This window comes from Puntigrus tetrazona, chromosome 8 (genome assembly GCF_018831695.1).
Source record: "Puntigrus tetrazona isolate hp1 chromosome 8, ASM1883169v1, whole genome shotgun sequence".
Classification (NCBI taxonomy): Eukaryota; Metazoa; Chordata; class Actinopteri; order Cypriniformes; family Cyprinidae; genus Puntigrus; species Puntigrus tetrazona.
The window spans coordinates 7,027,569-7,088,516 of NC_056706.1; the positions used below are offsets into that span (position 1 = coordinate 7,027,569).

General features: G+C 36.3%; 2 protein-coding genes across 2 annotated transcripts in view; one reads left to right on the forward strand and one right to left on the reverse strand.

Annotated features, from left to right (window-relative positions):
• Positions 1 to 28,861, reverse strand: part of xpr1a (xenotropic and polytropic retrovirus receptor 1a) — a 181,081-nt gene extending 152,220 nt beyond the window's left edge. Inside the window, 2 exon segments of the mRNA XM_043247046.1 lie at positions 23,293 to 23,344; positions 28,452 to 28,861. Of these exon segments, the coding sequence (XP_043102981.1) occupies positions 23,293 to 23,344; positions 28,452 to 28,520 (121 nt within the window). The 5' untranslated portion in view covers positions 28,521 to 28,861.
• Positions 28,862 to 31,422: 2,561 nt separating this feature from the next.
• acbd6 (acyl-CoA binding domain containing 6) lies at positions 31,423 to 60,072 on the forward strand. The gene is made up of 8 exons (XM_043247954.1): positions 31,423 to 31,861; positions 32,487 to 32,551; positions 32,852 to 32,948; positions 35,286 to 35,368; positions 38,373 to 38,478; positions 42,861 to 42,950; positions 56,566 to 56,596; positions 59,616 to 60,072. Exons 1-8 carry the CDS (start codon positions 31,586 to 31,588, stop codon positions 59,768 to 59,770), a joined length of 903 nt encoding a protein of 300 aa, XP_043103889.1. The 5' UTR covers positions 31,423 to 31,585; the 3' UTR covers positions 59,771 to 60,072.
• Positions 60,073 to 60,948: the final 876 nt, after the last annotated feature.

The following is a 60,948-nucleotide window of genomic DNA, read 5'->3' on the forward strand; positions in this document are numbered from 1 at the left end:
CGCAAAAACGTTTCATTATCATCAATTTAAAAAAAAGTTATGCTGCTTACATTTTTGTGAACTCTGAACTTTTTTTCAGTAATCTTTGACGAACAGAAAGATGATAAGCAACATTTACTTGAAATAAAAATTATTTGAAATAACGTAAAAGTCTTTACTGACACTTTTACTCAGTATGTAATGTCTGTACTAGATTTTCTGATGGTGTTGAAGCACAAAAAACCTTTTAGCAGGGACATGTGTGTGACTGTGTGTAAGCTGTAACCAAAAAAAAGAGATTGTGGGTAAAACCTGTTGCCTGTGTTTCTTTCATTGTATTGGACCCATCTGTAATTGGTTGTGTTTTTCACACTGGTAATTACCAGAAGGCCTTTGTCTACTGTTACCATGGATACCAGGTCACGTGATGAGCTGGAAGGGTGTGAACTGCGTGTATGAGGACCTGTGGGATATATACACATGTGTGTGTGGATCTGAATATTTATTCATCCCTGTAAAAGCTCTTAGAGTGATGATGGGCCATGTAACCTCTAGAGATTCACCCTGCCCTGGTCAGCCCCGCCCCTCATTTAGCCCCACCCCGACCATACCACTTACTGTATGAATGAAAGAGCTCTGTTTAGCCTAGGATCTTGTCACAAATTCAACACCACATTCTCAAAATAGAGTAATTAAAAACAAGCCTAATTAGACCCTAAATCTCAACAATGTGTTGGAAGAAAGAAGCACCAATCATGACTCTAAAAAAAAGAACTGCAGCATAACTATTTGATTGATTTACATTTTTAGGAAATACTAATTACTGGATTTTCAAAAATTTGAGTTGACAGTGTAAAATATAAACGTAAATGTAAATAAAAAAATGAACACAAATATACACATATATCTTATTATATGTCATAATTGAATATATGTTCAAAATGATTTATTGATCATCATAATCTGCCTCTAAACCGCATAAGCGAACTGTACAACTTGTTGTACTGCAATGAGGATCAGTCTCTACAGATCAGTCTCAACTCAGTAATCTACAGATCCCAGATCATCAGCTACATCAGTGCATTTATTAACACAGACATACACAGTCCCACTCAATTACTCTGATGCCATTAACACAGAGGCACAGGGAACTAGAGAGGAAGACCCCAATTTACATAAACATCTTTGCGTTTAATTGTGCACTGAACAGAGAAAATCGCAGCAGACTGCTCATTTAACAGCTCCTATGCAGACAAGCCCCTAAAGCTCTATTTTTAAATGCCATAACCTTCAGCTTTTGCATTAAAGTTGTTCACGCCCCATTACCACTAGATCTACCATTAAACAACTGTCCAGTACAGAGCACATTGTTGGGCGTGAATTAAGAAAAAAATATATTTTTATCCTAAAACATAGTTTTAGAATAACATTTTTACCTAGTTTTAAGGTAAAAGAGTTCTGTCACTGTACTATGAAAATATAGTGCAATTTTGAAAGAATACCAAGAAACACTTACATCAGAACATCTTTGCATGTACATTACTTCAAATGATCCTAACATTATATGTATACATATTCTAACAGTATACATATATTAGTGCTGTCAAATGATTAAATAATTAGCTTTTTTACATTTTTCTTTAAAAACTAATGACGATTAATCTCACCATTAATATTATACTTAATGGTATACCAATGCAGTTATGTATGCAATATGCTTAGACAATTTCAAATTCAATCTTCATATTAATGTAGAAACATGTAGAAAAGAGCATATTTCAACTCTGTTATTAGGTACCTTACTGCATGTTTTGGATCAGTTTCAAAGCGAAAAGTCCAATGAGTGGCACGAAAACACAAGTTCAATACGTGACCCTGGTACACGTATTTGTTATGTTGAAATAGGCACACATTGCTATGTTTGTATTACGCTGCTTCAGGTACCTATCGTGGGGGTTCATGATTCAAATATTCGAGAAGTGTCACTAAAAGCTAAAGTTGTATCTAATAAAAAACAAGCAAAAAAAATAAACAGAAATACCTTGGAAAGAAAAAAAATAGTTTAATGGAGACAATGAAACCCCCTGTGATTTCAGTAATGTGTGATGTGGCCTTGGAGAATGATAGCACTGATTGGCTCTTGCCCCACAGCTATGGTATAATGCTAATGCCATGACCTTAGGTATTGATTGCTCTGCTTGTAATGCCGACACACACACACACACACACACACACACACACACACACACTTGTTAAAGGCCTTACTCTCTGGAGTGATTTCAAATGAGCAGAGACCGCAACCCCCCTCCTCCGCCCACTTATTGGCAGGGCCCAAATGGAGATTGCCCGCTGTCCAGACAGGGATAAATTTGGCTCATAAATCGGTAGATTGGGGTGTAGTGAGTATGTATGGGCGCGCTCAGAACGGGGGCAGAGAGGCAGTAAAACCATTGTGATTATATGTGCGTGTGCTTAAGCTTACCCTGTGAGCTGTCTATCAGAGCGATTCAATTATTTTTGTTATGTCCCCACTGGACTGAGCGTAATCAGGAAGTCCTTGAGCCAATCTGACGTTAATTAGATCAGTGCAGAACTAAAGAGTATGAGATAGTTAGACAGAGAAACAAGAGAAAGAAATTGAAGAAAGTCTTTGTTTATATCGAGAACAGAAGATTGAAAAATTGCTTCCTTCACATACTAAACTCTGATTATACCACACTATTGCTCAAAGTTTTATCAAAATACAGTAAAAACTGTTATAATCTGAAATGTTGTGATATATGTACATGTATATGTACATTTTTTATGATTTCCAGCTGCCAATACTCCAGTTTTCAGTCTCGTATACCAACATGCTGATTCATATGCTCATGTTTTTATGAAATATATATATATATATATATATATATATATATATATATATATATATATATATATTCACCCACATACATTTTATTAACATTTTATTCTGAAAATCACATACATATCAGATCATGATCTATCCAGTTCTAAAAAAAATTATTCATTAAATGTTAATCAATTATCTAATCTTCCCTTTTAAATCATTTGTGAAAAAACATAAGGTGTGAAATGGAGATGAGTGATTTCAATTATCTCCTCTATCTGGTTGCTCAGTTCACCTGCATTAATAAGAGCAGCCAGCAGTGAATCATCCTGATGTGGGCGGCACACTTTCCATCAACATATGATACATGCAATCATGATGTGAACTGCTCCTATGTTGAAAGGTCAGCAGGTCAGTTCTGTGTGTGTGTATGGCTGTAGGAGAAATGAGCAATAAGGGAGGAAATAAACACATCACTGCAAACAATGAGAGGTCCTGAGAGAACAAAAAAGAAAGAAAGCAAGAGAAACTGCGAGAGAGGCTCACCATTCAGTTCACTGGACAGCAAAACAAACACACAAGATGAAAGTCCCAGACTGTGAGAGGAAAGAGTCTGAGTCCAGCCACTGAGCTCAAACACTATTGTTTCATCTGCACATCCATCAATATATCCCCCTCTGCTTTATTTCTCTCTTACTTTCATGCCCTCTCTTCTCTTTTAAACACACAATGCGTGCACATACATGTTATTTACACATGAAACATACAGGCACTGCTCGTGCATAAACAGTTTAAAGCTGGTTCGTTGAATAAACAGAATAATTTACTGCAAGCTTCAAGCTCTTCCTGCAAGATCTGCAATGCATCTGCAATACACTGCAAACATCCTCTATGACCAGAACCCATGCAACATCAGAGCTTAAAACACTAGTGTACTGCTTTCTATTTTCAATACAGCACGAATAAAGTAGTAACAGCATGATAACGGTAAATGTTTTAAAGTAGTACAGTTTAGATCTTTGAAATAATGCAATGCAATTTAATTAATAAGAAATATTTAAATATAAAAACATATATAATATGGGTAACACTTCTGTATAAGCACCAATTCTCACTATTATCTGCTTTCTTATTAGCATGCCTATTATTAACTCACTGGCTGTTTTTAGTACAGACACTCTACCTCCTACCCGTATCTAAACTTATCAACTACATTACTAACTAATAGTAAGCAGCAAATCATCAGGTTTCAGCAGACCTCTACTGCACCACAAAAATATTAGCGGTAATAGGAGTATAGCAAAATGTCGCTCCAAACATAGCCAAAGACTTTCTTTTCACTGCAAGTGCGTGTGGAGTCACTCTTATCCGCTTCCACAAACACTGGTGGAGTGCTTCTTGAGTGTTACTTCACTATTTATAGTAAAACCCTTGACTCCTTTAAGAGCTGTTCTTAATGCCTAGATCATGTCTCTCAATCTTAAAAGCCCTTATACACCATAACCTCCTTTGCACTTAATCAGAGCAGAAATTAATATCATATTTTTGACTGGCAACTGACATGATCAAATTATAGAATGTATATGTTTATCAATCCATCTGTTCATCTATGTATCCGTCTCATACTAAAGTTCCCACAGGACTAAAATATTTTGCTAACAAAGCAATTTTGGACGATAATAATAAAAGATGATAGAGAATGAAAAAATTTAATGATATTAGGCCATGTGGGAAAAAATAAATTACACCCACAACCAGCAAAAACAAAGCAGCAGCAAACTGTTATCAGTAGAAACATTAAACAAGTCCCAACGGATTTTCCTTTGAAAATGGATTATAATTTAAAAAAATGAAACACTCTCACTTCCAGGTGCCGCAGCGCGAGACTTCCTATTGCTAAACAATTTTCTTAATGTCACACAAGCTGAATCAGTTTACTGTTTGCTCTCCTCTGGGTCACGGATTTGCTGCCATGAGCTGCGCTGTGGACGGATCACAAGAGTTATCGGCAAAAACCACTCTCCGCTCTCTCCAGCCGAGCATCTCAGTGCTCTCCTCAGCTGGCATCAAGCCCAGCCTTTGCATTAAATTAACACACCAAATCCCAGCCATAACCCCAGCAAAACAAGAGCCAACATTATGTACACTCTGCTTTCTATGTACTCGTCCCAAACAAGGTGAAGATTGCTTGGCAGTGCATTTCATTGCACTGAATTTCAGCATGCGCAGAGAGATTTGCTTGAAGTTCAACGAGAGTACCGTGTAGAGACACTAATTATGCTAGAAATGATTGGCCAGGAGGGAGTGAGGAATGCATAAATTTACATGCATAATAATGCTACAGGTGTCATCCTGATTTGAGGTCATTCATGTCTGGAGCAGAAAAACAGTGTGGAAAGAGTTGCACACCAAAGTTTAATATTGATGACTGGGGGTTTGTTCAAATTTGTTCCTATTAGTTACATTTTACAGGACTGAATTGGAGTCCAATCAGCATAACAACGCAGCAGATAGTTTTCACGTTTAGGAACTGAAAGCTGGAGAGTGACAGTGATGGCTAATTTTACAAAAGCCTTTTGCTTTGGCTGAAATTTGCATAATTACAGCACTTATCACGCCATCACACGGAGAGTGAACAGTTTCGCCCAGAAAGGACTGTCGGCATGGCAACAGAGGCAAGAGTTCAGTAGGGACGTGATCGGTCCTTGGCGAGGGAGGTGGAGAAAGGGGCGGAGATCACTTGATTACTTGTTAAGGGACACGCAAAACAAAATTCTGAGGTGTGGTTGTGCCATATCAGCGGTGATTTAAAAAAAAATGAAAGACTGCCAAAACAAATGAAAAATCGACTTTTATAATGTTGTTTTTGTGAATCATTTTAAGTACTTTAAGTTGGGAAAATAGCTGACTATTAGAAAACTACTGACCAGCTGATGGCAATTGGAAATGCAAAAATGAAATGAAGGAGAATGCCAGTGAATGGCATTTTCCCGTATAGATATCCAACATTAAAACAACAGATACTTTGATTTTGAACAATGTTGGTAATCAAACTGTCTTGGGTTCCACTAACTTTGATTGCTCGGACAAAAAAAATACTATAATAGTAAGTTAATGGTAACCAAACTAGTTTGTTGCCAAACATTTTTTTAAAATAATATCTTTTGTTCTCCAGTGAAGGAATAAAATTACAACATGAACGTGAGTAAACTTAATTTTTTTTAGCTGGACTATTATTAAAAGATATGCATTTCTTTCACCTTCAATACAAGGTATTATTTTAAAGATTGTTGTTAGCCAAACAGTTGATGATAGTCACTGACTGCAATTTTTCAATACTATGGAAGTCAATGGGTACCATCAATCTGGATACCCTAATTCTTCAAAACATGCTCAACAGGAGAAAAATCATACAGGTTTGGAGCGATATGAGGCTGAGTAATTGTTTTTGGGTGAACTATCCCTTTAATGCTAATAAGAAGTCTAGTATATCTTGCAAAGTCCAAAATATCACAGAACAAGACATCTATTCCTGTTAAAAGGTTGGGCAGTGGCTGTGACCTATATTTCACCCAGAGCTCTTTCCGAGAAAGTATAAACATAGTTTATAGCAGGCCCCTAAAGCTCACTTTACTGTCTAAAGACTGCAGCGAGGTGAGTCATCTATCCAAACCGTGAATCAGAGAGCAGATTCTGGGCCCCTGTATCAGAACACACTGCCTTCATAACCGATACCAAAACACCCCATAAGAACAGCACATAAAGCATACAAACACACAGAGTCATAGGTTTACACACAAGCCATAATTTAGACCGACAAACAGAACAATGTTACTCAAAATATATAATTACAGACTGCTTCGAGATGTGTGCTCCTCGCTCCTCATATTTCAAAGCTTACAGTATGGACAAAATGTTCTGAGTGTTAGAAAAGCAACAACATCAAAAACACTACTATACTGATAGTATTTCAAATTTCAGTCAGTCTATGAATATCTATCCCTCTTTCTGTCTTTAACTTGGATAGGAGAACATATTTTAAAATGTATATAACTGAACTTTAACATGAAAAGTTAAATCAGCAGAAAGTCTGTATATGTATATATGTGTATATATATATATATATAAACATATATACACACACACACACACACACACATATATATAAAACAAAAATAAGAAAAAAAAAGAAAAGAAAAGAAAAGTAGTATTTTACTAAAATCACAATGCAAAAAAAGCATGAAAGAGCTTTAATGACAATCTGGTGAGTAACTATGAAACTTAATTCTATCTGAACATAAAAATATATAATTCGTATGCTAAAAGTCCTTCATGCTTTGCTGTTAGAGTATAAAAGTGATGGAATCAAGATTACATCGAAAGGCTTAGAGCAGTGGTTCCCAACCTTTTCTTGTTTGAGGCACCCTTGGAAAGCCTTTCAAAAGTTCCCGGCACCCTTATAAGGAAATAGATATTTAAAATCTCTGTAGCTTTTTTATTATTATTTATTTATTTGTTTCATTTCGAGAGTTTGCATGCAACAACACCTTATACCTAGTCCTAGATGATATGAGAATACTGTTTACACTGATTCTGCCTTAATAAAAAAATTTTGTTGAAATTTTGGCGGCACCCTCAAAAGATCTCACGGCACCCCTTAGTGCCGCGGCACACCGGTTGGGAGCCACTGGCTTAGAGACTGAATGTAAATAAAAAGTACCAGAGAGAAAAAGAGAAGAAAATAAAGAAAGAGTCAGGTGAAGACAGGAGGAGGTGGGTTGCTTATTTTTTTTTAGAGCACTTACGGTGTCAATCACTTTCAAGGCCACTCTCACAATATGTGAAACTGCTGTTACCAAGCAACACTCCTGAGTGCCTGGATAGTTACAGTAGCTCTCATCCATCAGCCAATCAGCAATCAATGCCGACATCCGCAGTCCCAACGGACCCACTGACCTTTCAAAGCATATCTGCTGCACTGCTACCTATACATCCACATACAGCAGCCTTACATGTGCAGAATGTGTATCTAACTAGCATCCATCTAAATATATACGTTCTATCCATCCATCAGTTAGCCAATATATCCACCAGTCAAGCCATCCATCCATCAAGAGCATCTTGACAGATTAAAAAACAGGTTTACATGCTAATCACGGCTTTGTGAATATTTATTATTTTACTGTGTTTTAATACTTTAATATTTGATATTATATTTTTGGAAAAATCAACATATATCTTTCAGGATTCTTTGAGGATACAAAGAAAAACAATTTAAGAAGAAATAGCAAAGACAGATATATTGCGCATCTCTGGCAGACAGTTGAACTCATTCATTCTTTCATTCACAAACATGAAGATAATTGTTTGCTTCTTTCAAGAATGAAAAAAAAAAACTAAAATCCATAAAAGGCATTATCTCAGTGAATAACGCGATCCTTTCAAAATCAATCTGTGCGATCATACTTTGAGGCGCCACACTTTTCTGGCATATGCTTCAGATTTAACTCAACAGATCTTCATTTTGCCGCGAGGAGCGTTGTTTCAATGAGTAAACACAGGGAGAGGTCTCAGATACTCTCTTACTGACAAAAGAACAGAAACAAGCCTGTCACTGTTCATCTTTGTACTTTCACGCTGACAGCCCTCCGCTCCACAACTTTAGCAGAGCAAACGGTTCTCTAAACAGCCTGTGACAGCCTCTGTGATGTGAGCTTCAATGTGCGTTTGATCCTGCAGGTAAAAAAAAAAAAAAAAAAGAAAAAGAAATCGCAGCTCTGGAGGAAATCTCATTTTATTAGTAAGCCGTATGAGATCCGGAATATTAACAGAGATGTTGGCGCGAACTTCAGACAGCCATTAGCACTAAGAAGAGCATCAATAATGCAACGCGTCAGCCCAGTATAGCAGGTGAAACAGAGTCCTGCAACCTGTTGCCTGGGGTTTATGAGGAGATATGACTACCCTGTGCGGCTCAGGGGTCATAAACGCTACACTAAGTGTTGTGTCAATAGCCTGACCAGAGGACATTAATCTCAAGCGAAGTGTCTTGGCCACAGTTCAGCGAGGGAAAACACACAACCACAGTCAACAATAAGAGAGAATGACAGTCCACTCAGTAAAGCACACCAGGTAGAACAAGATATAACCGTTCAAAAGTCACGAGTACGAGTACGAGATTTTTTAATGAGATTTTTCGAAGCCGCTAAAGCCGCCCAAGCTGCAAACACACATTAAAAACAAACAAAGTGTCACATGACATGGTCCTTCATAAATCATTCTAATATGCTGATTTTGGTGCTCAAGAGAAAATTCTTATTATCATTAATGTTGAAATGCTGCTTAATATTTTTGTGGAAACTTCGATTCTTTGATGAACGGGAAGCTCAAAAAAACAGCGTTTACTTGAAACAAGAAATGTTTTGTAATAATGCAATAGTCTGCTGCCACTTTAATCAATTTAATGCATTATTTAAAAAGGAAAATTAACAAGAAACTGTAAACATCCATGTAAATTTCCAGTAGACATTGCAATAAATCATGAATCTTTGTAAGAATCCAGAGATTCTTACTTGTAAGCATTTAGAAACTTTTTTCTTAGAGCAGTAATAATCTCCTGCACACCTTGACTCCTGAAAATTGCATATGAGGCGACCAGTATGATTACAACTGCCAATTATAGGCTTTATTTGTGCGTATGAGACTGAGATCACTCTAAAAACCTATAAAAAGACATATTTATTTAAAAATTCATTAATTTCTCTGATTGACCAGTTTGATAATTCGCTAAATATGGACATTTCCTCAAGTTTCTGGACTTGTCAAGAATCAGTCTGTGGAGATGTTTGCATTGCTAGCGTCTCGCCTGTTGCCAGCTGCAGGCTGTTGATAAGAGTGAAACCCAGAGCTTTTCTTTGAGGACAGTAATAAAGTAAGTAACGGACACGCTCTGCGCAGGCCTGTCTGGGCTCTTTGTGTGACAAACAGATAGGAGAGAATGCTGCTCACAACAATGGATTAACAGGCATAAAATGCCAACTTTAAAAACATAATTATTTGCTTTTTCCTGCAGTATTTCACCTGAAATATTGGGAACTTCAAAAAGGGTGAAAATACAACCTATTAAAAAGAAGTAATTTTCTTTTAATCAAATTGTTAGTAGAAACATTCAGATGGGCACCCTCAGCAAGTCAAACTAAATATTATATGACCTCTTTTATTTTCTATGAGGTTTGACCACCCCCCCCAAAAAAATTGGGACACGTCTCAAGATAGTTTATTCACATACAATACATTAAAAGTGGAAAATAGCCACTTTAAAGGGGTTTACATCCATTTTATGCTCATTTATATGCCGTGTATTTATGGTTTTATCCTAAACAGAAGTGTACCCTCTTGAAGAATGTGGCATCAGTGATTCATATCCTGTACACCTGCGCTGACATACATTTGCTGTGTACTGTATAGCGCTGTCATCAAGTTGAAATGCACCCACTTTTGAGATTCTGAGAGTTGATATTTATACCGAGAATAAATCTCCCCATAAATAAAAAGAGCTTCCTTGTGATTACAATCCTGTCATATCTCACAGACGTGTGGAAGCTCCTGCTGCAGTTTACAGGGTGAGAAATGACAGATCCTCATTGGCGCAAATCCAACTGTGCCTTGACATCTAATAAAAGCACCATCCAATAAAAAGCACTCATTATCCAAAATGGTATCATCATGAGGTGGGACGCAGGACATGACTTAGGGATGAGGGATGGATGCGCTAGTTAAAAATGTTTTGACAGGGCAGTCAATGTGGCAGACAAATTATTTAAATTAAAGAGTCATTATTAAAAGTAAAAATAATGAAAGTAATAAAATAATAATCGATTTAGGAAATGACGCTGTAGCATCCAATACCTTTTAATAAAGTTAACATATGATTATTGTTATTGTACAGAGGACAATAATCCTATTAGATGTGAAGCGGATTGCTGTGCTAGAGGAGGTGGCTAATTTTAGCATTCTTAATCAGCATGGCTGTTTTGCTAGTCGCCTCTCTTTCTCTCTCTGGGAACCAGTATAAATCTTGTTAACCATGTTTCATCATTCCAGGAAGTCATCTCTAAAAAGATTTCTAACTAACATTTTTATCCATTAACTTTCCTTTCCCTATGTTTCCTAACAAGACGTTATAGGTGAGCTGTAAACAGCACACGAGCAGAGATGGAAAGCTGTTGTCCTATGTCATTCCTGTGCTTGTTTTGACACAGTACAGACACATCCCGACTGCCTGGTGGTTTGAATCCCACTGCTAATGCCCCTAAGAGTTCCTCTTCCATCATCCTGATGCAGGGCCCTATATACGGGAATGCTTTACAGCTTGATTTGATTATGAGCAATTTCCATGCTTGAATGAATAATACAACATTGACCTTGGCGGCTTCATTTATTTTTTCCACAATGACACACTTTGGATAGCAATATAATTAAAGTGCATAATCTAGAACTTCAACTTTCAAACCATTTTCCGGGCTTTTGCCAAACAAAAGTAAACATTTTCACAGCTGAGTAGTTGCCAGGAAGTTATGCTGTTGCTAAGCTGTTCTGGTCATTTTTAGTGCATTGGTTATGCTCATTTAAACAGATTTTTCATAAAATTATCCGTTTTATATAAAAAAAAATGCATTAATGTACACATATTAAATGCAAATAAGCAAGTTTGATTATTATCTGAAAAGGTCGCATCACAAATATCTTTGCAAAACACAGTGGCTCTATTAATCATGGCAGTTGCTCTGACTAAATTAACATTTCATTTGCATGCAGAATGCATATTCATACTCTTCTATGTCTAATTATTAAAAAAGTCATGACTTACTCTGACGACAGTATGAAAATACCGCATAAACCAGACATAAAAAGGTCAGATCATAAAATGTCACCTGTTATTTGAGGATAATATTTTTGGCAAGTAACATTTCCTAAATTGTAATTACGATTAATAGATTAAAAATAATCTATGAAATCTCGTCTAACAAAGACACTGGGAAGCTACAGGCTAGTTATGTGGTCGTGCGAATGTTGCTAATGAAAGCATATTACATGAATCTTTTCATATCACTGACCCCGCCTCCACTCGTCTTACCATCATATCTCTCCTTTTATCTACTTCTCCAACTCCCGTCTACTTCCTCTCTCTGTCTCCATCGTTCCTTCCCCAGGGCTTACGTGGGCCATCTGTACGAAGCGTGAGAGACTCTGGTGTTGGATTACAATTAGGTTACAGTGGTAATTGGTGATTATTAATACTCATCTCGAATACATTACCCGCAAGCCGTGGATGTGCTGAAATATGCATGCATCCTCAGGCGAGAATGTAAATTGTAAATTGCGGATAATCACTGCATTCTGCTCAAAGAACAATAGTCACTCTTTAAAAGCTTTACTGGCAGATGTTAAGGTGATCTATTAACACGCACATTTATCTGGCTTAAAGATACCAGAGAATATTTACTTCGTATAATGAATTTAAATAATATTTTTAAAAAATTCCTGGTCAGCTGTGGGTGATTTTCATACATTCATCAGAGCTATTCATCATAATCATAATAATAAATCGTAATAAAACAAGACCATAAAACGCTTCAAAATACATATCGTTTACTTAATCTGACAGTTGTGTAGTTTTCATTTAATCTCCAATCCAATAAAATTGGGTCAAAATGCTGAGGTGGGCTTGCATCTCACGTCTTCTCCTTTGTGAATAATTTATCATTTAATATAAATCAAGCTGACCGGGAACAATAACCATCAATAATTCATATAACCATTTCCCTCAGAGTGTCTGGCTTTCTAGAGAGCTACTATATGATTTATATCTGAAGGCTCTTGGTGAAAAACATTTCTTTAAAGATAATATCCTGTTTATTTCAGTGATTAAATACAATGATGATCATTTTATGCAAATTAAATGGGAGGGCTGTTTTTGTGATCTCCTTGTCACAGACTTGGCTAACGAGAAGTGCATTGTGGGTGTTCAAGTGTAAAGAAATGAGCTCCAGGACTCTTCCCTCTAATGTCAACCAATGCCTGTCAATGTCAACAGAGTTTCTCCAGTCTGTACTTTGCTCTGGGCTACGGTACGGCATAAAAGGATCCAAGTCAACATGGGAATAGACACACACACACACATACACACATACTGACCCAGAGGGGCCACGCTCAAATTAAACCCACCTGCTTTGGCGCACAAAAGCATCAGGATAAATTTAGCCCTATAAAAAAAGTACAATGTTTCCTACACAACCACTAAATGGGTTCTTGATTTAAAAAAAAAAAAGCAAATAGGCCAAGGTGACAAAATGGGATGAACATGATGGCTAACAGGAAACCAGTAATCCTCTGAGAAACACAATTAGACTACAAAAGATTTTTTAAAATCTACTGTTAGCCACAACAGCCCATCAAAATGTAAAACTACCCTCGTAATTCAGCACTTGCAGGACGTCCTGTATAGATCTGCTCAATTTTCTCACATTGCTATGGGGGTGTTGGCACCTGTAAACTCCCTGGAGAGAAAGCCCATTAAAATATAGATTAAAGATGAATGTGTTGAAGACAGCAGACCTCTCAGCAACACAATCTGTTCTGTAGAGACACACGAGAGGCAGATCAACCAATCAGATTGCAGCTATCAAAGTGCAAGTGAAGATGCTGATGGATATGGTCTGATATTTTTTTTTTTTGTAGCATAAAGGAGTAAGCATGTCCCAGGATAACCTCACAGGGATGGAAACAGTCTGTATATTAAGTTTACTTGGTGAAATGTAGCTGAACATACTATAATTGATTATTTCTAACAAATAGAAAGTTCCTAAACAAGGTCATATGTATATGTATATCTTTTGTCAGCCAACCTGTGTAAACAGCTCCAAGGTAGGGCTGGGCAATTTTTCAAATTTGATTGATTAATGCGAATTTAATGTTTTGCATTGATTTTTTTTTTTTAAAAGGTTTCGATATAAATATTACTAATCACTTTTACAATATGGCAGTGATAACAATGAAGAAAAAACAATGATCTGACTGTGTGTTGGCACGCGTGATTAACCGCCGCAATTGACGCCATGAATGACGTGCTCATATTGCCAGGCACCATTCACACAGAATCCGTCAAACACTCCTGCATTTCAAGAGAAAAAACTATGGAAAAGCAGCGCAATCTAATAAAAAGAACCAGTGATAAAGCATTACTGTATGTGTAATATTTAACGTTTGCATCATTGTTCATTGTTTTCACAGAACGTTTATTATTAATAGTTCACTGGTTTTATACTGTCAGAAGTCAGAAAGAGCTTTATTACCAAGTATGTATACTCAAACAAGTAATTTGACTCGTGACATGAGTTTCCAGTGCAAAGGAAAATAATAAAAGAAAAATCAAATACTGCATTGAGTAAAAATATAGAGAAATGTAACTGTTTAGATATATTTACAAATATGCAGTTTTCAAATGTACACTTTTTGGATTCTATGTATAAAGACAGTCATTTTGAATTTGAATGATACTGAATATTGATAATTTTTAAATCGTTTTCATTTTTTTTATTTCAGCCTATTATTTCTGAACATAAAACTTGTACAAGACAAAGCTTGTGAAGGATTTAGTTGTAGTTCAGGCATCTTACAGACATTTAACAATTGATTTGTTTAACATTTAAATGATGTTGAAAACTCCATGTGTGGTACACTTGGAATAGGATTTTCTTTAACTAGAAAATTAATAAAGAAAAACTTTGAATCATGTTGTAGTTACATTACTACAGTTCACTAGTTAAAATTGATTAAAAAAAAATAAAAAAAATGGGGGGCCTACTTTAGCCCTACATCATGGTGTTAAAAAATGAAAAAAAAAGTTTCCTTTCGTTTTGTGAACAGACACTAATAAAATAAAATAAAAAATAAATAAATGTGTTTATTCTGTAAGGATGCATTAAATTGATCAAAGATTACCGTAAATACATTTATAATGTTCTTAAAAGATTTCAATTTTAAATAAATGCTATTCTTTTGAACTTCCCATTCATAAAATAATACTGAACAAAATATATTATATTCATTTTTTGTTTAAAATAAAATGTTTTTTTCTACAAAAACATATTCAGCACAAACACTTTCAATATTAATAACAAGAATTGTTTCTTGAGCAGCAAATCAGCATATTAAAATAATATTTCACAATTTTACTACTTGCAGTATTTGTGAAAAAAAAGTTCAACCTTGCGCTAAATGACACTTCTTTCACGAAATGAAAAAAACTTACTGACCTCAAACATTTGAGTAGTACTGCATAAAACAAGGAGATCACAAGGCTAAGGCACCAAAACAAGAGGAAAATGTGCTTCTGAATGCGTGGCAGAAATTTGAAATACCTGAGCATATGGTATCACAGCCGCCTCCTATAGTTTCCTTTCGACCTCCTCCCTTAGACACTGTACCCACATATGTGTGTGCATATAAATCAAAGAGAATGTGTTCGACAAAACAAACATTACAGAGCAGCTTATGTCTCTATTCCCGTATGACACAGAAAATGAATAAACTCAGTCTGTTTTTAAAAGTAGAATATATTCCATGATTCATTTACAAAGGGAAGAAATAACCTGCTAAATGTCAATGTGTCATAGTGGCCAAAATGAAAATATTTGATAATACACTTGATGATTCTATCCGTCGCTTTAACGTAGTGAACCTACATTTTTCAAGCTACACATCAAGCAAAGTCTCAAATCATTTACTGCCTACACTGCATTGACTGTAATAAGTATGTGCTAACTCTTTTAATAACGTATCTTTCCATTTATCTTTATGGCTAGCATTCTGCGGCTTCCGGATATTGAAACAGCGAGCCGTCGTGCATCCATCATGTGCTGTCTCAGATGTTTAAAAGCTTAAGTGCACATTGTCAAATAAGACCTTGACTCCCACTGCCTCCCATAACCTCCTGTCCTCCCCTCCCCCCGTCCTCACTCTGCTCCTGACAATCCCCCACAACGTTCGGCCTAGATGTAATTCACAGATGAATAATGGATGGACTTTCATCTCTCCTGGATTTGGGGTTCACTGCTCTAAGCTACTGTAGCTGAGGCCACTGCATTTAACATGAGATGTGGGATTCTCCTACAGACTCTATCTCTGTTGACTGTCGGGCTGTCAATAGCAGATTTCAAACCATCCTGTCCTGTTCTGTTCCGAAATGTTTCACTGAAGTACAGGAGGAAGAGATTTGTAATATATTACTATACTCTTTTTGCTCGCTCTGTTTTTATAATGCCTGTCCCTCAGCAACCATTTCTGGCAAGCTTTCATTTCACTTAAATGCACCCATTTTTTGCTCATCTCCAATGCTTTTAGTATAACAGCTCATGGCATTAGTCTTAAAAGGCAACGCAAAATCAAAATTGACTATTCACTCTCTCCTACTTGTCTAAATCTCATGTTCCTCCATGCCTAAATGTGCTTAAGTGTCCATGGTTTACTGCGCAGCAGGATTTATCAAGTTAAATATTTATTGAAAAGTCAATTCCAGATAAATAAAATCATGTACTGCTCTACTTTATTTACCACTGAATTTACAATGAAGTTAAACACTGAAAATGCAAGTTTATTTGATCTGCACTAATATATCCAATTTACAAATATCACTAGTAGGGCTGCACAATTAATAAATTTTTTAATCGCAATTACAATTACAGATGCCACAATTATGTAATCGCTTAAAGCGCAAATAATCGTTCAAAGTGAGTGCTTAAGATGTGTTTTTCTTCTCTCTACACGTTATCTTAAGGGTGTTTCCATTGTTTTAATTTTTGTTTTAGTATAACATTATAATACCACTCATAGATTCACTTTTTTAATACTGTAGAAAAGCAAAATGTTGTCAGCTTGTTTGTTTTTATGTAAAAAAAATGGAATGCAGTTGCTTCAAACAATGGTATAAACATCATTCAGTGTAAATTGTGTTAATTGTAATTAATAAGCGATTTACAATTTTAAGGGAATAATTGACAATCATGATTTCTGTCGTAATCGTGCAGCCCCTAGCATAAATGCTTTTTATAAACAGAACAAATTCACTACATTCAAAACAAATGTACTCAGTGTTTTTTTTTTGTTTTTTTTAAAAATCACACCGTGTTTGTTTCTCCGCCAAGAAGGAAGTAAAAACAACCCAGCTAGTGCACAATTAGCATCGAGCACCACATCTGAGTGGCAGCTTGTGAAGAAGTCCATCAATAATGCAGAGTATGGGGTTGGCGTCGTGCTGATTCTGCCAAACTAGCGGCCCCCTTGAACGTGGCCTCTGCCTGGCCTCATGTCCTTGGGCCAGCACAACCGGGGAACAACGCACTCCCAAAGCTCCCCGATCGGAATCTGTGTTAATAAGAGACTCGGTACCTCCACACGTGTGCTGAATAACAACAACAACAACAAGACCTCCTACACTTAAAATAAGCCACCACATGTCTGTCAAAACAGCAGGCTAAAACAGGATAGAGGGACAGAAAACTGAAGGAAAATGTCGTTATTATTTATGCAACGGCTTCAGTTAATTGGGTTATATGAACCCTGTATTCATTTTAGGAATTGTAGGTAGTCCAGATGGTCTGTTAAATGGCTTATTCATACCTGATTAATTAACAAACAAAAACCCGGATGAAAGGCAAATGTGGTCTGATCTTTTTGAATGCATGTGCACTGAATCATTTGTGCATCAGGTGTGCCTGAATAACATAAATGGATAATAAATTCACGACAACCAACATGAAACCAGACAACCATGGTTTATCATAACCCCTGTGTGTGTGTGTGTGTGTGTGTGTGTGTGCGTGTGAACTGTGTCCAGACTTAAAGTGGAAATAAGAGAATGATGCCGTTTGCTGCTCTTTGATCAGAATGAGCACCAAACACTAATTACGCTAGCTGCTCTCTCAGCAGGCAACAAGCTGTTCACAGCTCCCTATGACAAGAGCCCTACTCAGCTCTAAATGAGCTGTGGGAGTGTAAAATACAACACACACACACACACACACACACACACATACATATACATATATATATATATATATATATATATATATATATATATATATATATATATATATATATAATACTGGCACATACATTCTGTCATAATCAGTAAAAAAATTGAAGTTAAATATAACACAATTTCCAATTTCCACCTTATTTTGCAACACGAAAATAAGTTATTTTGTGGGATACTATTCATTAGCTGCTATAGCACATTTTCCAGTTTACTAAAGCTTTTGAATCTCAAATACTAAAAATGCAATTTTCTTGAAACTACATAAAAACAGTAGCAGTAGTTTTGCAGTAGCATTTAAGTTTTTATTCTGTAAAAACTAGCATTTTACAGTGTAGAATAATAATTTAAATGCAGTTGTCTCACAAATCTTTGCAAGGCATATGTGACCTACACAAAGAAGACCCAAGGTCACCTAATTCCCTAGTTTTTAGTCTTATAGAGAACAGGGCTCTATACTAGATGCTTTCTTATGTCCCTGCGTTCATTCCAACATGGAAGATCGCTTCACCTCATATCTCTCGCTCTACTGGATTACTGGAGGTGTGCCCTAGCGGCCAGCCAACCGGGAGCTTAACCTATAGAGTACAAGAAGATGCGCACAATTGCTTTTTTGCCAGTATTGATTGAGAATCATTAAACCTTGAAAGGCTGGAGGATTCAATGGGAATGAGTCCTGAATCTGTCTATACAAAGACAGAAACATAAAAAAAGAGAGATTTCAGACTGGGGCACAAAGAGACTCAGGAGAAATATACACATTTTGTTGATTTTATTTATTTGATTTTAGAACTGACTTGATTTTATTTATTTAATTCTAGAACTGAAATACTGTATGCCATTAGTGATTTAATATATATATATATATATAAATAATGTATGCCATATATATATATATATAACAAACAAACAACCAAAGAAAAAACGTAATGTCACATTATTCATACAGCCTGATGTACAGTTCCTAACCAAAATAAGCACAATTTTCCATAAATTTCAATGTGGCTATGACACTCCATATTAAAATATAATCAAGTATCATTGTAGATATTTCTACACTGTTGCTTGCTACGCTCCTAACTTTCACAAGAATAAATTGCACTCACTTTTGTCTGTTACTGTAGTTATTGTTTGCATAGTTATCCATCTATGTGGTTTACATAGAAAAACAATGGAAAGTAGCACAGTGCAATGGAAAAATGTGTTCAGTGTGAACTAGCCCCAATGGCAGCTTAAAGGTTTAATGATTTACAAGAAAACGGAGATCTTTGGTGATTTTGTTACTAACTTCTCACTAGAAATGACATCAAACTGACCTCAAGTTTAATATGTTATTTTTATTTTTTACCTTGAATGTGGCAAAACTGAATGCATAGGATAGTATATCATAGGCAACAAAGGACACATCTGTTGCACAATCATTGGATTCGGACATGCAATATTCCCTTCCTCCATATGCTGCTCAGTGTTGCCTGGTTTTCACAACAAATCAGCCCTGTGGTTCCATGGTAAAGATTGCATTCTGGGGTTAAAATAATTTTTAAATAATTTTTTTCATTTAACATTATTTGAACACATTATCACATTAATTGGGTTGCTTAAAGACATGAAAAGCAACCTGCGGCAACAGTTAAACTAGCCCAAATGTGCAGGGAAACTGGGGACGTGGCAACACTGATTCATGCATGCTGTGTCAAATTACATTCCTCCTATAAAGATCAATAAGGATGCATCTATATCTACATCCACATCTCAATTGCTTAGGCCAACCAGAAGCAGCAAGCAAGCAAGAAATTAAGCAAGCTAAAAAAGAAAGCAAGTGCTCATATTTCCTTCACTGCTGTCTCGTCTTTAATTAAACCTCTGGGCTCAGACAAAAGGCCCACAGTGCAGGTTAAATACAGCATGAGACTACAAATCCATAAAAGTCTTAGAAAGTGCACACAAAGCCAATTTGAATGCACTCACCTCAATTACAGCTACACTGACGAGTGTTAAACTGGCAAGCTAAGCTGAAAGGCAGGACTACAACGTTATGAATAACATTATAGTGGGAGTCAGATGACCTTTAGGTAACCATGGGTGAACCATTCCTTTCCCTTACAAAAAAAATTGTGTCCTGGCAAACCCCTCTGGCTCAAGTTCATATTTACACATGCTAATGAGCTTTGTTTGCCACAAATCTGCTCACAGTTAATTATGTTAGCATGCTGCTAAGCTAATGAACCATTTCTCAAATAAGCCAAAAATTTTTTTAAATAAACTCAGTGTTCAACATTTTATATTAGGCCAAATCATTTTTATTAATGCTTTTTGTATAGTTTTTGTATATCACTGAGCTTGCTTTACATTCTGAGATTACTTTTTTCATGGTTCCCTTTAAAATGCATTGAAATAGGTTAGGTAAGTGTTGGTACACTAACTTTGTCACAAAAAGGGGTCTTGCATAAGGCAAGTTTACAGTGATCTTTCATCCTCTGTCTTTCAAAGGATTTACAAAAACTCTCACGTACCTCAGAACCATTAGGGACCTCAATTGCTTATTTCCGTAGCTGAACACGTTAGCATACTGAGCTGATCTGTGTTCCTGACACTGAAAGGGAATGCTGACACTTTGAACTGCCCCTCTCTCAATATTGAGCTTTCAATATGACTATATCAGATCAGGCCAGAGAGAAAGAGAGAGAGAAAGAGGGCCGTAATAACCCAATAAATTGCCTCCCTGGGGCACCAGTGTGTTCACAGAATATCAAAACTCCTCTTTCTTATACTCTGCAGACTGTGAAGAAGAAAAAAATAGCTCCCTCATAAATCTAGCTGTGGTAATTAGTGTTTCATGGGAGGTTTATTTAATAAAATCATCACTTGATCGCAACAGATTCTGACATTGCAAACCTATATGTGAAAAACTACTGCGTTAAGCCTTACAAATCATGTTACGAGTTTTGATAGACAAGAAACTTAATATAAAAGCCACGAGACAGGTGCTTCAATAAGTCTGCCTATTCCTTTACTCTATTTTCCTCTCTTTCATTTTCCATCCATCCACTTTCCCTGTAGAGGGACATCAAAGCGGTTTTGAAAGAAAGAAGAGACCACAGCACCACAGCTGTACTGATATTGGACACTGTGGGGCTTCAACTGAATGCTGGGAAAGCGAGAGAGCCATTGATCTTTATGGATTAATTCTTATCTGCTGGATTTAGACACTGGCATTGATTATAATACCATATACTGGCCACATTACCATTAAGACTTAAACTAGCTTAATCCAGTAGTTACATGATATCACAATTGTTCTTCAATGGATCTTCCAGAGTATTCAGATCCTAGGTATTACTTGAGTAATTATATGTGTAATTTACTTTAAAGGAACACTAGGCTCATTCTCCAACTCCCCAGAGTTAATAAGTTGAATACACGATACACAATATAACTACCCGAAGATTGGCAAAGTAGATTCCAAAAACAGTAAAACTCAACCCCAGAGCTAAAAAGATGAGTTTTACCATTTGAATCCATTCAGCCAATATCCGGGTCTGGCGATAGCACTTTTAGCATAGCTTAGCATAGATCACTGAATCCAATTAGACCGGTAATATCGCATTCAAAAATGACCACAGAGTTTTGACATTTTTCCTATTTAAAACTTTACTCTTCTGTAGTTTTATCGTGTATCGTATATTCAGCTTATTAACTCTGGGGTAGTTGGAGAATGAGCTATTTCCAAAAATGCGGAGTGTTCCTTTAAGTGTATGTCTACAATGTTTTTGTCTAGAGATTCACTGACTAAATTCTGGTTTGTACAACAAGCCGGTAATTATTTTCAGATACATTACTGCTATTAAAATTCCTAAAGTGTTGTATTTATGCATTCCAACTTTACAATGTACAGTATAATATATTTATTTTGAAATCTAATAAAGATTACATTTAACAGTTATAATAAAAAATGGGTGCAAACATTAACTTTAAATTTAAGATAACAACAATGACTTAAACATAAAAAAAATTATTAAATAAGCATTCACATTTCACTAACCAATAAAGTCTGTATTATTGGCCTATAACCAATATGATAGAGATATATTGCACATCTAATTATTCACCCATTTTTCATCCTCTTCCTGGCAAACAAAAACACAAGTCTGATTGCTTACAAAAGTAATAGCACACTCTTTGCAATAAGCTGTATGAGCAAATCTGTGGGATGAATTTTAACACTAAATTTAAGTTCAAATGTCTAACCGTAAGTATAAGGTTCTTGCCACAGAAATCACCACTAATAATTACAATGCAGGTGTTTTTATTGAGTAAATCACAGTTACAAGCAACCTGTGGATTATTTGTATGCCAGTCAGCAAAACCCAGTTAAAATGCAGCTCAGCCATTTTCCTGTTTTCCACCCAAAACGTTTTAAACACAATAAATCTGTTATCCTGACGAACAGACATGCCAACTTTGCTTTCATTTCCCACCTCAACGAAACCCTGAATTCCAAAAACAAGGTCAAAGTGGCCTGCCAGACACACACACAAAGTCTGACAGAGACATACAGAAGCACTGACTGGAAAGAACATCTCTTCTTTAGTGTGACAGGACCCTATAAACATACGCGCGCCACGCGCACACACACACACACACACACACACACACACACACACACACACACACACACACACACACACACACACACACACACACACACACACACTCCTGAGGGCTGTTTGCTGTTAGTTCTCCAAAAGACGGATGCCAAACTGTGTGGACCTTCTTCAGGTGTCTGGCACTGTTATGAATGGCTTGCTCAGTCTTGTTCCTGGCAAAACTTACATCCAATCATTCGTGATCCAGCTGACTGTCTCAGAGGACACTTTAAACAATAATTCATGCTGGCATCATATCATTTCATGTCACAGCAAAGCATGTTGGGTCATACTTTGTCACGTAATATAACGCCACATGAAAGCAAGACATAAAACTTCATCACTAATGTCTCTAACCAAATGTTTACCTAGAAACATCCACCAAATAGGAAATCAGAGGTAACAGACTCATTTAAATTAGTATGACATCAATGCTTCGTCACTTTGAGACTCAATGACTTGAAACCAAAGAACTCTGTTTACTTCTTTGCGACAGTGCCTCAGATAAACTATTTTCCCATCGCACCCTGTCAACCTCACGCCTCGGCGGACATCTGACGTCCTGTATTAATTATAGCTATGCCGAGCTGCCCCACTGTCTTGCAAGAGATGCGGCAGTGCTGAAATTTCTTCTATTTATAGTAGGAGTTCATTCTAGGGTGGTGGAAACGAGTACAGAATGGAAAAAGGGTTTGGTCGGTTGCATGTTTAGAAGGGAGTTTCCTTACCTTCTATGGATGGGGCCTGGTCCTGGGCCGCATAAAGCATCTCCTTGAAAGCCTGCGTCAGAAAAATAGATACGGCAATGATGAGATCACAATCTTATGGTGCAGGTCAATAGTGCAATGATGTACAGAAGTCTTACATATTCTATTAAGGCAACTTGTCATGGCAAAGAGAGTTGACCTGGCTGGATATGTAGGCTAATTGAGGTTACTTCAAACACTGATCGAGCATGTTATATGGGTATTGTTGTTTCTTTAAACATGAATATTAAACTCTGAGTGAAATGGTAACTTTCGGCTCCTTGGGAATATGATTACATATTTCTCTAAGCATGCCATTAACCTTGCAGATAATGAAAAACACTGGACGATTATGCAAAGTCTGTTTCCAGATACTTCTGGCTGTAAAACACATAACTATTGGGCTGTTTTAGTCATTTCAATGCTTTTGATTTCATGCAAGCAAGGTTAATCTGGTAATTGGTGCAGTTTCATACATTCAAAAACAAAACAGATTTTCAGGGTGGCATTGAAGATACTGTCATAATAAAAAAAAAGTGAAAAGCATCTTAAAAGGTTGACAGGTATGCTTTAAAAAATGTTTGCTCATTTCAGAACGTTTGCTTAAAAAGTGCAACTGCAATTTTAAGGACAATTCAATCCATTTCTACCCGTTCTGTAATTATTATAGTAATATTCAATTATAAATTCTACATGTAAATTAAAATAATACATTATACATATAGACAAATTTTGTCAGGTAAATTGTAAAACGAAAAATAAAAAAGTTAATTCAGCATTTTATATATCTATAAAGCATTTTTTATTAAAACACACTTCTACAGTGGAAGTTTACAGACTCACTTCTTTATAAAATGAAATCTATTGGAGTGTAAACATTTAGCACAGGGGATGAAACATTATCTGACAGTTTACTACATAAGCTGCTGTCAGTGCAGGGAAGTGCACAGTCAATATATAGCATAGATTGAAATCCATATCTAGACGCAACAAAAGACAAATCACAATCAAGAACATTTATTTGCTAAGCAGACATCCTTCGTTCAGGGGAAACGTCAACCAAAGCCAATTAACATGGGGCTGTACAGATGCTGTGAACACTTCTTTTCACTATAACCAAATCTCACACTCAAGGTCAAAGCCTGGCCAGTGTGTCAACCAATGAAATAAGAGAATCATCAAGATGGCGGCATTGCCATGGCAATGGTGATGATGACACAAAGGCTAGATGTGCTCTCTAGAGTATTCAAGTTATACAACCAAAGACTGTAACCAGGATACATTTGTTCTATACATCTGCCCGTCCTCCAGAAATATGTGTGCATGAGTCTGCGTGAGGTTTGGGCAGATCTTTGCGTCCAGCGAGCCTGACAGCAGATGTCATCCCAGTGGGAGAGGGAGCGCAAGTCCCTGTGTGTATACGTGTTTGTGTGTGTAAGTGTGTGTCAGTGCATGTGTGAACAGCAGGTCTGTGAAGTCAGCCAGCAAGATCCATACGTCCCAGCCAGTAAGCAGACCTGCTGCTTTGAAGAAATATACTGTATGCACGCTCAAAACAAGCTATATTATATTTTTAGCAAGGCAAATATCACTAGAACTATTGCTCATGGCCACATTGTTAACTTTAGTGATTTATTAAATATTTTTTTTTAAAAACATGCCACTTTTTTGAAAATAGGCTCATTTATACAGTTGATTTTTACCAACTTAACTAGTTTCCAATTCTTAATTAACTGCAGATAGTTGTCTTCAGCAAGAACTTCTTGAATTTGCGATAACTGACACTGGTGACAATAATTATGAAATTTCAAACGGTATAAAAATTTTCACATATTAAAGACCTTATTTAAAGCAAAAATAATTATCGTGAAAAATATTGTTACTGTGAAATATAATTATTGTGAAAATAAGACTGTGGTCATATCCTTATTTAAAGACAGTGTATAAAGCAAAAATATCTATATTGTGATATATATATAGTTATAAAATTACGCCTATTGTGATTTAAGATGTTGATCTTATCCTCCATCTCTAAAAGGATCTAAGCCCTGATTAGGGATTGACTGCCTAGAACAGAGCATCAACCACATAGAACATCTCAGATCTAGCACAGCAACGCCTAAGAAACTGCCAAGAACTACATAGCAACCATAGAGAAAACCACTCAGAAGTAGCAACCTCCCAACAACCAACTACTTTTAGAACACTTCAAAATGCATGTCGGACCCCTAGGAACCACCCACAACACCTTAGCATTCACACACAAGTGAACGTGTTGAATATACTTCACCATCCTCCACCAGTCATTTTTTTCTCTAATAGAGTTGTATTGCTTTTCTATAATTAAGCAGAAATTAATTAGCACATTACAATAATCAGTACTGACATGAGATGAATCTCCTGATGAAGTCGTTTCAACTATAAGATGCTAAATATACATTACGATTGTTTAATTGACAACCATAACGATGTTCCTCTGGTGTTCAGAGGTAATGGTTGAATGCCACACCACCTTCTTCACGTTCGTTTTCTCCCTTCTTAATCAGCCTTAAAAACTAAAGATACTACAGCTACTTTAAATGCACAAGCCGGAGTGTGAGAGCTCATTAATTTATCACTCAATCAGTTTGTCAATTTATCAACTGGGAGACTAAGTGTGTCATCAACTTTCCTTCACCCTTCTATTACTGCAACCTTCTTTCTACCTTAGCATGCGAATCACTCAATAAGTCACAATTATTTCAAGGACATTTGCTTTTGAAGACATTACGTAAAGTATTGAACAACACACATAGTTCAAAGTTTTAAAGAACGGGCAGAGGAAGCTTTTCACTTTCTTTTTCTTTATAATGTTCCGAAAATCAGTTTATGGACTCTAGTTTTATTGCGTAGAGCCTGTGGGGCTGCTTCCCATTGACTTTCTACGGCACTGTCAGCCACAGGCAGCAAAGCAATAGGTGAGGAGAGACCGAGTCCATCTAGTAATCACGACTTAACTGCTCACAGAGGGACTTCAGTGACCAAACAATAATAAATTCTGCTTTTCTTTGGGATACACTCCGTAAGACAGAGCTGCAGTGGATCATATTGTATCGAACGCAGTTGAAAAAAGATGTTCGTCTTCATCTTGCCATGAAAATCAGAGCCTCCCACTTCTGCACAATCTATCACCGCATGTAAAGAATAGAGCCAGACAGTTCATTGATAAGGCTGTACAGCGCCAGAAAGGATATTGCTAATCATATATCTCTGTCATGTAAACATTGTAAATACAGCTCGCATATCCATACATTCCCTGGTAGTATCAAATGGGAGGTTGATCATTATGAATGAAAATTTTCCTTGAGTCCTTTGTCTCGTCCTTGACAGATCAAGCCGGAATCTCACTGCAGTTCATTTGCACATGCAAATTGACACATGCAGCTAATAACTGAGGTTTGACACCGAAAGTCCACCCAAAGACGACTGAGATTAATCTTAGATGCAACAGACATAGAGGCAGCATTCACTAAAGCACCTGAGAATATCTGCAACAGATGCATCCATTTCTATTAAATGATCCAATATTGATCAATCTGCCAAACTACGTGAAAACAAAACAACAACAAAAAAATACTAGAATGATTCTTATAGGCAATTTTCTGGGAAAAATGCGTATTGTTTATATTTTTGCCTACAGTTCATGTTTGTCTGGGTTCTGCGTCTGATTACAGATTCAGCGCTCCAGACAAAGGATTTCTCCTCCTTTGCACCAAGACGGATGCTGAAGCTCTGACCATCCACCATCACACAACAAATACCATTGATTTATTGTCTAAGGGTGCAGTCAATAATTTCACAGCACAGAAACAATAAATAAACCAACATCAGATTAAAATCATGCATGAAGTCATTCATTATTCAACAGTTCGAATGACCACTTCAACGTTTTTCCATCCACTGTTTAGAGGTCAATAAAAACAGAATAAGAAAAAGTAATTACACGCAACGCTCTATATAGTAATAATAATAAAAAATAATAATGGCTTAATTTTGAATTGAGAAGGTTTTTCCTAATTATATTTTATTTCAAGTGGAATTATACTCTATTTAGGCAGAGGCTTGATAGTAGGGCATGTTATATTTAGTGATGGATATAGCATGAATCTCTCAGAGCTCTTTGTTCATAATTCATAAAAATAAAGGTGGTTGAAAACCCTGAAAGCCATGGACTGCAGCTGTTTTAAACCTTTTATGAATGAAGAAAATTAAGTGCATTTTAAACCTGCCTTATATAGTGGGAAATATCTTTCATGACGTTATTTTAATGCTACATCAGAAATCAAGACTATTGTAAATATTAAATGCTGTAGCAAGCCTCATTCTAAAATTTTATTCAAAAGAAAAAAGATATTACTGCAGAAATAATTTTAACTCCTACACTCAGCAAATTAATTGCCGCAGACATAAAGTGGGTGAGCAAACTAATTACATCAAATGACCTTCCTGGCTTAATCCCAAAAAAGAATAACTTTAGGTGAGTTTTTACGTAATGTAACTTTATAATTCTATTATATTAAAAAAATTACACATACATAGATTTTATATACATATACATGTGATCTTTGTCACAAACGTGTAGGCAGGTGTTTGGTTGCTCCAGGTGGACTGACTGCGAGTGTCAATAAACAAGAATAAAATCATTATGAACTGAAATATAAAAAAGGAAAATACTAATAAATACATTTAAACATAAAAATGTCTGGATGTAAAAACTGCCAATGATTCATTGAAAAATATCAAAGAACACGAAAAGACAAATAATATATATGTATATTGATGATGAATACTAGTAGATTATCATATTTTAATGAAAAAAAAAATCGCAAAAAAAATCAATCAATAACTAAATAAAAAGCATTTAGCAATTGTTTTCCAGACACATTATTGTTTCACCTTATGTCTGCTACGTTTATATGTATATATAAATAATAACAAACAATATTTCAAAGCTTGCACAATACTCATAATTATAACCTATTCAAATCAAATAACCCGCCTAAGTTTTCCTCTTACTGTTTCCTCCAAGTTGCTTCACAATCTCTGGGACGCAACTACGAACTACATGCACCAAGGGAAAAAAAAAAGCATAAATCTCTTACCTCGTATTGAATATATTGTTTTCTCCATTCTGGAGTAATATGGGCAGACAGGTGCTCCGCAAACTTCATGCTGGCGGAGCAGAAATCCACAGACGGACTATAATAGTATCCTCGAGTCGGGCAGCGTCTTCTTTTGGGGCTTTTGTTATTTCTGTCACTAAGTTACAGAGCCGCCTGCGTTGTCTAAATCCCGTCCGGTCTGTCACAGTCCACTATTTCCCGGTCCCGCATATTACCCCGTTCAAAGTGAAACAGAAAGATACTAAAAGTAACCTCCTTCTACTTTCAGAGACGGGTGCCTCAACGACAGCGCTACAGCCCCAGCACGGGCGTCTCTGGGAGTGACTTTCTCTCTCAGGACTCTCTGGGCGTCTGTGAAGTAGCTGTTGTCCGCCATCAGCGCGCGCTGAGCGAAAGACGTACGTGCGTCACAGCGCGCCATGAGGTGCTTTTAGAAATAGCTATCCGTGATTAATCGTGTCATGTTTTTTCTCTTAATGTTTACAAATGAAAATACAGATTTGTTTTATTAATCTACATTTTTATTGATTTGTTTTCATTGAAAGGGTGTAAAACAATTGACGTTTAATAATAAGCGTAATATTGTGTATATGATATAATTTATTACACCATTTATTACTACTCTGTTATTTTTACTGTGTCGTCAGATTGGTCTGGAATGATTTTTACAGGTCAGAAGGAAACAAGCAGCTAACGGAAAACGCTGAAAAAAGTATATGATTTTCTTTTAATGTTTCAGCGTTAATATTAATGTTGCTTATGACATAATATGTCAATATAATATGCAAAATTTGGGAAATGGGATAATGGTTTATTTCTTGTGTTTTTTTAAGTTCAGTTATGGCCATGCTTTTTTTTCAAACATGCTACAATCAAAGAGAATGAATTTATTAATCAAAAATATTATTAATTAATAATATATAATATATATATATATATATATATATATATATATATATATATATATATATATATATATATATATATATATATATATATATATATTATTAATTAATAATATTGTTTATTAATAAATTCATTCTCTTTGATTGTAGCATGTGTATATATATATTTTATATCCTTAACACCACCACCACCAAGGAGCTCATTGTGGACTTCAGGAAGGTGAGAAGAGGCACACATGATCCCATCCACATTAATGGGATTGCTGTGGAGCCTGTCTCATGCATCAAGTTCCTGGGAACCCACATCTCTGAAGATCTGTCCTGGATCACCAACACCTCCAGCCTGGTCAAGAAGGCTCACCAGCGTTTATTCTTTCTGAGGAAACTTAAGAAGAACCAGCTGTCCTCAGCCATCCTGGTGAACTTCTATCGCTGTACAATAGAGAGCATCCTAACAAACTGTGTCACAGTCTGGTATGGGAGCTGCTCTGTTGCTGAGCGTAAGGCACTGCAGCGGGTGGTGAAAACTGCCCAGCGCATCACCGAACTCCACTTCCATCCATTGAGGACATCCAGAAGAAACACTGTTTGCGTCGAGCACGCAGTATTCTTAAGGACTCCTCTCACCCTGCCCACAAACTGTTTTCCCTCCTGCCATCTGGCAGGCGATTCAGATTCCCGGACTAGAACAAGTAGACTGAGAAACAGCTTTTCACCAGAGCTGTCTCACTACTGAATTCTACCCCCACTGATGTCTGCCCCACCCACCCCATTAAAAACAAAAATACAAAAATGCACTGTTAACATTCATTGCACTCCACTGTATATATCTTTGTAAATGTATGTACATATCCACTGTACATACTCTTGTAAAATTGTCTATACATATCCTGTATATCCTGCTCTTTCTTTCTTATGTACATAACGATCTGTAAATTGTTTACACATAATCACTGTAAATTCCCCCTTCTCATCTGTAATTTAATTTGTACATATTTATCTTTGTAATTTATATTTATATTTGTACCTATATCCTGCACTTGCTGCTTATTGCACTCCTGGTTAGACCTAAACTGCATTTCGTTACCTTGTACTTGTACATGTGTAATGACAATAAAGTTGAATCTAATCTAATCTAATGTGTGTGTGTGTGTGTGTGTGTGTGTGTGTGTGTGTGTGTGTGTGTGTGTAATCAAGTATAATCAGGATTATTTAAATATACTGCAAAACTAAATAAAGTAAAACGATCCATCAAGCAGTCCATCTGAGCCCTTCTCTCTAGTTTATTTAGAATCTGCTTACTTACATTATACTGATATATTGCTTGCTGACTCAAGGCCATAGAGACCTGATTTATGCTGCTTAAGAGGCCTGCATTCCTGCTTAATGTTGTTATATTTTAGAACACCAGGGTGGCACTTATAGCTTCTGGGCAACACAGGGAAGTATAAATAAAATATTTTGGACTACTACTACTACTACACTCCAAGCCAAAAATGTTCAAGGAAATATAAGAAAACAAAATCAAGTTTAATCACTCTGAGCACTCTAGCCAAAAGCAGCGCAAAAGGGGAAAGGAAACAAGAAAAGAGCAACGCACACTGTTGAACAGGGGAAAAAAATGAAGTGGGACGCGTAATAACGAGATTGGCACTGGAAAATGTGATTTGTTTGCCATCTTGTGGACAATATCTGCACTGTAAATTAACTCCCCGTTTAGTGTTAAATTATATCGTCAAACCAAAAAGGTTTGTTGCAACGGTATCATGTGAATTGCATTTGTATGTCTCTTCTCTGTTTAATTTAAAATTCAATTTAAAAAGTTTTGAAACGATGGTCAATACTTCACATCATAGTGTAATATAGAAATATTATAGCTAAATATATAGTGAGAGATTTAATTATGCATATGTATCTTCGGATTTAATAGATAATACGCTTAAAAGTTGTAGTATGGTAGCAGTATCGCATGCGTATCCTATAAAACTCATAGGACCTAAAAACCGTTGGAACTGTTAGAAGCCGTCGCAGGACGCACTCGTGCCTATTATTGTGACGTACCATTCAAGGACCAAATCTCAAAACAAGTCCGACTGAATCGGATTACGGATAACGTACTGTAGTAGCCAACTGCGTGCGGTGTTTTTATTATAAATTAGTATTAGTTGAAGTGAAATACGGTTAATTAAGGTATCTTAATTATCTTCAATGGCGTCTAGATCTCCGTCCTCCTCCCCCGACTCAGCGACGGGCTCCGGTACTGATCCAGCCCGGCCTGACACCGGAGAGCCGCTCGGTGGAGGATCCGATTCGGATTCAGATTTCGGATTAGGGAAATTTGATTGTGGTGGTGGGGATACAGCGCTTCGATTAGAAGGAGCCGATCTAGAGAATGAATTTGAGACGGCAGCGGACCGGGTCAGGGATCTCGTCCAGACAGCCAGCAGAGAGCAGCTGCTGTATCTGTACGCTAGGTTTAAACAGGTAAACACAGCCTTCTTGCTAATGACATAGTTGATACTGTAAAAACATGATACATTCATATGAAATAACATGCAAACACGATGTAAGCTTGAGGATTGTGTACAATTTTCTGGCATTTATTTATTTAGTGGTGGCTTATATAAAGTTAGTCAGTTTATGTGCCAGCAGTGACTAGTAATAGTATTTAATTTAAAAAAAAAAAAAAATGGTTCTGTCAGGGGCATGGAGTTCTGACAGATGAAAATGCAAGTTGGTAATGGAGTATAAAACATCTGGCACTGGAACCATTTATTTGGGTATTGGACAGTAGTTATTATTAATAAACATCAAGAATATTAGTTGTTAGTTAGAGATGTGGTGCTTGTATGAGTGATGCAGGTTTATATCAAGGCAGGAACGTGTCCGCTATTTATTTCCTTTTCTCTCCCCAATCATTTTTGTCACTCTCTGCTGTTTGTGTATTTAAAGTAGAATAAATAGATGATTAGTAATTAATAAATATCCACTCTGCTTATAAATAACATAAAATATTGAGTGAAGTTTAGTTTGGTTTATAGGCTAAAATATTTGACATGAGTACTATCTTTTAGTGCCATAAATATATTAATAAACTTCGTTTTAACAGGTTAAAGTTGGAAAGTGCAATACACCAAAACCTGGTTTCTTCGATTTTGAGGGTCAGAGAAAATGGTAAGTCTCTTAACAAGCCATGCATTTCTTGATAAATCTTGAATTTTGCTTTGGACATTGCACTGTTGATGGTGACATCTGATGTCTTCAGAACTCTGGTCAGTTCTTGACTAGCACTATGAGTATTGTAGGTTCTTATTACAAATTGATTGTGGTTTTCCTTAACGTTCAGTCTTTGGATGAAATTGGCAGCTCAATGAATCGATGTGAATGTAAATTCAATTGTGTCTGACAATATGAGGTTTTTGGGAGCAAGCCTTTAGAGTCTTTAAAATCCAACGGAGTGCTTTCTGTTCACAGGTCAGCATGGAAACAGCTGGGGGACATGAGTGCAGAGCAGGCCATGCAGGAGTATGTGTCCTGTGTACATGCCCTGGATCCAGAAGGCAGCCAGAAGGTAAGATTAGGGGCCATTGCATGATGGGATGTAAAACAAGTTAAATAGTTTGATGTACTATATATTGATGTGTTTTTTTTTATTAAGCATAATATTAATTAGTATGTTTTTACAATTACACTATATTTATCTTGAGTGGATCTGCCTTTTGGTAAACAATGGGCATTGTTCTTTATGCCACTAAATAACATGTCCAGAAGAGGGCAGTCTCTGATTGTACATTTGTTGTGGTTGCGCGTCCTTCTCAAGTAGGTAGTAGAAAAATATCCCATCGTTTTTACCAAGGTGAGATTTATGCTCAAAGGATGTCGGAAACATAGTTGCTACATTTCTGTATCTGTTCTATTAAAGCTGTAGATGATTCATGTTTATTATGTAATTCTTCAGGAATTATGCAATCACGTTTAAGCAAACCTTTAAGTCGCCATTTGCAAAGCTCAATTGAATCATGGTGCTTATGTGAGTGACGCAGGTTTAAGAACGTCCTGCAATGTGTCTGCAATTTATACATTTTCTTCCTCCAGGTAAATTTACTCTTTACTGCATCGGCCTCAAACTCAGTTCCTGGAGCTCTGTACAGTTTTGCTCCAACCCTGATCAAACACACCTGATCCAGATAACCAAGGTCTTCAGGCTCGCTAGAAACTTCCAAGCAGGTGTGATTTGCAGCTGGCCGGAGCTAAACTCTGCAGAGCTGTGGCCCTCCAGGAATTGAGTTTGAGACCACTGCTCTACTGTCCGTGTAAGAAACCAGGAAGAAAAATCCATTATTGAATTATAAAATAATATAATATTTTGTGTCAGGTTTAACTCAAACCCATTCCTTTATGCTTGATTTTGTCTAGCTTTACTCTCTTCCTTTATCTTTTGCTTTTGTGTTTTCTCCATACCTATCTTCCCTCCGCCTTATTGCTTTTTACCCATAACCCCCGTGTCAGAGCAGACATATCGCTTTTACTGATACTGCTGCAGGTAACGCAATCCGACTTACATCCAGACCAGCACAAAAGCACATAAACAAATTCCCCACCTTACAGAATGAACTGATTGTGTTAGCGTGTTAAAAGCGGGCAAGAAGCTCCATTACGAGATGGAGATAGAGAGCCAGGGAAGGAAGAGAGACAATAGTTTGTTCCTGACCTCCTGTGCGCTTCTGTTGTTGCGTGCACTTGCTGTGGAGGAACAAAAGAAAAGTGCACGAATTTACGGTGTTTTAATACAAGCCTATTATTTAAGCAAAAGTGCAGATGCAGCACTTTTCTGCTCAAAACGGTAAAGTCATTGAATTAAAATTGCTGTATAATAGAGCTGGCTGACTGCACATAGCAATATTAATCTATTCCTCAACGGGTCTGAATACCCAGAGTCCTTTGTGCGCTCTCTCTTGTTGTTGCCAAATGCTGTTGTCTGAAAATATAAGAAAAGTTAATATAACAATGTCAAAAAATAAAAAACCTGTCTAGCACAAGTTTAAAAACATGTGCAGCGTCCTGCCAGTTTTTTGTCGTGTTTTTGAAATTTGAAAACTGCTGTGAATGTGCTCGCCCCCAGGCCATTTTCTCATTGAGAAATTTAGCATTGCATCACTTGAACATCAGTGCATCCAAATGGATCCAAACAGCTGATTAAAAACATCACCATGGTACACAATTAATCCTTACAACTCAAGATAGTCAGTTAATGGCTTGTGAAGTGAAAAGTTAAGTGTTGTGTTATAAACCAATACATTAAGATGTTTTAATATGTATTTGTTGTTTCTACTTAAAGCGGCCCTATTGTGGCTTATGAAAGGTTCATATTTTGGTTTTGGGAGTCCCAAAAACACTTTCATATTTTATAATACTAAACTTTTTTTTTTAACTCATTTGCTCAACGACTCCCAACTGATTGGTCAGATTTAATTTAAAGTAGTGTTTGTGAGCTTTTAATGCTTCAAAAGCGGCACCCAGTGGCAAGATCAAGATCAAGCTTTTATTCAAATGAAGTTTTCCTCTCGTCTGCACATGCTATATGTTTCATGCTGATGAAACGGCTTGGAATTCGTTTTAAAAACGACTCGTTTCAATGATTCTTTATACCCAGAGCACTTTCGTATTTCAAACTTAGCAGGGTGTTTTCATCCACTTGGAGCTGTGTTATACACTGCATGAAAAGTCATTTTCCTCTATTCATAATATTGCATTGTTCAGTGAAACAGTTGTCTTTCACTTTATAAGATGTTAATTGATGGACTGGAGTTGTATAGATTGCTTGTGGATTATCGGCTGTGTTGACTCGTTATGGACGTTTCCTGCTGCTTCTTTGTGTGTGACATAATTCTTTGCGTGTTTCTTTCAGTCATCAGAGAGACGAGCAGGAGAGAAGAGAACTGGATTCGGCGGCCCTGCGGTTAGCTCTCTATACCAAGAGGAAAAGATAAGGTAACAAGTCCTGCTTATGAATGTGATGCTTTTATTATAATTTCCTTCAGTTTTTTTTTTTTTTGATCCAGTGATCACTCTAGCATCAATGTGGCATAATTCATTTTCTTGCTCATGGAGCACACATAATTCAGACGCCCCGTTGCTTATTCCATTTAACAAGACAAATTAAGGGCTGAATTCACATGGTTTTACCTCTTAAATTAACAGTATTAGTATGCATGCATAGGGGGTGAAGAGGCCTCAGGAAGCGGTGGAGTTTAATTACTTTTTTTATGATTATATCGATGATAAGAATGTAAAATGGATCCAGGCATGGATGGGTGAAAGAAATATATGGAAGTTTCAATGCAACAGGGGTTCATTCCCCAAGTTGACGTGTCCCAGGAGAATGCGAGTCGTTCGTTGGGGAAGGAAAAGCAAAGAGGCAATTAACATCCCGTTCCCCCTCCTCTCCTCCCATTTGTCGCTCGCTGAGCTGCCCATTTCGGGCGTGACCCAATCAGACTGCCATGCAGACTGCTTCGCTGCTTTCCAATTTCCAAGCTCGGTGATTGAGAGCACTCCTGCATATTCAAACTTCTCGTTAACATTTGATTAGAGAGTCTTAATGGCTTCTGCATTGCCGGATTGCTAAACCAGACGACCTGTAACTCCAAGGCCATTTCTTTTTTTTCTTTTTTTTTGGTTTAAGCTCACTTGGGGAAACAACAGCTGATAAATTGCATAACTCTGCCCGTGCTGAAATCAAGAATGAGGAATCTTTCTTCTCTGAAGAATGCGTGATAGATGAGTTGTTCTGTGAGGATGCCTTGGAGAGAGATGAATCGGATTGATCTGATCTGATTGATGGGAGCGGAGGTGTCAGTTTCAGAATATCAGACTATTTTGGAGGACAGCGCTTTTTTTGTGTGTGTTTGTGTGTCAGCTTTGCCTGTCTCTGATTGATGGCGTTAAAGGAATAGTCAAGTCTGCTTTCACCCCTGAATGAAAATTCTGTCTGTCATTTGTCAACCTAACGTTGTTCAAACCTGTGTGACTTTCTTTCTTCATGTAACATAAAAGATTTTGGTAACTAATAAAGTTTCAGGTTCCCATTGATTTCTATTGTTTGATCAGAAATGCAATGGAAGCCAATGGGAAATGAAATTGATTTTTAGGATATCTTTAACATGGACCAGTTAGCATGAAAGAATGTTGTGTACTAAAGAGTTGTTGTACACACAGATTCACCTCTGTAGTAATCTGCGTTTGTTTGATCTTTTGTTTGATCTTTCACTGGTCAGAAAATGTTGATCAAGCGGTGTGGAATGACAGAGTAGCCAGTGACCTTCCCAGCATGCTCAGCGGCATCGCTGATGCCATGTCGTTTATCAGTGGGCTATTAATCAGGTGCAAGCGTGTTCTTGTGCGCGTGTGTACTCAGGCTTTAGGAGCACAGGCCAGCATCAGTCTGACGAATGAGCAGTTTTATTGATTAGTTGCCCCGGGAGACGAATGATGCCCACATGGCACAGACACGCTGGGTCATGGTAAGACCACACACACTCACATATTCAGCCTTATTTACTACGACGGAGATAAGGCCAGGTTTACTGCACACATATATAGGCATAAGCCAATTTCAAAAGTGTGCACTTTGTTGTACTGTTACTTTTTAAAACACAAGATAGTTTTTGAATTTGTCCAGACATGTGACAAGCTAAAATCACCCCCCCACCCTTACATGGTGATTTTTGGCTTGTCACGCACCAGAGGTCTGGACCTTCATGAACATAGTCTGATGTTAATTCAACTAAATTTACTACTCCGGTATCCATTCTGACATAAGTTTAGCATATTTAAATTTAAGTTTGGAAATAACGAAATTTAGGACAAATTTAAAATAAGTATATATTTTCCATTCATATTTATTTTAGAATAGTCAATATCTATCTATCTATCTATATATATATATATATATACTATTTCTAAGTATTTTTCTTAAATATTATCCGCTATAAATCGTTTGGGAGTTGTTTTTTTATTCAGGATATATTAATGGGCATTTTCAAAAAGAATTATCCTATTTTGAAACTGAATTGTGAAATTTAAATGTTTTATCTTGCCATGAATATAGCCACTGTTGCTGACGTGACGTTAAATCCCAAATAAATAAATCTGCTATACATTTTTTTCCTCACTGTGAGTAGTTTATATTTTATGCAGATTTGTAGAATAATATATAGATTTATTTTGTTGAGAATATAAAAATAATCAATTTGTCGCAATTTGCGTCAGTGTATTGATCCTGTATCGTTGAAATACTCTGTATCGCATCGATTCGCTCTCAGAAATCAGTTCATTTAGGTTGGCCGGTCTGTCTGTTTCTTGTATCTCTCAGGCACGAAGGTCCCGTCCTCTGCCAGTCTCATCTGCCCTGCCCCTGTAATGAGAGTGAGGGGCGGCCACACAATAGTGCTCCAAATGCAATTAATCTGCCATCCTGCATGGGCAAGAGGGGCAGGGGTAAATCTCTTAATGAGATTTCTCCAACCAACTGTACCTCATCCCCTATAACCCTTTTCTTTCTCTCTCTCTCGATCTCTCGCTCTGCCCTGCCTGGCTTGGCCCAAATGCCACAAGGTGATTAGAGAGGGAAATAATTAAAACTGCTGTGGTGAGCGCCAGGCTCCTGAGAATGCGCATCCACAGAGGTGAATGAGCATGTGACCATGAGACGCCTGCCAGGAAACATGATTTTGGCGGAACCTGTGCACATCAGTTAAGCCCTGTTTAGTCTGGCATTATCTTCCTCCTTGGGCAATTGCTCAGCAGTATACATTTATTAGGCCCAGATTTTTCCCGGTATATTTAAAATTAGACTCATGTGTTTCTTAATCAATGCCATTTCAAATGTTCTTAATTTGATTTATATGAAATCTCGTAAAAACTTTTGGTGTGATTATTGCTTGACATTCCTTCAGAGTGTTTTTTTTTTTCTCTTGTTGTGTCGTGACTTTAGGGAAGAGGACAAAAACATTTTCGACTATTGCCGAGAGAACAACATCGAACATGTCAGCAAGGCCATCAGCTCCAAGAAAGTGGATGTGAATACAAGGGATGAAGAGGTAAGCTTTTCATTTTTTGAATTTATGAAATTAATAAAAAGCTACGTTTATAAAATCAAATAAAACTTTATATATTTTGAGTAAATTATTATTATTATGAATGACAAAAATAACATTTTAATAGCATTAGAATGACTTGTAGGACTGAAAATTCAGTTTCACCGTTACTGGAATTGATTTAAATTCTAAAAATATTTTAAAATATTACAGATTTTTCTATGTTTTTTAAATCTGTCTTTGAGCATGAGACCTTCACAAACAGATACTATAATTTTATTATTTAATACGTATTAACACAAGAATGTTCCACATTATTATAAGGTGCCTTTGTTATGGCATAATTATACATTTAAGTACAAAGTAATATTAATTAACTGCATGCACTTATTGTATGTTTAGAGGTTAGGATTAGGGTTTGGCTTAAGGTTACTTTTTTATGTAATTCTGCATAACGTATTGTTGTCATAATAATAACTACTTTTAACATGTCTAGCAAAAACACCTCAAAATAAAGTTACCCCCAAAAAATTATAATCTGTGTGACTCAAGTGTATTTGTCGAAAGGTTTAGTAAAGTACAGCGAATTTAAATTCCTGTTTAGTGTATGGTAAGCCATGAAAACTGTGTAGCTACTCTCTTTCACCCTACTTCCATGCATTTCCCACACAACCTAAACCCCAAAGGTCACTGGATGCACCATCCATCCGCTCAACCCATTTTTATTCATGTATCATCGTGACCAACTGGCCCGTTACATTTCTTTCAGCACTCCAATTCTGAAAGTGGGGAACCAGTTGGCTCACCATCAGGTCGGCCAGATGGCAGCCATTGTCAATCCACCATTGTTTTTCCTGCTAGTGCAGTTCAGCAGATGAACCTCTAGAGGGCACTATTGAGGTTTAAAATCTGCTGTATGTATATATACTTATATATACATGTATGTTTCTGCCATCTTCCCATCTTCTACTTTGCGCTTGTGATGAAGCTGCACTACATGCTCAAGGTCAGACCTGTGAGGAATGAGGCCTTGCTTCCAACCCAACGCCGTCGCATGGCTTTAACTCACTGCAGCATTAAGATATGACGTACGTGCTCTGTTTTGAACATAATGCCATTTGATGTTTTCAGCAGAGGCTGTTGCCAGTGGTTTAATTTGGGCTGAGATGAGCTTCATGGCTGCCATTTGACCTCCACCGCTCGGCCCGTCACTGCAGGGGTCAAATACATTACCCTAAACGTACAAGTGCAGCTGGGTGCAGGGCAGTGAGGAAATAATCTCAATGATGATGACAGTAGATCAGGATAAACTGGAAAACTTGGAGCTATTCCATGAAGGATGATAGTTGAGGGTGACCAGAGGGGTGCTGGCACCTGGATCTGGATCAATCTGAGAAACACACTGACTGATTATGCTGTAGTTCCACATGATCCTACCTGAAAACAGCTTTGTCTTAAAAATACTTGCTCACCTTGATCTATGCTTACTAATATTTCTGCAGTGATGATATGTAAAGTTATTCATATTGAACCTTTACTTTTGTCATTATTATTTGATATGTCATATTATGTAAATTGTTAAAACAATTCAAGTCAGATTAATTTACTGCCAATGAAATGATTGATTAATTTGTTTAATTATTAGACCCCCCCAAAATAAAAATGAATACATATACACAATGAAAAAGATGCAATTAAAACAATACAAAAATGCTAAATGTGCATACTTTTGCTAAAATAATAATAATATTAATAATTATGTTAATTTTCAAATATACATTTGGGTCCAAATGTTTTAGATTAATTATATAGGAATTTAAAACAATGACATTGTCTATATTAAGTTAATTTATTTAATTCAACAGTATATTTCAATTAGATCATGTTCACCAAAAATAACAGCACTGTAACTCATGCACTTATATTTGACGCATTGAAGAGATTCCCTAAACTGTCAGTGTGAATTTAGGTGTTTTTTTTCTGCTGCTTTGTTATGACATGCTTATAATGGTGTCTTATAATGGTGATGTCTTAAATGCCCCGTGGACGACAGGTCTACACACGCCTCTGATAGGCACGAGCCCCTCTGCCTGAACAAAAGAGGGCCGGACTCATTTGTGCAAATGTCTCAAGAATTTCTTGCTTTCCTTTTCTCTCTCTGTTTGTGCTGGAACAGCCCCATCAATTACAGGCAATTGAGCCGGCAGCTCTCCACCCTCTTTGGCAAGGACATTGTAAAGCAAGAGGTTTCCTATTCATCTGCACTGAGCCCTGCTCAATGTACCGCCCCACAGTAGAGTCCATGCCTGTCACACTTAATCCACAGCGCTCACCCGGGACAGGAAGGTGTAATCAGCGGGATTTCTATATCCTTACTGTTTTTACAGCTCTTCCGCTTACCTTGAAGGAAATTGGGGAATATATGATATAGGTTTTTCTGTGTGTTAGTTATGTTTGGTCATTCTCACCGGAAGGATGATTTTAGCCCTTTCGGCATTCAAATCTAATAGGATGACTTAATTTTTTAGGTAGAGTGTTTTAGTCACTAGGAAATCATTAGTTTCAGTAACAACATGAATTCATACATGGTTTATATATATATATATATATATATATATATATATATATATATATATATATATATATTTTTTTCAAAAAGTTCTTTGTTTTTTTATTACTTTTTAATGTTTTTGAAGTGTTTTATGTTCACCAAGGCTGCATTTATTTGATTACAAAAAACAGTAAAAACTAATATTGTGGAATATTATTAAAATTTTGAATAACTGTTTGAACATAGTCTAAAATATAATTTATTCCTGTGATGGCAAAACATAAAATTTAAAACAGTTGTGCTTCTAAATATCTTTTTTTTAAACTGATATTTGCTAGATTAAATGATTTTTCTCTAAAAAAAAAACAAAAAAAAACTAAAATCACTGACCACAAACTAACTTTATTATTATCTTTAAATCTTGCAGTGACTTTTTACTTTGCAGTTGCAATTTTAATTCTCATAATGGAAACCTTTCTCATTTTATATCAATCTTACAATGACCTTGTTTACTTTTTTACTCCCAAGGCAGAAACAAGCTATGATAACATGACATAAAAATGTAAAAACAAAAAAAAAGTAGCAGCAACTAACTCTTTTTGAACCATTTAGGTTGTTATTTGTATTTTCTAGTTAAAAAGTTTGACAAAAACATATTTGGTAAGTTTTGAGTTATGATGTGATATTAAGAATGCAACTGTGCTATTATATATACCGTGAGATTATTTTCTTTTTACACAGTGCTTCAAAAATAGCATGTCTACACGGCCATGGTATTATCATGGCACCACGTTTAAAAAGCCACTGTAGTACAATTTGTTAGTCGAGGGTTACGGATCCAGAGAATGGTGTGTCTTAGGAGGAGAGTAGTAGAAAAGAAAAATGTTTGGCTATATCTCTGATGAAAATTTGACAAACCGTCCAGGGGACACCCTCCTATCCAAAAAAGAAAAAAAACTCTTGTGGTGTAAGGCTTCAGACTCCCTCATAAATATCAATTTTAACATGCAGCAGTGGAGATCAATATAATTTCAGCCATGGAATACGACTTAAGGAGTTGGCTTTATCTAATTGGCCTTCACTGAAAAATGAACTCTGCAGCCTTGATAGGGACAAGTGGCTTCGGGCCTGGGGGGGGCGGCGCTGGTGATCAAGGGTCTGCTCTCTTTTTGTCCCCAGAACCGCATCAATCACTGCTAAAGAGTCACCCGTCCCACTGCAATTTGTTTCTGGAGCGCCCATGATCTTTCCCTCCCACAATGCCCTTCTCTCTCGCCTGCACGGTGGCCAGAGAAGAACTCATTCTGTCAGCACGTCGTTAAATAGTTGGGTCTAAAGGCTCTGAGTTATAAATTGTTGTGCATAATTTATTTTTTCTGGAGGAGAGAAATCTATTGTGAAGTTAACTTTATAGAGGTCCGCATAACAAAAGGGAATAAATGAATGTGTTGGAGGTGAAGAGGGATTCATCCATCTGAAGGAGTCGACCTGTAGGTTGTGTGGTCTGTGGACACGTCTATGGTTTTGGGTTGCGGAGGTCCTTTGCAAATACGGGATGTTATTGAATATTCTCCACGCCTCTTGGCTGGCGCTCATTTTTATGCGCCGTATCAAAGCCAGAAAGAGAGTTTATTAAATAATTGTATCTAAATCAGAGTAAGAGATTGAATTATGGGATCGAACGCCCTAGACTGACTAAAAGATGTATTGTGCGTTGTCCGAAGCAACCCGAGCCGAAAAATTGAGACGGTGTTCACTGAGATTTTGTTTGCGCATTCACCATGAGTTTTTCTTCTACGAATTTTCATGGTAATGAATTATTTGTGTGTTTCAGGGCCGGGCTCTCCTGCACTGGGCGTGCGACAGGGGCCACAAAGACCTGGTGTCTCTACTCTTACAGAACAACGCTGATATCAATAGCCAGGTGAGTCTGTAAACGCTATAGCTGAAAACCAAATAGTTAATTTGTCCATCAGCGAACACAGATTGATAAATGAAATTACGAAATGGATTGCTGTGAACTATAAACAAGTAATGGGTTTACGCTTAGTGATGTTCTTTACTTTGCGCATTGTTAGTAAAAAAATGTCCCCTTCTATTGTTTTGGAATTGCAATTGATTTATTTTATTTGATAGTCCTAATATTTGACCAATATTTAATCCAAAATCCAAATGTCAAACTAAAAGTTTTCTTTTATTGTATCAGTTGATACATATTTATATTTGAATATTTAATTGTGCATGGTTATTTCCTATTTTAACATTCAGATTAAAAAAAAAAAAAAAAAAAAAAAAACTAAAGTTAATTTAACTTTAAGACCCCTACTAATTTAATAACATTCTTCAATGTAACTTTCAGGAAATCTTCTGTACATATTTAACCTTTTCCTCTCTGAGCTGATAGACCTTCATCATTACTAATCAAAGATAACTGAGAAGTCCTGCTGCCATCCTCCATCCCTGAGCTTAGCTTCTGTACTTTAATTATTTAGAGATATCGTATCAGCGTCTCGGTTGGCGTTAAGCAACACGCTATAAGCAGGTAGCTGTATTAAAAAAAAAAACACTACAGGTCATAATGGCAGATTTGGCTTTGTTTTAAGCTGGCTGAATACTGCATTGGGAAATTAATACGGTGAAGTACAGTTATGCGGTCACTGGCTTGATCTGATTCTCGCTTAGACAAATCAATTGGAAGTAATCAGCCAAATTGTTTGCATTATACAACCCATATAATCAGAACATTTGCAAATGACTCTCTTTTTTATTATTTATTTATTTTTTTGGTGCCTGTAGACCTTAATTGTGTGGGTGGAGAGAAAATGCTTGCCCTGGACAACAATCAATGCTGTTCTATTGTTGTATTTTAACAGTTAGACTAATGTGAAATCCCCACTAGAGCTGAAATAGACGTGATGTGTGTGTGTGTGTGTGTATATATATATATTAGACATTTTATTGCTGGCCTTGTATAGCATAAATATATAATAACGTGTATTATTTAATACAATTTATAATATGTTAACATAATTTATAAATATAATGTTTTTTTTGGTGGTGGGGGCAAGCACTATATTTACTTAGAGCAAATTAAATCATTACTTGAATTTGTACATCAAAATTGTCCTGTTTTTGTTTTGTTGTTTTGTTTTTTTTGGATCAAGCCTGTAAAAGCCTTCAAAGTTCTTTTGGGTTACTGCACTGACCAGCAGAAGGTGAATATTGCTGGACTACAGCAGGAGAATTATTGAGGGCAGATTTATTAAGTAGCGTTCAGGTGGCATGAGAGAAAATATGGCCGTATTAAATCATGCTACTGCTCCTGCCAAAATTATTATCCTATGTTAATACTTTCAGGAAGTGTGATTTGATAGCAATATAAAACTTCGTAGGCACTCATTAGGTTCAAGTGTGAGCCATGACTGTATTTGAAAAGCACACAAAGAAAAAGACCAATAGGCCAGTTTAGAGGTATTTTCTAACTCATAAATGTATTCTGATACTTATACATTCAAATGACTTTGATTATATAAAATCGAAGACATTCTAAATGAAAATATTACTATAATGAGTGAGCCGTGAACCGTGAGCGAGGGCAGCGTTTTCACGCATCTGTCCTATGATCCGATTTCAGCTTAGGTTTAAATAAAGATAAAACTGGTTTATATTTTTAATTTGTTGATTGAATAGGGGGGAAGGTAGAAAAAAGGCTATTATGTCTTCAATGAATATTGTATTGAAATTAATCAGCTGATGGATGCGGTGGTCGTGGAGAGTATAGTAGTTTGAATATGGTGGTGTTTTGGTATAATCCTGGATCAAGGGGAACCACAATAGGAGCAAAAAGTCCCCTTGTTCTCTCAGATTAGCTCATATGCCACCTGTCAACAGCCACCTGGACAACTTCACAACGACAACATATATTCAGTTCTCTCTGCATAATTGAACAGAAGTGGGACACATGGGAGAGTTTGGGGGGATTCACGCTCCTAGAATGTAGTTCATGTGTGGAATAGTTAGACTTGTGCTGGTATAGTCTGGGTTCATGAGTTCATGCATCTGTTGTTTTCAACTGCACTGCGGAAGAACTAGAACAAGTCAAATATGAGTCTATATGAGAGAGGCCAGAACCTTAGTATTCAGTGAAGCTATCTGCAATGAAAGCATCCATTGTGCTTTCGTCATGACATGCTTTTATTTATTATATTATTTATATTTCTGATATCTGAAATAAGTTGGATTTATTTATTCATAAATATCACACACGTTGATGGTTTTGCATGAAATTCATTTTTTTTTTTTTTAATAACTTCTAACCATATACTGGTAAGATGTTATTTAAAGTGTTTCCAATTTAAAGCTGATTCTTCAGCAGCCATTATTTAGTCTTCAGTGTCACACGATTCTTTAGAAATCATTCAGTTGCTGATTTGCTGCTTGAGAAACAATATTCTAAACGGTTGTGCTGCTTAACATTTTTTAGGAAAACTGTGATATCTTTTGGATTATTTAATAAATATAGTTCAAAAGAGCAGCATTTGGCACTTTTGATGAGTTTACTTTACTAAATAAAAGTATGCATTTCTTTAAAAACATTTGAATGTATATATTGGTCCATGTTAGTGAGACTAAGGTGATGTGCACTTGTGAACTGATGCTGATGAAGGATCTAATTTTCTGTGAATAGCAAACAGAACACAAACAACATTTCTGAGAGATGAGATTCATAGATGTTGGTCGAGCTCAACTTATTACTGCAATATCGTCGGCCTTAAAATGGATGCATTCAAACCGACACAGTTCTAAACTGTTCTTTATTCATTCAGGGGCAGATGTTTCGCAAGTTATTTGCATGTTAAACAATGTGAACACAGTTTTAGTGGCATGATCAGAAATTAGAGCATGGCACATAGGGCTTAATGAGCTTAACACCACAAAGCATGTTTAGAGTCTCGAAGGCCTGACTAACGAGCTCTTCAAACAAAGAAGCATGAAGCAGAATAGAAAGCCATAACACTTTTGGTGAAACTTCCGTGACAGTATAAAACACGATTAACAATATTTTTTGCAATGCTTGGAAGGCACCATAGTACAGACATACCTTTAGTATTCAGGTTAAGTACGGTGTAAAAAAGTGATTCTTCAAAGTTGCAAATTCAACTTATCGGCGTATAAGAAAACATTTCGACTTCAAAATACAATGCGTTACATGCTGTTAGTTTTTAATTAAGTGTTCGATTTAATGTTCAATTACAAAACATAGTTTTTAGATCATTTCAGGCTTTCAAATAAAACTTGTTAAAAAAAAGTGAATAAAATATAACTAAATATTATCTTTAAAAAGTTACTTTTTATTCAGTGTTTCTTGCCTTTCTTTGTAATTGTGAAATGTACTAGCCATTTTTGAGTGAATTTCTTTTTTGCCATTGTAAGCATAATGGTTTTTTAAGAAATTTAAGACTTAAATGTTCAAAATGTAGAACAGAAAGTGACAGGCAGTGATGGCAGCATCATAATTTATGCAAGCTATCAAGCGATCCTCAAAAGTGCATTATGTTTTGGAAATACAAGCTAGATTTGTGTGTAGTAAGTTTTGGTATTTTAACTAATTTCCCAGTCAGATGTATAGTGGGCTTTTAATTTGAAGTTTAATGCAGTTTTAATATTTAGCTTGAGCCACTGCTTTCGGTCTTTCTCTCTCATCTTTGTCCTTCCTCTCTCTCTGTGTGCGTTTCCTCGTGAAAACAACACGAGCCGCCGGCAGTGGAGGGTGAATCCCAGAGCCGCTGTGTCTAATTAATCCACTCCCCTTCTTGCACGGCTGCGCTGGCCACACGCTCTCAGTCCATCAGATTGAAATTCATAACTTAATTGAGGTCAGAGCCTGGAGCCGAGAGAACAAAAGGCCCTGGCGAGGACCAGGTAGATCAATAGTGATAAATATCTGCCTGGGCTACTAGTAGTTTACGGTGAGGAATTGTTTGGGACAGAGAAGGGATGCTGTTTATTTACAGGTAATTTAGTGGCACTGTGGAAATGGAAAGATAATTTGAGGTTTTGCGTTCGTGCTGTAGTTCCTGACAGCAGTTTGATTGGTTTTATGTCAACTGTTGCATGATTGTATTTTAAAATGATGCGTGAAATTATGTAGTTGGAAGACTGCAGATTAGGTAGCTTTGAAAAAAATGGTTGTGTTACTGCTCGCTGTCTTAATCCCAGCAACTGTTTAAAATTCCATGTTGAGAACATTCTTACACATTCAGGTCCTTCTGTTGCTGCCACGGGTCCACTATAACAAATGGTTCCATCCTCCACGTCATAACAAATACCCAAAGCAATCTGTCATAAGATTGGCGAGGAGAGGCGTCCAATCGCCAGCTGCATGAGAATGGGGCTCAATGTTGGGAAGGGTTTAGCTGCATGAAACACCTGAGAGTCATTCAGAAGAGTTTTGCTTCTGATCCGAGGCTGGCTTTGCTATACAAATTGTAATCATTGTAGGGTAACGGGGCACTACAGGGCAGTCACTGATTTTTGGTTTCTCTAGTTTTGATTGCTAGTTTGGTGAGTATTGTGAAGTTCAGTTCATTTTAGCGAAAGCAATCTGTGCAAATCACTGTTTAATAATGTTCCCTGCTCTGCATTTAGGTTTTTTTTTTTTATTTAGAAGTAAATCCTGTTTTGTGCTGTTCATCACTTTGTTCTTCAAGTAGGTGAAACAGAATTGATTAAATATTTAGTTTATTTGACTTCCACCATTCTCTCTAGCAGATAAATGATTTGCAAACACTTTGTAAATCAATGGCTAATTTCTAACTTTCATGTTTGGCACCAGTTCAATGTATTTCCTGGGAGCTAAACCTGTGATCTTAGTGTTGCCAGTGCTATTCTTTGCTTTTTGAGCTACAAAAATCATGCAAGCGTTAGGATAATCATTCGCAGCGTTCTCAAAAATCGTTCTATTTACATTTTATGTAAATAAGGTTATGGAATTCATTTTTATAAATATGGATCATTATTCGCAAAAGTGGACACTTTTTGCCTGTCACATGTAGTCCATCTAAAAAATATGTTTGCTCACCCTTTAGTTATTCAGTGTCTGTATATCTTTCTTTTCCCATTGACCCATTGTTCCCATGGGTTCCCATTGACTTCCGTTGTATTGACAAATATACATTTGAAGTCAATAGGAACTGAAACGGTATATTAACGTTGAAATATCTTCTATGTTTTCACAAAAGAAAGAATATCATACAGGTTTGCAATGACATGAGGGTGAGTATACGATAGAATTTACAGAATTTACATTTTTGGGTGGAGTATGCCTTTAACAAGGAGTAGTGCAGTTTTGTTTAAACAACTGAATGTTTTTAGCAGCATTAATGATCAAATTATGAGCATTAATGGATGTAGAAAAACATAACTGCTCGGTGTTTATATTGCATTGTAAATTAAAATTAAAAATATATTTTGAAATGCTGATACAGCTCAAAATTAGACTAAGGTGCGAGCAGCAAAATCGGTATTGTATTAAGCGCTATATAAATAAAGTTCACTTGACAATAAGAGAACACGAGGCAAGCCACTTTAAAAGCACGAGAAATATACACATGCCTCAGTGTACATTTAAGAACAAGAAACACATTGCTGCAATAGTTTCATTAAAGTACGCCAGAATCGCGCAATTCGGCACATATTTTTGCGCAATCTCCTGATTTGCATAATTCCTTCAGTGAATCATGCGCTAAAACGCAGAAAGCACGTGAAAATAAACGATGCTATCAGCGGGTTCAATTCATTCTCGGCGAAGTGTTTCATTCTAGCCGCAGGCAGCTAAAGTCCTCTGATGAAAAGCCTCTCCAGAACCATCTGTTTCTCCCTCTTCCTGCCGCCTTGCCACAATACGTACACTCAACAGTTTTCTTCCTGTTTTCAAACCATCCACATAAATTGTGAAGGACATTAAAGCTGTCCACAGCTGTGTGCTGAGAAAGAGGGGAGAGAGAGAGAGAGAGAGACTGAGCATATTTCCCAGCAGGGGCAGAACTTGCCCTGTGGTTTATTAGTTTTTCCCCCACAGCGATTTAGCTGCGCCTGCAACATTGATTTTCATATTAGAGCGGTTTATGCATTTATTTATTTTATGTATTTCTTTTTGAACTGCTCTGATGATCCTGGACTTGCCCATGGTAATTCTCCGCCACTCTTGGCTCATGCGAAATTGCTTAATGGATCCTAAGACGTCCCTTGGGGTGGACACTGAGACGCAGACACAGACAAGAGGGGGGCGGGACTGGATTCCACGAATGTGTTTTGTTTTCATTTGCGCTTCGGTTTAAATGCTCTGTGTTTACCCAAGGACTGTCAATGGGAAAAGAGACTCACTAATTCAAGAAGAACAAAAACAAAACCCAGACAATGATTTAATGCGGTTGTAGGAAGGCGTGAGTGCCGGTTATGCAGCTGATTAACATACGTATGCTGTTGTGCATTAGAGAGAAGAGAGGTGAACGCTGCTCTGCCTAAAGGATTGACTGTAAAAGAAAAAAAAAAATCAATCAGTCGTGCTGCTGCTAATCAATCTCCCTCTGAATATTACAGCCAACTTAAACAGCCTACTCCTCTGTAAGTGTTTCCTTGGAAACAATGTGTCTACATCTTTCTTAGTAGGTTTTTTTTGTTCCACTTTATATCAGGTGGCCTTAACTACTATGTACTTACTATATATATATATATATATATATATATATATATATATATATATATATATATATATATATACACACACACATACATATATATATATATATATATATATATATATATATATATATATATATATATATATATATATATATATATATATATATATATATATATACATATATATATATATATATATATATATATATATATATATATATATATATATATATATATATATATATATATATATACATATATATATATATATATATATATATACACACATATATATATATATATATATATATATATATATATATATATATATATATATATATATATATACACATACATATATATATACATACATACTGTTGACCCATTACACCTTAACCCACCCTTAAAACATACCCATACCACCAAACTGTCCCTACCCGTATCCGTATCCAGCCTCAATAGCAGCAAAAGTGTTTATATTAGGTTGCCTTAACTACTTGCATCAAAAAACTGTACTTGTGGCCATATTTTAAAGTGTAACTTATTTTTTGGGGGGGACAGAGATTTAAGTCATTGTGTGTATATTTTCAGTTTAAGTGCATATTTATTCTCAGGAATAAGGATATATTCAAGTGACAGACCTTTTGGTAACTTAAGATTTTTTATGCAATGGCAACAACGGTAATATGCAATATAGTTTAATAAATAATTGCATTATAACTTCATCCATCAAATAATACACTTCATTATCCAGGTTGTGTATTGTTTATACTGTATATAGTCTCACTGCTTTAATAAAGTATTGATGACGGGTGTACATTTTTACAGTCGCTTCAAACCATCCAATCAGATTTTAGAATCTGTATTATTATATAGTATCCACCATTTGCATTATGTTTCTAATTGATTGTGGTGTGATGGATGCCCTCAGTGAAGATGCTTGAGTGTTTTGAGATGGTACTGTGAGGGGGAAAAAAGCCTGACCTAATCTTTGTCAAGGACATTTTGGGATTGAGTGATATGCAGTGACAGGCTAACCCTCACACACACACAGGCTGGCTGGCAAGGTTAACACACTGCACACAGAGGTGAAATAGATTCAATTAGGAGCGGTCCACCCGTCTGATCCTTTTAACACAGCTCTCCCAACGAGAAAATATCCTTGCGTGCACGCTCATATGGGTCAATGCTACTATGCAGTATATTCTTTATATATTAGTTAAAATACTAAACGCAGCCTTTACCGTTTTGTGGTTTTAATTAATTTTTTAGTTATCTGTAATAACAAGTGTCACAAGTAAATGTTGGGTTTCAAAAGACATTTGTAATTTTTTACATTTTTACCCTGGTGTTATACACTTATACCAGCAATTTATTAAAACATATTCCATTTGTAATAAAGCTTTTTCCTTTCTCTCAGTAAACATTTCCAAACAAAGTCATGTTTATTTGAGAATGTGTGACCTTGGACCACAGAACCAGTCATAAGGGTCAAATTTACGGCAACAATTACGGGACAATAGGGCAATATTTGGCCGAGATACAATTATTTTAATAACTGGAATCTGAGAGTGATAAAAAATTTAAACATTAAGAAAATTGCCAATTGAAGTCCTTAGAAATTAAGTTTTAATATACCTACAGTAGGAAATGTACAAATCTTCATGGAACATGATCTTTACTTAAAGGTGTTTTATGTAGGATTGACATAGTGTGGTTGAACTAGGTATTGCAGGTCAAATCTATAATTATTGACCCATACATTGTATTTTAGCCTATTGCTACAAATATATCTTTGCTACGTATAACTGCTTTTGTGGTCCAGGGTCACATATTGTTTAAATTGCTAATGTATTAAAGTTCATAATTATATCATCAGGATTATCAACAGAATTTTGGGGAAGAAAACATCACAAGCATATTAAAAATATTAAGGTTACAAATTCTTGAATGTTTGTGGTATTAATTAGTGTTTCTCACATTCTGTAACATTTTGAAGTCTTTCATGCTCACCAAGGCTGCAATTATTTGATCAAAAATACAGTTAAAAAACACTGAAATAATATTACAGTTGAACTTTTGTAAATGCAATTAGTGTATTTATTAGTGCAATTTATTTATGTGTGTGACGAATTTTCCACAACCATTACTAGCCATGAACCTTTAGAAATCATTCTAATATACTGATTTGTTAAGAAACAGTATTGTCAATGTTTAAAATGTAAAAAAAATTAAGTACCTAGAAAAAAATCAGTTTATTATACTGTAAATACCTATTATAAAAATACCACCTTTTAATCATTTTTAAAATTTACTGATAACAATAACAAATTTCTTTTTTTATGCAACCGTTTCCTCTTTACAGCTTGAATATCTTCAGTTTAATATATGCAAAAGAACAAGAACTTCCTTGTTGTAAAGTAGAAGGAACCCAGATATTCATAAATCTTGTATTATATCTGTGTAAAACTATAGGTGTTATGATCATGCATACGGCTGCATTTTCTGCATGTTCTGATTAATGGCACCTGCTCATCATAAGCGTATCTGCATATGAATGCCGTGTGGTTATATCGATTCACTCCTCTGTCTATCCCTGTCTCCTCCTCCTGTCTACCGCCAGGGTCATTAAAAAACCCTGCGCTCCCTGCATACAGTCATCATAAATCATAATTGCATGTGCATTTTTCCCCATTTGTTTAATGTTTCTGTCCGGGACAGCAGAGAGAGAGAGAGGGAGATAAAGAGAGAAAGGGTGTTCCTGCGAGAGATTTAGTCGTGCTAGATAAAGCTGTGACGGTGGCTCTCAGCACACCTACCATATGCCACAGGGAACTGCCGGGTTGTGCTGGTATGAAAACATGAAAGCTTTTAGTGACCTGGTGGGCAGCGTATGTATGCCAGCTCCCGTTGAATCATACACAGATGGTACGACTGCACAGTCTCTACCACAGACTGCGCAGAAACAAAGTCTAATCCGTTTTACTATTACATTTCACCTCGTCTTTGCTATTTCTACTTCTTTTTTCACACTTTACCCTGATGCACCGTCCTTATAATCGCTTTTATATTGTTGTTTTCGCTTTCTTCCTGTGTCTTTTCCCTCTGTGTTGTCATCAAAAGGCACTTTTGAGGTATTCCTCTTTGGGCTAATCTCATTAGATGATGCTCCTTGAATGGATTGAAATACCTTGACAGTAATGGGAAAGAGAAATGTTCTAGTGCACTATATTGACGGCAATCTGTGATGGCTTGTTGGTGTGAAAAGAACAGTTTAGATTTTAGAAACATGGTATACTGGTCAAAAGCTTGGGGTTGGTAAGAATGTTTCAAAAAAATTTTAAAGCCTTTCAGCTCAGCAAGTTGACAAAAAATCCAGTAAATCAGTAGTATGGTGAAATATTATTACTATTAATGTTTTCCATTTATATTTAAAAAAAAATAATTATTCCTGTAATGGTATGGCTGAATATTTAGGATCATGTCACATGATCCTTCAGAAATTATTATTATTATTATTATTATTATTATTATTATTATTATTATTATTATTATGCTGATTTGGTGCTTTCTCTTGTTATTATCAATATTAAAAACTGTTTTGCTGCTTAATATATTTTAGGGAAAAATGTATATTGTCAAGATTATTTGATGAATAGAAAGTTCAAAACATAATGGTTAAAATCATACATTTCTTTAATGTCCCTTTTGATCATTTTAATTCATCCTTGCTGAATAAAATTACTAATTACTTTTAAAAGAAAAAAAAATTCATTTGTAGTTTGTTTTGTTCCAAAGTGCATTGTAAAAAAGTGCGAAAAAGTGAGATGTAAATAATTTTTTTGTATACACACACACACTTATATTTATATTATATGCGCGTGTGTGTGCATGTGTTTTCTCTCAAATGTGGCACAGTTTCCTTGCGTTTCTGCAACGCAAGGAAACCTAGAGGTCTATCAGTTTGGAGTTTGCTTGGGAAAAATGCTACGCTGGCTTCTTACTTGACTTTTCCGCTTCTCCCTTGAAAACCAAATGGAGGACAATCCAATTTATGCCTGATTCCATCAGACTGCTCTAGAGACATTAGTCTCTGACCCCCCCTCACTCACACACACACACACAAATACATATAAGCATGCGCTCACACATACATGAACACATGCACTCGCAGAGATGCATGTTTTAGAAAATCACCCTTTTTTTTTTTTGAGTTAGTTAAGTAACAGTAAGGGGATGGAGAAGGAGAGGTATCCAACAAGTGTTCAGCATACTTATGAAATGTAGCTTATTCTGCTTCTTGTAAAAAAGAGAAAAAAGTTGTATAGACTAGGTGCGGATAACCTAGCTTTAACAGGTGTGTGTCTGTATCCATTTCCCATGAAGTGTGGCAGTTTATGTTCTAGCCAACCTGTTTGTCTGCTGTCTCTGTCCACACACCGCCTCTTGTGTCCATGTTCTGGAGCTCTGGGGCCAATGCGGATGTTGCCTGCGCACAAGATTAGTGAAAGAAGATTATGTTTCGTAAAGCCCTCACTGTTTAATTATGGCTATATGTATTTATGTGCATCTCCATATCCTGTATCGACCATTTCCATAAACATCTGCCACCGTTTATTGTATCGAGAAACAAAAATAATTTAGCAACTAAATGAATAATTTCTCAGTTTAAAAATGTATTTATAATATGATTTTAATTGGCAATGTTTTCTTTACCATTGTGCATTACAACATGGTTAATAATTATTGTAGCAATGTTAAAATCCAGCCGTTTTATCACAGTTGCAGAAATTTTTAAGTATATCTATAAACAAAAAATTAAATAGGTACTATGGTCATCATGGTGAATATAAGAAAGTATTTTTTAATATATCATCAAATTTATGACAGTTATTTTTTTAAGAAAATGTGAAAATAAAAAAGAAAATATTTATTATTAATTAAAAAACAAAACCAAACCAGCTAATTCTGTTTGTGTTGTCCCATTTTATTATGTAAACCGATATTCAAGTACGTATTCTGTTCAGAGGGAAGTAACTTTATCAGAGAAGGTGAGGAGAGAGACTGCATCAGTATTCTGTTCGTCTAGTGGGATTTTAACCAGCTAATCCAATCAGAGAGCCCCTGAAGTCGCTCTCTCGCCTCTCCATAAACAATAGCATCTGACTCTAGGATCGTTTGAGAGCCTTGGCCCTGGTGCGATGAAGATTTTTGTATTAGGAACAATGGGATCAGACTTTAGAAGAATCTGACTGACAGGGCCATCCACCTTGGCTCACTACTTTGCAGAAGAAATTTCACTTACAGCTTAAAAGAACAAAGTTCTAAATGATTCCATCACTTCTGGATAATTGATAATGGCCGTTTTAAAACCTACTATTTAAGGTATTTGTATTCTGCAAAATATCTAGTTTTGCAGTATCGTGTTTCCCAGAATGTACTGCTACAATCTCAAATGGCAGGCAGGGAAACGTTAAAATGCATTTTTATATTCCATACCAGATGGCTTGAATACAGATATACTATATATTGTTATTTTTGTGTTTACTGTATTCATGTTTGATAGGTCTAAGCTATATATAGTAATATAGTACTATATAATATAGTAATTTACACTAATTTTCATGCTGTTAAATTTGTGGAGAAACAAGGACTAACTACAAAGATGTTTGTAGTGTTTATATGGTTTGTTTATAATTCTTATCATTTTGCCCTAATGCGAATTATAGTCAGAAGTGACTTTAAATTTGCTTCTATTAACGCAATACTGAGAAGTAATGTTAAATTCACCATTAAAATGCTCCGTTTCCTTTAATAATTCAGTATTTATTGTACTTGTTAGTGTTGCACTGTAATCTTTTCAACATAATAACAAGCCTACTGTCGAATTTAAACACTATGTATGGCCTGTAGACTCTGTTCAGCGAGCTAATGATATTGTCTACGGAGGATAATGCAGTCTGATGTTGTGTCAGAGGGGCAAACGTGCGACATGCCATAAAAACTCTCTTTGTAGTTCTCATCGGGTTCTGATGATCTCCACCAACCACCCAGCCAAAACAATAATGCCGTTTGTCATCATTATTAGGGTGAGAAGGCACATTGAAGTAGCAATTAAAATATAATTTAGCCCGATGACACGTGTCATCCGCAGAACTTCCCGACCCCTTGAGTGTTGCATTCCACTGGATTTATATCCACACACACACAGGATCCTTAATCCTTGCCCTAAATATGGCTTTCACTGCATCGCACCTCTGATACCACAAGCTGTGGCAATTTGTCACCAGCACACCAGGCAGATTGGGCCTATTGTATAAGCATCTATTGTTGTGTGATGCTCTCGTTCCCCACGGCTAATGCATCGGACACGGTCCCTGCAGGGGACGATGAATAGATCATCCTAGACCTTTATATACATACAGCATGATGCCCGCATAGCCTCGTTGAGCACGCAGGTCAAAGGTCTGTTCATATTAAATTGGTTTATATATATATATCTCTAAACAAAGTCCTCAAGCTCCTCTGATCCTGAGTATTTGTTCAAAAGTCTTTTTTGGAGGTTAAGGGATCTAATTGTTTATCTGACAGGAAATCAATGTTTAATCTGTTCTCTTAATCCTTTCCGAGTCGAAATCACCTGTTTTAGGCTGTAGTAGTTGAACTCAACAGGCAGACCTTACACTTGAACATGTTTGTTTGTTTTATGGTCCTTTTTGGACTCTAAGTCATTATGGAGAAAGATTGGAAAGTGTCTAAAGAGTTTCACAATAGATGAGTAGTTGTAATGGTCGATATCTTTTATAACTCTAAACTTCTGTCTTTTTCTCTCGCAGGATGATGAAGGACAGACAGCACTGCACTATGGTAAGAACAGAACTATGCTGTGGCGATTCTTTTTTTTTTTTTATTCTTTAACTTCAAATGGGAGTCATATATGTTAAAGGAATATTTTAGTTTAATCCAAGTGTCCATGCTGGCAAATGAAAATAAGAGAACAATTTCAGCGCATTTCATTTCAATAGATGTTAAAGAAGAAAAGCACTACATGGGGATACATTTTTAATACACTGTTTAGAAACCGTGGACTATGTGTTTAAAATACTGGGGTCTTAATTGCAACAGGTCGTATTCCATTTTTAATACTGAGACTGCAAAGTGGTAAACAAAGCAATTTTTACATAATATGCAGACATACGAGACATTATTATACACTACCATTTACGAGTTTCAGCTGCGTAATTATTTTTGTGGAAACCATACTTTTTCTTCACGTTTCTTTGATGGCTAGAAAGTTCAAAATCAATGTATTTATTTGAAATAGAAATCTTTTATAACATTAATGTGAATTTCTTTACCATCGGTTTTGATCAATTTTAATGTGCCCTTGCTGAACAAAAGTATTTTTTAAATCTCAGTGAAATGTATATAAAATGGTTTCTAAATGAAGTTCTTATCCACCTCACCTCACCTCACAGGTTACAAAAGGAAGCTGTGTGTGTGTGTGTGTGTGAGAGAGGGTGTGGGTACATTTGTCCACAGCCACACGTGTGGTAAATAGGACCTGTAATAATCACCAGTTGTCCCAGAGGAAATCAACAGTGTTCCTCTGTCATGTGACACTACACATGGGTGGCCTCCAGGCCCTTGTTCTGTGTGAGTGTGTGTGTTTGCCATCTGTCCTCAGGTTGGTCGCGTGGCAGGGTGGACGTCTGAAGACGAGCACCCCTTGGGAGGGGGGAGCAGAAAAATGATGGGGGGGATGGGATATAAAAAAGTGACTAATAAACATAAGCGATGAACTCAGAGAGACGAATAGCACAGAATGAAAATTCATTTCCACCTCTCCCTGTGTGGGGCCATGCGGCTGACACATGATTAATTGAGGGGTTTACTGCACGCTGTAAATTGTTCTTCTTCTCTACGGCTCCCTCGAGGCGCTAGGGGCTTTACTGCCCAAGGACCCGCACACGTGCCGAAAATAAAATACAGTAACAAAAAAAAAATGGACTAGAAGAAAAAAAATCTAAATGATTTCCTTTTCTACTTCCTACTTAAAGTGACAGTTAATCCAAAAAATGAAAAATCTGTCTTCATTTACTCGGTCTCGTGTTGTCTTAGACCTGTATGACTTATTCCATTCACTGAATGTAAAGGACAACCATGATCACCATTCATTTTTAAATGTATAAAAAAAGCAGCTTGGACATTCTACATCTACTTTTATTACACACACAAAGGAAGGTCATACAGGTTTTTCTAAAAACACGAAGGTGAGTAAATGATGACTGATTAAAAAAAGATCTAGTGGAGCTTGATAAGACAGTAATCTCTATTAGCACATTTACATGGAATTATTTAGTACACACTTTTATCCCAAGTTTATTTCTTTTTTTTTTTTTTATTTTAAGATGAATTCATTCACATATAAGTTACAAATTTACTCTTTTTTTACCTGCCAGATGAAACATAAAAAAATAATAGATCTGCCATTAAAAATATTTGGGTTGGGAAGATTTTATTTTTAAAGAAAAGAATATTGCGCAATGATACTTTAAAATGAGTGTCAGTAAATGACTTTCAAATTGTTACCAAAGACCTGTAGTTCAAATCAGTGCCGTTGACTTGAGGAATTCTGGAAAAATATTCAGTTTCCACAAAAATATTAAGCAGCGCGACTGCATTTAACAATAACATGTTTCTTGAGCCTATTAGAATGATTTCTGCAGAATCATGAGACGCCTAATAAATGTATTTAAAATGTATTTAAACAGAACGTTTATTCTAAATCCTTTTTACTTTATTTTTATTAAATAGCATAATATGGTTTAAAATCATACCAACCTCAAACATTCAAACTGTAGTACATACTTAAGTGTGACTTGACCCATGTATTATTATTATTAATCAGATATCAGATATAGAGACCAGGCACTATGACTTTGGCCGGTAAGCATCCACTACAGTATCATCTACGTGGCAACATGCTCAGAACACTCTTCAGTACTTGCCTTCTCTTTCACTTTTATTCTTTCTCATTTCCTCTCCCTTCCCTCATTCTCTTGTGGTCGGGGGTGTCAGGTTAAAAGCCACTCTTGTCACTCAGGGTTTTCTTGCTGACATCAGCCACTCACCTAAAAGAAAGAATAAGGAAAGCGTTTTCCCCTCCGTTTTTAAAAGAAGGTAGTAGTTGACACAGACGTGAAAAAGCACTCAAGCTTAGAGGAATGTCCCTGCATCAGCGTGGCAGGCAACACTAACAGGGTTACAGAAGTGCCGCCCCTCCCGGCCCTGCAGCCTCCTAATGGGGCACAAACTGCCAATGGGGCACAAATGCAAGCGTGCTGCTCAACTACAGGTGCAGCTTGAACATTCAGTCTTCATGCGTACTGTAACAATTACTTTAAGTGTACAGGAGAGAAAACGGGACTGGATTAAGTTCGTTTTAAGGTGGCACGTTACCTAAGAACTGGTAGCAGTTTTATTTAAGTATCAGTGAGGTTTTTTTGTTCTGATTTTAGTAAGTCTAGTAATTTTAGAAATATTTTTTTGTTTTTATTATTTTTACATTTTTAAAATTTATTTTTAAATGCATTTCATTTTAAGTTACTAGGAAATGTTTAACTTAAAATTAATTTTAAATGAAGAAAGCATTTTCTTCATGTTATGATGATAATAAAATACTCTATTATTTATGTACTGTATACATTTGCAGTTATTGTACAATTTTTGTAAAATATTCTTTTATTCAAAAAATTAGTTTTTAGCTGACTTGAGAAAAAAAATTCACATTTCCCTGTGTGACTCAGTGCAAATATACCAAACTGTATTAATATTTTTTTCTTGTGTTCTCTCTCTCTCTCTCTCTCTCTTTCCTTCTCTCTAGCCTCAGCTTGTGAGTTTGCAGAAATAGTCGAGTTACTCCTGAAGGCGGGAGCTGACCCGTCAATCAAAGATCAAGAAGGCTCTCTTCCAGAGGAGGTGACAGAGTCTAGTGCTATCTCCTCTCTCCTGCGCCAGTACACTGCTCCAAAAGGCTAAATCTTAACTCTGTGAAATCTCACTCCACAAAATCAAACCAAACCCACAAAGTAAAAGTTCATACAAACTGTGCTCCTCATCCAAATGGTGCATGCCTGCTGTCAGACAAGACACTAGTTCCAGAACTGAATTCAGTTAGTTTAGCATTCTAGAACTATTATCATTGTATCCATTTGGATCTGAAGCACAGAAGTTATACTTTCAAACAGTTAAGTTCAGACAACCTATCCCCTCTCTTGTTCTAGAATGGTACATTCCAATGAATGTGTTACTGTTGTTATTATTAAAGACATGAAATCTTACAATAGTCTCATTTTTTACTTGTTTTAAATTTACCAAAAATGGTGGATGCAAAGCAGTGTGCTGATTATAATATAAATGATGTATGTGATACCAAAACATTAAGGAATGGAGGTTTAAGCATGCAAATTTTCTTCCTGATTTAATGGATATTAAAACATTTTTTTTTATTGTCTGGTTAGACGTAAATGCAAGAGTTACTTTTTAAATTCGGTACTGCATCACTTGTTCACCAATGGATCCTCTGCGGTGAATGGGTGCCATCAGAATGAGAGACCAAACAGCTGCTAAAAACATCACAATAATCAATAAGGAATCCACATGACTCGCAAGAAGCTACTTTTTTTTTTTTTTTTGAGAAATCCCTCATTACAACAACTAATATTTCTTGCCAAAATTCAAAAAGAAACAGCTGTTTGGACTCTCTTTCTGACGGCGCCCATCCACTGCAGAGAATTCATTGGTAAGTGGTAATTGTTCCAGTGAAGAAATAGACTCATCTACATCTTGGATATTTTCAGTTTTTGGTTTATACCTTTAATAGTAAATGTAACCCAGCTGAAGTACCTCTGATCAGTGTCTTCATGCTCCTATCATTGAGTTTTTGGTTGTTGAATCTTCATTCAAATATTTAGGCTTTAAAACAACGAATGTGTATGTTATGTATGTTTTCTTAACATTTTTCTGTCAACCAAAAATAAGAACCCTCAAACTTAGTTTTACCCAAAGCTCTACAGCTGACACACACGTGTTCAAAAACAAGTCTGGTGTATTGAATAAAAATAAGACTCAAGTGGAGGAATGACTATCTGCGTTTGGGTCTGTGGAGCTGCATCCCTCCCAGAGAGTAAGATCCTCTGTCTGTCACTTTAGATACT

Coding starts and splice junctions, on each gene's coding strand:
- acbd6 (XM_043247954.1), top strand. CDS start 31,586: ATGGCGTCTAGATCTCCGTCCTCCTCCCCCGACTCAGCGACGGGCTCC. Junction 32,552..32,851: donor TTTGAGGGTCAGAGAAAATG/GTAAGTCTCTTA, acceptor TTCTGTTCACAG/GTCAGCATGGAAACAGCTGG. Junction 56,597..59,615: donor ACAGACAGCACTGCACTATG/GTAAGAACAGAA, acceptor CCTTCTCTCTAG/CCTCAGCTTGTGAGTTTGCA.